The sequence below is a fragment of the Balaenoptera borealis genome, assembly GCF_965194805.1.
Source record: "Balaenoptera borealis genome assembly, contig: HAP1_SCAFFOLD_1987, whole genome shotgun sequence".
Taxonomy (NCBI): domain Eukaryota; kingdom Metazoa; phylum Chordata; class Mammalia; order Artiodactyla; family Balaenopteridae; genus Balaenoptera; species Balaenoptera borealis.
This window is the reverse complement of record NW_028122276.1, coordinates 708-66,929: the sequence shown is the minus strand read 5'-3', so window position 1 is coordinate 66,929 and position 66,222 is coordinate 708. Positions and strand designations below refer to the sequence as shown.

General features: G+C 46.5%; 1 protein-coding gene across 5 annotated transcripts; it reads right to left on the bottom strand.

Annotated features, from left to right (window-relative positions):
• Positions 1–6,337: 6,337 nt before the first annotated feature.
• Positions 6,338–59,648, bottom strand: LOC309622282 (uncharacterized protein). Of its 5 annotated transcripts, none has more exons than XM_082409403.1 (6): positions 59,557–59,648; positions 57,130–57,227; positions 44,440–44,577; positions 31,750–31,887; positions 19,060–19,197; positions 6,338–6,511 (listed from the first exon to the last, which is right to left on the bottom strand). In XM_082409403.1, exons 1-6 carry the CDS (start codon positions 59,610–59,612, stop codon positions 6,369–6,371), a joined length of 711 nt encoding a protein of 236 aa, XP_082265529.1. In that variant the 5' UTR covers positions 59,613–59,648; the 3' UTR covers positions 6,338–6,368. The 5 variants fall into 5 exon arrangements, 2 of the variants coding, with proteins under 2 accessions (XP_082265529.1, XP_082265530.1); XM_082409404.1 differs by having other exon boundaries at positions 6,449–6,511; positions 19,060–19,157; XR_014240673.1 differs by lacking the exons at positions 57,130–57,227; positions 59,557–59,648 and adding an exon at positions 53,050–53,075 and having other exon boundaries at positions 6,449–6,511; positions 44,440–44,537.
• Between the last annotated feature and the right edge of the window lie 6,574 nt (positions 59,649–66,222).

Genomic DNA, 66,222 nt, shown 5'->3' with positions numbered 1-66,222 from the left:
GTGCAGGCTGAAGGGAAAGACAGGGCAGGGAGAAGGTTGCTTCCAGCCTAGAGAACAATCTCTGAACCACACCACTTGGCTCTTCTGCCCGTCTGTGCCCAAGATGGGAGCACAGGCAGTTAATAGAGAAGAGTGGAAAACTGCTCAGTCCTTACAGCCATCATTAACTGTCTGATTTTGGGTTTCTCAGGAAGTAGTGATAGTAGAGGTGTCCTGATAGCAAGAACCTTCAGATGATGCCGTTCCTCAAACGTAGTGAGAATTTCTCAACCTCCCTGAGTTTTTCATGACCCTCTTGTTCTTACAGAAAATTTCCAACATCCATCTCTACTTGGAACTCTAAATTCTCTGCAGCATTCTCCTCCTGTGGTGAGCAATGCAACTTCCCTAACACGAAGTGTCTGCAACTTCTCCAGAGTCTCTGCCCCTGCCGTCAGTTCGGCATCGGCTACCGGTACCCCTTTCCAGACACTCATGGGTAGTGCCTACCTTTACCAACATTCTAGCACGACTATGTTATCTGGAGTTACTGACCACAGCCAGATCTCCACTTCAGCTGCTTCCTATCCAGGTGTTCTTGAGTGGGACATCACAGCAAGCACTGAAAAGAATTCTTCTTCACTCGGAGACTTTACTCTGGCACTCACTGACCGCCACACAGCTGCCTCCTCCATGTTTCTGGCAGCCCAGTATGATAAAACTTCAGACGCCAAGAACATGGTCCCTCTACATCCATCGCTTTCTGCCAGCCTTGCTCAGGGAACACCATCTCAGATTCCAAATCAGGGGCAGAGCCGCCTGTCACTTCCCTGCCAGGACGGAAGCCAGGTATATTACTATAACCAAGGCACACTGGGGTCTTTACTGTATGGAGAACTTGGCTCCTGCCCGCAATCCTACGGCTCGGCGTCATACACAGGAAGTCGGCCTCTGGGCAACCAGAAATGGGAATGGGACTGAAGGAGATTCAGCCCACAAATATCCGACCACCAGCTTCCACCTCTGCAGTCTGCCACCCTGTGTCTGCTCAACGCATCACAGAAACAAGTTTTCAAGGTGAGTATAACAAACGCCAGAGAAAGTTGAAGAATGAGGTCGGCATTCAAAAATGGGGTCAAATCGACAGCTGGGAAGGGGTGTAGAGGCAGGTAGAATTTAGATCCTGAGCCTTTAATAACCACTACCTTCGCTCAGTGCCCTCTGTTTTTAGACTCTATATGAGAACACCTAGGGCTTCCCTGGTGGCGCCGTGGTTAAGAATCCGCCTGCCAATGCAATGCGGGGGACACGGGTTCGAGCCCTGGTCTGCGAAGATCCCACATGCCGTGCAGCAACTAAGCGCATGTGCCACAACGACGGAGCCTGCATTCTAGAGCCCGTGAGCCTCAACTACCGAAGCCCGCGTGCCTACAGCCCATGCTCCGCAACAAGAGAAGCCACCGCGATGAGAAGCCCGCACACCGCAACCGAGAGTAGCCCCCGCTAGCCGCCAACTAGAGAAAGCCCGTGCACAGCAATGAGAGACCCAGTGCAGCCAAAAAAATAAATACGTAGAATAAATAAGTTCAAACAGTAAATAAATACATAAACATAAATTACAAAAAAAAGAACACCTAATGCAGGTGGGAAGGTGGGAGGGCCACTGTAGAGGTCATCTATGCTACATGTACAAGAACGCCGAGAGCACACCAATCGGTACCACACTTTTCACTGCTGTAGCCGATCGTTCCCCCTGTACTGCCACACTGTAGCACTCCCTTCCCTCATCTACTGCTATAGTCTCTTTCGGAAGGTGTTTCAGAACTCTTGTTATGTGAGTGCCAGTTGAACTGTCCTCACTTCCTTCATTTATACCAGGATTGAAGACCTTGTGGTCCGAGATCCTGTCCAGAGAGCAAGCAGGCTAAGACTCTGTCTTTGTTGATGTGTTTCATCAGCAAGGCTCTACCCCCTCTCCTAGTTCATGGTGTGACGTGTTCTTGGCCTCTCGGGAAAGTGGGGAGAATGGAAAGGACCCTATATGAGAATGCTAGCTTTGTAAAACATTTCAGGTTTTTTAAAAATAAGACTCATTTTGTATTGGACTTATAACAGTCCTATGAAATACAAAGCGAGCCGAGAATCAGCGACAGGAAAGGCTCACCAGTAAGAATTACAACAGTCACCGCTTACCTCGTAGCATAGGGCACTGTCCGTGATCCTTAAGAAGAGTTAGTAGAAATGCCTTGCCCATCTTGCCCCTGAACCCCTTGAAAGGTACACGACTGCTGTGTTGGTGTTTAGGGGGAGCATCTCACTTACCAGGGACTGACTTCTCCCTTGATCCCTTTGTAGGGATGGAGACCTCCCCCTGGTGATGAAAAATTCCCTGGGATTGCAACCTCCAAGCCAGACGTTTTGTGTGACACAAAGTCAAGAACTCCCCAAGTCCTGCAGTAGCAGAAACAGCCACATACTTGAGAGTAACCCACCATCTGAACTTGGGGACATTTCAGTGACAGCTCCAGTCCAGAGTGCCAGGCGTCTCCTGGCCCTGCCTCCAGCTCCAAGCCAGGGACAAATAGAGAGTAAGCACGTGGATGATATCAAAACCAAGCTTTCAAAGCCTCTGGATGCCTACCAGATCCCAACAGAGAACCAAGATCCTCCACTACTCCCTTTAGGAATCCCTGATATTCACCAGCCGCTGGCCTGCACCGATCCCCTCAGCCAAGAGGAGCAGCCTGGTTCTGAAAATGCTGATCTGGGAGAGAACAGCCGGAGTCGTCAGGACCTAGGGACACTTGAAAATGGGATTGAACCTAGCAGTGGTCTTGCAGGACATTACTACACTGGCGGAGGATATTCACCTTCCCCAGCTCTTTAATCCTTTGAAAGATCTTGATCAATCCCAAGGTCCCAACGTGATCAAAGCTAAAGACACCAGAGCCATTAAGGTGAATCAGGTGCAGGAAAGCCAAGTGTCATAAAGGTTCCCTCTGATCAACCCAGGAAGAACAAACAGAAAGCCTCTGAGCCTATCAGTGGCGCTCCCAAGGCCAAAATCCAGCCAAAGAATCCAGAGTGCCCGTTAGGGGGAGAAGTGGTTACATGCCACGCTGCAGTCAGTGACAGGGCTCCTGTGAACACGGCCAAGCACTCTCAAAGGCAAACCTCAGAAAGCTGCATCCAGAAAGATCAGCAAAACTAAGAGCCACGGGCAGGAAAAGACCAAAAGGACCAGAGGGAGAAACAAGGCTGAGGAGAACAAGCAGTCAGGGAACAAAGTCAAGGCAGAAGAGAAGCCAGCAATCCCCCACACGAAGCGAAAGGAACACCAAACTGAGCTTCTCCAACAGAGCTTTCAAAAGCCTCGAACCTCCCTTGGCGTGCGCATGCTGGAGTCTGTGAAGGTTCTTCATGCGCTGGGGAAGAAGAATGAGACGAAAACTGGGCTCTCTTCCTGTCGGCTCTTGGGAAAGTCAAGCAACCCCAAAGACCCCAGCCACCCCCAGCTATCCAGCCATGGCGGCATACCCCACGTGAGGGGAAGGGTCCTGAGAAAACGCAAGTCCAAGCCCAGAAACCAGACAGCAGTGCTGAAACAGAGTGTCCGTCTCCAGCCCAGTATGAGCGGCCTCCTCCTGGGAAGGTCAAGTTGATACCTCTGCCTTTTTCTGCCTGGGACAAGCCTCAAGCTCGACCCGCTCCTCGGAGGCCACAGTCTCTGGCCTCACATCGGCCTGCTGGGGCTTACCGTGCCCAGCCTGGTTCTACTGACTCAGCTCAACCTGCTGCAGCCAATTCATCCCAGCCAGCTCCTGCCTCTTTGCCAGGCCCCGCAAACCAGCTCAGCCAACTGTGACCAACCCAACCCAACCGGCTTGGACCAACCATACCCAGCCTCGTGTCCCTCAGTCTGCTGCTCCTAGGCCTGCACCCTCCAAAACTTCATCTGGCGCTCCTCTCCAGCGGGGGAGCCTGTTCCCCCTGCTGTGAATAAGCGCCAGTCCCCACCCAAGCTCCAAACCCAATTTCTACTCCAAGACTTCAGCAAGCAACGAGTTCCATGGAGGAACCCAACGTGCCTGAGCCAGTCATGTCAAAGCCCATCGAACAAGAGCAGAGGCCAGAGCGAGAGGCCATGAAGAGGCGGGCTCAACAACAACGGGAGAATGCTGCCAGATACACCTCTTCGGGCAAGCTGCAATTTTTCACCGAGAGGGAAAACGAAATGGAAATTGCCGACTACTACGGATACGTCAAGTGAGAGCTGCTAGGATTCTTGGTGCCACCTTGGCTACCAGCTGTTCTTCCATACACAGGTAAGACAGGTATAGAACTGAATAAGTAAATGGAATACAATTAATAGACGAGTAACAAACCTTTCGAATTTTCAGATGCTGCTAACTGGGCGTGAGAAAGGAAGGACTGAAAGTTGGATGGGAGAATGAAGGAAAGGGGTAAAAACTGAGCAAAGAGGAAGGAACTTGGCCCAGGGCTAGGAAGGCCAAAAGAGACGTATGGATTTAGGAAAGGAAGCAGGAGCGAGGATGAAATGGCAGAAGTAAAAAGCAGGGTCAGAGGTCTGGGTTGAAAGAACACAATTGGAGTAGAGTTGAAGGTGACAGAAGATGAGTCTAGGTTTACTAGGAGAAATAGAAAAAGTCTCTCGGGGACGCTGGCCTTAAGTCTCACAACCACCAGATAGGTATTTCAGAAAACAAGAGGTTCAGGACACATCTCTGAAAGGTCTGAGTTGCCTTATTCAGGTGTGACTGTAGTGGGGGAATAGGGAAATCTACCAGAGAAGTGGCTAGGGCTCAGAGTTATCCTAGGGGCAGCTGACGACAGGGGCAGAGCCAAGGGAACTGCTGGATCAGGAGGCCACGAACAAAGCAGGGGCATAGCCGCCTGTCACTTCCCTGCCAGGAAGGAAGCCAGGTATATTACTATAACCAAGGCACACTGGGGTCTTTACTGTATGGAGAACTTGGCTCCTGCCCGCAACCTACGGCTCGGCGTCACACACAGGAAGTAGGGCCTCTGGGCAACCAGAAATGGGAATGGGACTGAAGGAGATTCAGCCCACAAATATCCGACCACCAGCTTCCACCTCTGCAGTCTGCCACCCTGTGTCTGCTCAACGCATCACAGAAACAAGTTTTCAAGGTGAGTATACAGACGGCAGAGAAAAGTTGAACAATGAGGTCAGCATTCAAAAATGGGGTCAAATCGACAGCTGGGAAGGGGTGTAGAGACAGGTAGAATTTAGATCCTGAGCCTTTAATAACCACTACCTTCTCTCAGTGCTCTCTGTTTTAGACTCTATATGAGAACACCTAGGGCTTCCCTGGTGGCGCCTGCCAATGCAGGGGACACGGGTTCGAGCCCTGGTCTGCGAAGATCCCACATGCCGTGCAGCAACTAAGCGCATGTGCCACGACGACGGAGCCTGCATTCTAGAGCCCGTGAGCCTCAACTACCGAAGCCCACGTGCCTACAGCCCATGCTCCGCAACAAGAGAAGCCACCGCGATGAGATGCCCGCACACCGCAACCGAGAGTAGCCCCCGCTAGCCGCCAACTAGAGAAAGCCCGTGCACAGCAATGAGAGACCCAGTGCAGCCAAAAAATAAATACGTAGAATAAATAAGTTCAAACAGTAAATAAATACATAAACATAAATTACAAAAAAAAAGAACACCTAATGCAGGTGGGAAGGTGGGAGGGCCACTGTAGAGGTCATCTATGCTACATGTACAAGAACCCCGAGAGCACACCAATCGGTACCACACTTTTCACTGCTGTAGCCGATCATTCCCCCTGTACTGCCACACTGTAGCACTCCTTCCCTCATCTACTGCTATAGTCTCTTTGGAAGGTGTTTCCGAACTCTTGTTATCAGAGTGCCAGTTGAACTGTCCTCACTTCCTTCATTTATACCAGGATTGAAGACCTTGTGGTCCGAGATCCTGTCCAGAGAGCAAGCAGGCTAAGGCTCTGTCTTTGTTGATGTATTTCATCAGAAAGGGCTCTACCCCCTCTCCTAGTTCATGGTGTGAAGTGTTCTTGGCCTCTCGGGAAAGTGGGGAGAATGGAAAGGACCCTATATGAGAATGCTAGGCTCTGTAAAACATTTCAGGTTTTTAAAAATAAGACTCATTTTGTATTGGACTGACAACAGTCCTATGAAATACAAAGAAGGCCGAGAATCAGTGACAGGAAAGGATCACCAGTAAGAACTACAGCAGTCACCGCTTACCTCGTAGCATAGGGCACTGTCCGTGATCCTTAAGAAGAGTTAGTAGAAATGCCTTGCCCATCTTGCCCCTGAACCCCTTGAAAGGTACACGACTGCTGTGTTGGTGTTTAGGGGGAGCATCTCACTTACCAGGGACTGACTTCTCCCTTGATTCCTCTGTAGTGATGGAGACTTCCCCGCTGATGAAAAATTCCCTGGGATTGCAACCTCCAAGCCCAGACAGCTTTCCTATGGAATGACAGAGAACTTGTCAAGGTGAAACACCAGTCTGCGGGAGAAAGGGAAGAAGAGAATGATGGAAATCGTTTCTGGGAAACTATTTTTACATTATGTGTTGTTTGTTCCCGGTAAATAAACTGAAATCTTCTTAACAGTACAACAAAATCTAAACCACTAAAGCCAACAATACAGGAGTATAACGTTCGACAAAAATTTCTTTGGCTGCGCAGCATGTGGGATCTTAGCTCCCCAACCAGGGATTGAACCCACGCCTGCTGCATTGGAAGCGCAGAGTCTTCACCACGGGACCACCGGGGAAGTCCCAGGACTATCACTTTTAAAGGAGAAGGTACAAACCCCTCGGTTCTATGAACTGGAGATTTTTAGTAAGAAGTCAATATATTTGTTGTTAGGCACATTTTATGTTAGGCTGTCTCCCTGCACAGGATGCAGGCGCCTTGAGAATGGAAGTCATATCCCTCTATAGTACGTCCCTCTTCTTTCTGCTTTGCAGTTTGCTGCTCCACTTGTTCAACCCCACCTAGTAATAACCTATACTTCCCTTGTTCCTGTTTTCCCATCTGGAAAACAGACAAAAGGCAACCAAAACAACGCAAAGGTCTCAACAAATAAAGGGATATCCAAAACCAGAGATGGCCAGAACTTCTGTACCCCTGATGAAATAGTCCTCATACAAAACCTGATAATCAAATTCCTTAATGCTAGGAATCACAGTGAAAAATAGTATCTGAACTGACTTCTGTCAGATGAGTGAGAACTAAGGTTAATTCAGTGTATCTGAAGCATAGAAAGTGAGGGCAAAAGTGGCACAAGATGGGGCTAGAGAAGCAGAGAGGATTCTAGACCACGCAGAGTCTTAAAAGGCCAACAGTGTGTTTTCTATTCTCAAAACAATGCTTGTGAGCGATGTTTATGAGCAACGTTCCAACTTGCTTTGAAGGTTTCTTGTGTGAAGAGTGGATTGGAAGGAAACAAGATATATGGACACCAGTTAGGACCTAATCGCAACAGACAGGCAAGTTCAGTATTAGGAAGTTGAGGAAGAGCTGGCTGACAGATTCCAAAGAAATTCAGGAGATGAACTGAAGCGGGCTTAATGGGGTAGGAGATGGAGGAAAGGAAGGTCTTAGGGAATTCAAGGGTTTACTGCACACATGAGCAAAGTCTCAAAATTAATCATTTGAACGTACAGAGGCGGATCTCCCAAATGACACCGGTTAGGAAGCAACGGTACGCCCTTTAGAATTCCTAGAGACAACACAAATCAACTGTTTCGATGGAAAATTCGGCGGGACTCTTGATTTCCATGGGAATACAGAGAAAAGAGACACTGATCTGGCTTGCAGGTATATTTAGGAAGTTGTTAGCCGGACATCACCTACTAGTATCATGTAAGTAGGCCGTCCGAAGTAGGAAGCTTAGGGGAAAAACCTGGAGGAAAACTTAAAAGCTTAAGCCACACCTCTACACTACACCACCTTTCACAATTTCTTCTCAGATAAGCATCATCCCCATCAGTGAAGAAACTCGTTCGTACCTCATAATAGGAAAAACAGGCCTAAAGATTCAATGTGTGTCTTGGGAGGTCCCATCTATGCGATATCTTCCTGGGACCAGAAAAGGCCCCAGGAAGATCCATCTCTGCACCCCTGAAAGCTTACCACCAAGGAAAATGACTAGGTCCATAGATTTCCTCCCTCAAACCAGCTTACCTCACACATAGATCATTAGCAACTCCGCCCTTACTCACATTATCACAGTCACAAGAGTGGTTAGGGAGAAAAGCACTAACCAGGGGAACTAAAACAGAGGCAATCCAGGCCAAGCTGGCTGGTGGCAGATATCTTGCTCCTTACGCTCGGGTGCATATGCGACTCACCACAGTGCCTTTTTCACAGACCCTTTTGAACGTTTCTCCACAGAATCCAACAGCTCAAGTTAGTTCATGACGCTTCAAGGTCAACAATCGTCAAGAGAAAAACATGCAATATGTCTTACAATGTTGGATTCCTTACAAACAGGACAAGGAGATAACCATGTAGACAAAACCAGAGCATTTGAAAACATCTGTATTCTACAAACACACCAGTGAATGCTATAAATAAGGTACTATGACATAAAACAAAATGAAAACTAGATGTGAGACTGTTCTCTTCAGTGTACAGACTTCATGGCAGTTGCTGCACACTATCTAGCTACTTAGATCTTTAACTCTCTGTTCTGTTAATACCAAATGAGGCCCAAGTGTGTCAACCTGTTTCCCACAGAAACCAAAAAGTCTACATGCATCTCTTTTCTCCTGTGCCCCTTCACCTTACCTGCTCCCAATTCTCCACCAACGTCCTCCTCTTTCTCTAATTATTCTCCTCTTCATTTTGCTTGGCCTTGCCCCCAAGCATGCAAGACAGAGAGTCCTAGAGGTCCAAGATTCTAGAGTGGCTGTTTGCAAGGCGGAGGAGATTACAGTAACTGCCACACTGTATATACTTCTGTGCAAAGAAAAGGGACAGTGTTCAGAATGTCTCTCACATATAACAAGAGCTGGAGATGGCAGGATACCTGTGTGGCCCAAGAACTAGAGCTAGCAAATTATGGGCCAAACAATTGCAACCAAAGGCTGGAAGAGGAAAGGTCTGCAACCAGCTCTGTCTCCTAGCTCTCTGGTATTTGCTGCCAACGGGCAGAGTCTATTTCGTGAAGCATCAAGCACTGAAAAAGAAGACTCCTGCTGCTGGAAGGTGACAGGAAGTAACGTCCAATGCAAGATCAAGGCTTGTCCTCGAAGCAATGCCCATAATGGAAGAAAAAAAAAAAAGAGAAAGCGGAAGAGAAATGTTAAGTCGCAAGTCCAACCTGGCCCCCAGCCTAGCCCAGCCCAAGGAAGGTAGGAGTCAAGGAGAAGAAACTAAAAGAGAAGAGCCTTGGACCACAACATTCTCCACAAGGTACACTCAACAAACTTCACCCTACTCTTGAACCAAGTTACAAAAAGAGCTTCTTAATCCCTACTTTGGCTCCTTAAAAGCTGCTATCAGTTCACTCATTAGACACATATGATTTCAGAACAACTGTAATAGTTCAAACTAGATGGCTCTTTCCTTCCTAAGGATTATTAATTAAAGAAGATCTATATAGCTCTAAGTATATGATACATAAAATAGAATACTCTGTAGAATATAAGTAACTCTTAGTTCAGTGTATTAATGAACGTCTGTAAGAAATGTGGCAATGATTTCCCTAATGGAAGAGCCTGGGGGAGGTAAATCTGTCTTCTAGGATTTCCTCCCCAGAGCTCAGAAACTCAGGTGTTGTTTTAGCTCTCCTACACTCTCTTCACCCAAGCCCGCCTTCCTGTTGGGGATCGGACCTCCCTATTGGCTCTCTCATACCTTTCAACTGCCTGCTTTGTGACATCACTCTCCTACCAAACCTACTACCACTTGGTAGAGTCTTGGGGTTTCCGTGGAGCTGTTTGGACCAGTAACCAGTGACCTCTGTACTGGACACGTGCGCCGTTCAGCTGCAGCCACTCGGACATCCTCTAGTGTTGTCTCCTCATCCCTGGTACCTGCAGTGGATGCTTCCTCTTCTCTGACCATGTCAGGTAAGAAAAGAAACGTTGGAAAGTTTTGCGTTCGATTTCTTTTGCCCCTAAATTGAGTAGGAGATTCAAAATAGCATGGAATAATGAGGGAAAGTATTGAACTACACGTCTGGAGACCTAATTTCAGTTTTGACTTTGACGTTTACTATCTGTGTGACTTTGGACAAATCACTGGCTGTCTCACAAAGCCTGTTGCTTTCCTTAACTGTTACGTTAGGATACCACGTTGGGTTGATCACTCTGATCCCCTTCTTTTCCAGTATTGAGCCTTAAAGGGTACCCATGTAGAAAACGAAATCAGACACTTCTCAAGAGTGTTTCAACAGAAACATAGAAAAGTCAGGGGACATAGAAAACTAGCAATATATACCAAGATGTTTCATCTCTAATGGTCTCCCTCCACTAGGATTTCGACTAGTTGAAAAGAGAGAATAGGGAGAGAGGATGGAGAGTACTGGGCTCTACAGGGAGGCACAGAGTCGAGCGTAAGGAAGTTTAGGATGGTTTTCATTAGCACAGGCCAACAGGCACCAAGAGATGGGAGAAAATGTAAGAATGAAGAGGGAAAGCATAGAGGAGCTCTCAAGAAAAACGGAGTTTGCAATGGAATGCTGATGGGAACCAAAGATTTTCAATTAAAGCAGAAACAGCACAGAGGGAAACCTGCTCAGAGCAGGGCAAAACCAAGTTGATGGTAGCAAACCCTTACATTAACAGACTAAGAAGGAAAGTAAGGCCAGAACAGGGGATCACCAGGAAAGGCAGCTTATCAGAAAAGTCATACTCCGTTTTCTTTCTTTTATTGCCTCTCTGAATACAGTTGGCCACTTGACAGTTTTGAATATAAACATTTTAGAAATACGTTTTAGAAATGATGCCTCCTATAAACAAGCAACCACAGTGGTTATCTAGGGGGCTGCTTTTCAGTGTTTTATTCTTTCTAATTTTTAAACTAGGTAGACATTTCACCAATTCAACATTTTAAGTGATATCTTCTAAATTGAATCAGAAGGACTATTTTCCTTGGTGTGATATGTAGGTTCTAAGGCAAGGCTGCTTTTCATTTTTACAGTTATTTCCTTCCTAACACAGAGAGCACATTGATCAACAGCCATCGTTCGCTTGTAGATCTTAGCTACCGAAGAAGAAGAAGAAGAAGAAGAAAAAGTCAAGCCCCACATCTCTAATTCCCCCCACTTAGGGAATTCCCTGGCGGTCCAGTGCTTAGGACTCGGTGCTTTCACGGCCAGGGCCACGCGGCGCGGCCAAAGAAACAAAACAAACAAACATCCACATTTATCGAAAACCATATTGTGGAGTCCTGTGGATTTTCTTACATTTGAAAATCTTTTTTAATTGGATTCTAGGCATGATGGTTTTTTGAGGTTTTGGGATGCCATCTTCTTGGATGCTGAAGATGATTCTAATCTAAGTTCTAGGATAAATCCAAAAACCTTCCTGATACATTTTAAGCTTCCTTTCTGCTTATTATATAAGCTATATTCATTGAAATATATATTTCTCCTAGGCTTAATACCTCTTACTTGCTGGGTAAAAATATGAAGGAGCACAATAATGAAACTCTTTTACACTTATTATTTTGCTGTCTGCTTCGTACCGGTTTTCATTGAAATACTTGTCTATATGTGTTGTGGCTACCTATACATGCACATTTATTGCATTCTGTTGCTTGTTATGCATTTTTTACTGACATACCTTCTCTGTCTGTATGCATTGGCTAGGAATTCATTCACCTCTATCACCTCCATCGTGTCTTCTGGTTAATAGTATTCACTAAAATAGAGTGGGCAAAATTCACTTTCATAATATTGCATGGATAGTACAGAATGCCATTTGTTAGTAAATTCATTAGGCTTCGATACTTGCCACATACCCCAGTTTTCATTAATATCTATGGATTTCTTTTTCGTTAACGTAATATGCTTGTCATGATTTTTCTTTGTCTTTCTAGAACTTATTGTATCTTCCTCCATATAAATCATACGCAATAGATCAGCTTATTCATCTATTAATTATTACTGCTATTATTATTGGTGGTGGTGTTATAACCACTTTACAGGTGAGGAATCTGAAGTAATCAGATAACTCTTCCCTTTCCAAAAGCACTTAAGAAATCCACTTTCGGGTAATCATTTTGAGGTAGGATGAGAAACCAGGCTTGAAGAGGGCAAAAATGACTCTTTCAATTCACCAGTTGGACTGAGCTGTACGTCACCTCTAGGTAATAGCGTGGGAACTGCACAAGCAAAGGGAGACACTGAAGACGACAATGGTAACAGCCGTACTGTTTTCTAATGGACAAAAAAAATGCCTATATTATAAGTTCTATTTCTCCTGCTTTCTGGCAGTATCATGCTCAGAGTGGAGTCCTGGCAAGGAAGTCAGGATACTTAGGTTCTGAAACCTGGTAATGATACTAACATAATGAGAGAACTTGAACAAGTCAACCCGACCTCTCTGAGCCTCAGTTTCCTTACTCACGAAATGAGACTGAGAACATCGAAGTTCTCTAAGGGCCTCCTAGTTCTAAAATGCTTCCAGTCTAGGAAATAGCATAGAAGTCAATACGAGTGCAGGCTGAAGGGAAAGACAGGGCAGGGAGAAGGTTGCTTCCAGCCTAGAGAACAATCTCTGAACCACACCACTTGGCTCTTCTGCCCGTCTGTGCCCAAGATGGGAGCACAGGCAGTGAATAGAGAAGAGTGGAAAACTGCTCAGTCCTTACAGCCATCATTAACTGTCTGATTTTGGGTTTCTCAGGAAGTAGTGATAGTAGAGGTGTCCTGATAGCAAGAACCTTCAGATGATGCCGTTCCTCAAACGTAGTGAGAATTTCTCAACCTCCCTGAGTTTTTCATGACCCTCTTGTTCTTACAGAAAATTTCCAACATCCATCTCTACTTGGAACTCTAAATTCTCTGCAGCATTCTCCTCCTGTGGTGAGCAATGCAACTTCCCTAACACGAAGTGTCTGCAACTTCTCCAGAGTCTCTGCCCCTGCCGTCAGTTCGGCATCGGCTACCGGTACCCCTTTCCAGACACTCATGGGTAGTGCCTACCTTTACCAACATTCTAGCACGACTATGTTATCTGGAGTTACTGACCACAGCCAGATCTCCACTTCAGCTGCTTCCTATCCAGGTGTTCTTGAGTGGGACATCACAGCAAGCACTGAAAAGAATTCTTCTTCACTCGGAGACTTTACTCTGGCACTCACTGACCGCCACACAGCTGCCTCCTCCATGTTTCTGGCAGCCCAGTATGATAAAACTTCAGACGCCAAGAACATGGTCCCTCTACATCCATCGCTTTCTGCCAGCCTTGCTCAGGGAACACCATCTCAGATTCCAAATCAGGGGCAGAGCCGCCTGTCACTTCCCTGCCAGGACGGAAGCCAGGTATATTACTATAACCAAGGCACACTGGGGTCTTTACTGTATGGAGAACTTGGCTCCTGCCCGCAATCCTACGGCTCGGCGTCATACACAGGAAGTCGGGCCTCTGGGCAACCAGAAATGGGAATGGGACTGAAGGAGATTCAGCCCACAAATATCCGACCACCAGCTTCCACCTCTGCAGTCTGCCACCCTGTGTCTGCTCAACGCATCACAGAAACAAGTTTTCAAGGTGAGTATAACAAACGCCAGAGAAAGTTGAAGAATGAGGTCGGCATTCAAAAATGGGGTCAAATCGACAGCTGGGAAGGGGTGTAGAGGCAGGTAGAATTTAGATCCTGAGCCTTTAATAACCACTACCTTCGCTCAGTGCCCTCTGTTTTTAGACTCTATATGAGAACACCTAGGGCTTCCCTGGTGGCGCCGTGGTTAAGAATCCGCCTGCCAATGCAATGCGGGGGACACGGGTTCGAGCCCTGGTCTGCGAAGATCCCACATGCCGTGCAGCAACTAAGCGCATGTGCCACAACGACGGAGCCTGCATTCTAGAGCCCGTGAGCCTCAACTACCGAAGCCCGCGTGCCTACAGCCCATGCTCCGCAACAAGAGAAGCCACCGCGATGAGAAGCCCGCACACCGCAACCGAGAGTAGCCCCCGCTAGCCGCCAACTAGAGAAAGCCCGTGCACAGCAATGAGAGACCCAGTGCAGCCAAAAAAATAAATACGTAGAATAAATAAGTTCAAACAGTAAATAAATACATAAACATAAATTACAAAAAAAGAACACCTAATGCAGGTGGGAAGGTGGGAGGGCCACTGTAGAGGTCATCTATGCTACATGTACAAGAACGCCGAGAGCACACCAATCGGTACCACACTTTTCACTGCTGTAGCCGATCGTTCCCCCTGTACTGCCACACTGTAGCACTCCCTTCCCTCATCTACTGCTATAGTCTCTTCGGAAGGTGTTTCAGAACTCTTGTTATGTGAGTGCCAGTTGAACTGTCCTCACTTCCTTCATTTATACCAGGATTGAAGACCTTGTGGTCCGAGATCCTGTCCAGAGAGCAAGCAGGCTAAGACTCTGTCTTTGTTGATGTGTTTCATCAGCAAGGGCTCTACCCCCTCTCCTAGTTCATGGTGTGACGTGTTCTTGGCCTCTCGGGAAAGTGGGGAGAATGGAAAGGACCCTATATGAGAATGCTAGGCTTTGTAAAACATTTCAGGTTTTTAAAAATAAGACTCATTTTGTATTGGACTTATAACAGTCCTATGAAATACAAAGCGAGCCGAGAATCAGCGACAGGAAAGGCTCACCAGTAAGAATTACAACAGTCACCGCTTACCTCGTAGCATAGGGCACTGTCCGTGATCCTTAAGAAGAGTTAGTAGAAATGCCTTGCCCATCTTGCCCCTGAACCCCTTGAAAGGTACACGACTGCTGTGTTGGTGTTTAGGGGGAGCATCTCACTTACCAGGGACTGACTTCTCCCTTGATCCCTTTGTAGGGATGGAGACCTCCCCCCTGGTGATGAAAAATTCCCTGGGATTGCAACCTCCAAGCCAGACGTTTTGTGTGACACAAAGTCAAGAACTCCCCAAGTCCTGCAGTAGCAGAAACAGCCACATACTTGAGAGTAACCCACCATCTGAACTTGGGGACATTTCAGTGACAGCTCCAGTCCAGAGTGCCAGGCGTCTCCTGGCCCTGCCTCCAGCTCCAAGCCAGGGACAAATAGAGAGTAAGCACGTGGATGATATCAAAACCAAGCTTTCAAAGCCTCTGGATGCCTACCAGATCCCAACAGAGAACCAAGATCCTCCACTACTCCCTTTAGGAATCCCTGATATTCACCAGCCGCTGGCCTGCACCGATCCCCTCAGCCAAGAGGAGCAGCCTGGTTCTGAAAATGCTGATCTGGGAGAGAACAGCCGGAGTCGTCAGGACCTAGGGACACTTGAAAATGGGATTGAACCTAGCAGTGGTCTTGCAGACATTACTACACTGGCGGAGGATATTCACCTTCCCCAGCTCTTTAATCCTTTGAAAGATCTTGATCAATCCCAAGGTCCCAACGTGATCAAAGCTAAAGACACCAGAGCCATTAAGGTGAATCAGGTGCAGGAAAAGCCAAGTGTCATAAAGGTTCCCTCTGATCAACCCAGGAAGAACAAACAGAAAGCCTCTGAGCCTATCAGTGGCGCTCCCAAGGCCAAAATCCAGCCAAAGAATCCAGAGTGCCCGTTAGGGGGAGAAGTGGTTACATGCCACGCTGCAGTCAGTGACAGGGCTCCTGTGAACACGGCCAAGCACTCTCAAGGCAAACCTCAGAAAGCTGCATCCAGAAAGATCAGCAAAACTAAGAGCCACGGGCAGGAAAAGACCAAAAGGACCAGAGGGAGAAACAAGGCTGAGGAGAACAAGCAGTCAGGGAACAAAGTCAAGGCAGAAGAGAAGCCAGCAATCCCCCACACGAAGCGAAAGGAACACCAAACTGAGCTTCTCCAACAGAGCTTTCAAAAGCCTCGAACCTCCCTTGGCGTGCGCATGCTGGAGTCTGTGAAGGTTCTTCATGCGCTGGGGAAGAAGAATGAGACGAAAACTGGGCTCTCTTCCTGTCGGCTCTTGGGAAAGTCAAGCAACCCCAAAGACCCCCAGCCACCCCCAGCTATCCAGCCATGGCGGCATACCCCACGTGAGGGGAAGGGTCCTGAGAAAACGCAAGTCCAAGCCCAGAAACCAGACAGCAGTGCTGAAACAGAGTGTCCGTCTCCAGCCCAGTATGAGCGGCCTCCTCCTGGGAAGGTCAAGTTGATACCTCTGCCTTTTTCTGCCTGGGACAAGCCTCAAGCTCGACCCGCTCCTCGGAGGCCACAGTCTCTGGCCTCACATCGGCCTGCTGGGGCTTACCGTGCCCAGCCTGGTTCTACTGACTCAGCTCAACCTGCTGCAGCCAATTCATCCCAGCCAGCTCCTGCCTCTTTGCCAGGCCCCGCCAAACCAGCTCAGCCAACTGTGACCAACCCAACCCAACCGGCTTGGACCAACCATACCCAGCCTCGTGTCCCTCAGTCTGCTGCTCCTAGGCCTGCACCCTCCAAAACTTCATCTGGCGCTCCTCTCCAGCGGGGGAGCCTGTTCCCCCTGCTGTGAATAAGCGCCAGTCCCCACCCAAGCTCCAAACCCAATTTCTACTCCAAGACTTCAGCAAGCAACGAGTTCCATGGAGGGAACCCAACGTGCCTGAGCCAGTCATGTCAAAGCCCATCGAACAAGAGCAGAGGCCAGAGCGAGAGGCCATGAAGAGGCGGGCTCAACAACAACGGGAGAATGCTGCCAGATACACCTCTTCGGGCAAGCTGCAATTTTTCACCGAGAGGGAAAACGAAATGGAAATTGCCGACTACTACGGATACGTCAAGTGAGAGCTGCTAGGATTCTTGGTGCCACCTTGGCTACCAGCTGTTCTTCCATACACAGGTAAGACAGGTATAGAACTGAATAAGTAAATGGAATACAATTAATAGACGAGTAACAAACCTTTCGAATTTTCAGATGCTGCTAACTGGGGCGTGAGAAAGGAAGGACTGAAAGTTGGATGGGAGAATGAAGGAAAGGGGTAAAAACTGAGCAAAGAGGAAGGAACTTGGCCCAGGGCTAGGAAGGCCAAAAGAGACGTATGGATTTAGGAAAGGAAGCAGGAGCGAGGATGAAATGGCAGAAGTAAAAAGCAGGGTCAGAGGTCTGGGTTGAAAGAACACAATTGGAGTAGAGTTGAAGGTGACAGAAGATGAGTCTAGGTTTACTAGGAGAAATAGAAAAAGTCTCTCGGGGACGCTGGCCTTAAGTCTCACAACCACCAGATAGGTATTTCAGAAAACAAGAGGTTCAGGACACATCTCTGAAAGGTCTGAGTTGCCTTATTCAGGTGTGACTGTAGTGGGGGAATAGGGAAATCTACCAGAGAAGTGGCTAGGGCTCAGAGTTATCCTAGGGGCAGCTGACGACAGGGGCAGAGCCAAGGGAACTGCTGGATCAGGAGGCCCACGAACAAAGCAGGGGCATAGCCGCCTGTCACTTCCCTGCCAGGAAGGAAGCCAGGTATATTACTGTAACCAAGGCACACTGGGGTCTTTACTGTATGGAGAACTTGGCTCCTGCCCGCAATCCTACGGCTCGGCGTCACACACAGGAAGTAGGGCCTCTGGGCAACCAGAAATGGGAATGGGACTGAAGGAGATTCAGCCCACAAATATCCGACCACCAGCTTCCACCTCTGCAGTCTGCCACCCTGTGTCTGCTCAACGCATCACAGAAACAAGTTTTCAAGGTGAGTATACAGACGGCAGAGAAAAGTTGAACAATGAGGTCAGCATTCAAAAATGGGGTCAAATCGACAGCTGGGAAGGGGTGTAGAGACAGGTAGAATTTAGATCCTGAGCCTTTAATAACCACTACCTTCTCTCAGTGCTCTCTGTTTTTAGACTCTATATGAGAACACCTAGGGCTTCCCTGGTGGCGCCTGCCAATGCAGGGGACACGGGTTCGAGCCCTGGTCTGCGAAGATCCCACATGCCGTGCAGCAACTAAGCGCATGTGCCACGACGACGGAGCCTGCATTCTAGAGCCCGTGAGCCTCAACTACCGAAGCCCACGTGCCTACAGCCCATGCTCCGCAACAAGAGAAGCCACCGCGATGAGATGCCCGCACACCGCAACCGAGAGTAGCCCCCGCTAGCCGCCAACTAGAGAAAGCCCGTGCACAGCAATGAGAGACCCAGTGCAGCCAAAAAAATAAATACGTAGAATAAATAAGTTCAAACAGTAAATAAATACATAAACATAAATTACAAAAAAAAAGAACACCTAATGCAGGTGGGAAGGTGGGAGGGCCACTGTAGAGGTCATCTATGCTACATGTACAAGAACCCCGAGAGCACACCAATCGGTACCACACTTTTCACTGCTGTAGCCGATCATTCCCCCTGTACTGCCACACTGTAGCACTCCCTTCCCTCATCTACTGCTATAGTCTCTTTGGAAGGTGTTTCCGAACTCTTGTTATCAGAGTGCCAGTTGAACTGTCCTCACTTCCTTCATTTATACCAGGATTGAAGACCTTGTGGTCCGAGATCCTGTCCAGAGAGCAAGCAGGCTAAGGCTCTGTCTTTGTTGATGTATTTCATCAGAAAGGGCTCTACCCCCTCTCCTAGTTCATGGTGTGAAGTGTTCTTGGCCTCTCGGGAAAGTGGGGAGAATGGAAAGGACCCTATATGAGAATGCTAGGCTCTGTAAAACATTTCAGGTTTTTAAAAATAAGACTCATTTTGTATTGGACTGACAACAGTCCTATGAAATACAAAGAAGGCCGAGAATCAGTGACAGGAAAGGATCACCAGTAAGAACTACAGCAGTCACCGCTTACCTCGTAGCATAGGGCACTGTCCGTGATCCTTAAGAAGAGTTAGTAGAAATGCCTTGCCCATCTTGCCCCTGAACCCCTTGAAAGGTACACGACTGCTGTGTTGGTGTTTAGGGGGAGCATCTCACTTACCAGGGACTGACTTCTCCCTTGATTCCTCTGTAGTGATGGAGACTTCCCCGCTGATGAAAAATTCCCTGGGATTGCAACCTCCAAGCCAGACAGCTTTCCTATGGAATGACAGAGAACTTGTCAAGGTGAAACACCAGTCTGCGGGAGAAAGGGAAGAAGAGAATGATGGAAATCGTTTCTGGGAAACTATTTTTACATTATGTGTTGTTTGTTCCCGGTAAATAAACTGAAATCTTCTTAACAGTACAACAAAATCTAAACCACTAAAGCCAACAATACAGGAGTATAACGTTCGACAAAAATTTCTTTGGCTGCGCAGCATGTGGGATCTTAGCTCCCCAACCAGGGATTGAACCCACGCCTGCTGCATTGGAAGCGCAGAGTCTTCACCACGGGACCACCGGGGAAGTCCCAGGACTATCACTTTTAAAGGAGAAGGTACAAACCCCTCGGTTCTATGAACTGGAGATTTTTAGTAAGAAGTCAATATATTTGTTGTTAGGCACATTTTATGTTAGGCTGTCTCCCTGCACAGGATGCAGGCGCCTTGAGAATGGAAGTCATATCCCTCTATAGTACGTCCCTCTTCTTTCTGCTTTGCAGTTTGCTGCTCCACTTGTTCAACCCCACCTAGTAATAACCTATACTTCCCTTGTTCCTGTTTTCCCATCTGGAAAACAGACAAAAGGCAACCAAACAACGCAAAGGTCTCAACAAATAAGGGATATCCAAAACCAGAGATGGCCAGAACTTCTGTACCCCTGATGAAATAGTCCTCATACAAAACCTGATAATCAAATTCCTTAATGCTAGGAATCACAGTGAAAAATAGTATCTGAACTGACTTCTGTCAGATGAGTGAGAACTAAGGTTAATTCAGTGTATCTGAAGCATAGAAAGTGAGGGCAAAAGTGGCACAAGATGGGGCTAGAGAAGCAGAGAGGATTCTAGACCACGCAGAGTCTTAAAGGCCAACAGTGTGTTTTCTATTCTCAAAACAATGCTTGTGAGCGATGTTTATGAGCAACGTTCCAACTTGCTTTGAAGGTTTCTTGTGTGAAGAGTGGATTGGAAGGAAACAAGATATATGGACACCAGTTAGGACCTAATCGCAACAGACAGGCAAGTTCAGTATTAGGAAGTTGAGGAAGAGCTGGCTGACAGATTCCAAAGAAATTCAGGAGATGAACTGAAGCGGGCTTAATGGGGTAGGAGATGGAGGAAAGGAAGGTCTTAGGGAATTCAAGGGTTTACTGCACACATGAGCAAAGTCTCAAAATTAATCATTTGAACGTACAGAGGCGGATCTCCCAAATGACACCGGTTAGGAAGCAACGGTACGCCCTTTAGAATTCCTAGAGACAACACAAATCAACTGTTTCGATGGAAAATTCGGCGGGACTCTTGATTTCCATGGGAATACAGAGAAAAGAGACACTGATCTGGCTTGCAGGTATATTTAGGAAGTTGTTAGCCGGACATCACCTACTAGTATCATGTAAGTAGGCCGTCCGAAGTAGGAAGCTTAGGGGAAAAACCTGGAGGAAAACTTAAAAGCTTAAGCCACACCTCTACACTACACCACCTTTCACAATTTCTTCTCAGATAAGCATCATCCCCATCAGTGAAGAAACTCGTTCGTACCTCATAATAGGAAAAACAGGCCTAAAGATTCAATGTGTGTCTTGGGAGGTCCCATCTATGCGATATCTTCCTGGGACCAGAAAAGGCCCCAGGAAGATCCATCTCTGCACCCCTGAAAGCTTACCACCAAGGAAAATGACTAGGTCCATAGATTTCCTCCCTCAAACCAGCTTACCTCACACATAGATCATTAGCAACTCCGCCCTTACTCACATTATCACAGTCACAAGAGTGGTTAGGGAGAAAAGCACTAACCAGGGGAACTAAAACAGAGGCAATCCAGGCCAAGCTGGGCTGGTGGCAGATATCTTGCTCCTTACGCTCGGGTGCATAATGCGACTCACCACAGTGCCTTTTTCACAGACCCTTTTGAACGTTTCTCCACAGAATCCAACAGCTCAAGTTAGTTCATGACGCTTCAAGGTCAACAATCGTCAAGAGAAAAACATGCAATATGTCTTACAATGTTGGATTCCTTACAAACAGGACAAGGAGATAACCATGTAGACAAAACCAGAGCATTTGAAAACATCTGTATTCTACAAACACACCAGTGAATGCTATAAATAAGGTACTATGACATAAAACAAAATGAAAACTAGATGTGAGACTGTTCTCTTCAGTGTACAGACTTCATGGCAGTTGCTGCACACTATCTAGCTACTTAGATCTTTAACTCTCTGTTCTGTTAATACCAAATGAGGCCCAAGTGTGTCAACCTGTTTCCCACAGAAACCAAAAAGTCTACATGCATCTCTTTTCTCCTGTGCCCTTTCACCTTACCTGCTCCCAATTCTCCACCAACGTCCTCCTCTTTCTCTAATTATTCTCCTCTTCATTTTGCTTGGCCTTGCCCCCAAGCATGCAAGACAGAGAGTCCTAGAGGTCCAAGATTCTAGAGTGGCTGTTTGCAAGGCGGAGGAGATTACAGTAACTGCCACACTGTATATACTTCTGTGCAAAGAAAAAGGGACAGTGTTCAGAATGTCTCTCACATATAACAAGAGCTGGAGATGGCAGGATACCTGTGTGGCCCAAGGAACTAGAGCTAGCAAATTATGGGCCAAACAATTGCAACCAAAGGCTGGAAGAGGAAAGGTCTGCAACCAGCTCTGTCTCCTAGCTCTCTGGTATTTGCTGCCAACGGGCAGAGTCTATTTCGTGAAGCATCAAGCACTGAAAAGAAGACTCCTGCTGCTGGAAGGTGACAGGAAGTAACGTCCAATGCAAGATCAAGGCTTGTCCTCGAAGCAATGCCCATAATGGAAGAAAAAAAAAAAAGAGAAAGCGGAAGAGAAATGTTAAGTCGCAAGTCCAACCTGGCCCCCAGCCTAGCCCAGCCCAAGGAAGGTAGGAGTCAAGGAGAAGAAACTAAAAGAGAAGAGCCTTGGACCACAACATTCTCCACAAGGTACACTCAACAAACTTCACCCTACTCTTGAACCAAGTTACAAAAAGAGCTTCTTAATCCCTACTTTGGCTCCTTAAAAGCTGCTATCAGTTCACTCATTAGACACATATGATTTCAGAACAACTGTAATAGTTCAAACTAGATGGCTCTTTCCTTCCTAAGGATTATTAATTAAAGAAGATCTATATAGCTCTAAGTATATGATACATAAAATAGAATACTCTGTAGAATATAAGTAACTCTTAGTTCAGTGTATTAATGAACGTCTGTAAGAAATGTGGCAATGATTTCCCTAATGGAAGAGCCTGGGGGAGGTAAATCTGTCTTCTAGGATTTCCTCCCCAGAGCTCAGAAACTCAGGTGTTGTTTTAGCTCTCCTACACTCTCTTCACCCAAGCCCGCCTTCCTGTTGGGGATCGGACCTCCCTATTGGCTCTCTCATACCTTTCAACTGCCTGCTTTGTGACATCACTCTCCTACCAAACCTACTACCACTTGGTAGAGTCTTGGGGTTTCCGTGGAGCTGTTTGGACCAGTAACCAGTGACCTCTGTACTGGACACGTGCGCCGTTCAGCTGCAGCCACTCGGACATCCTCTAGTGTTGTCTCCTCATCCCTGGTACCTGCAGTGGATGCTTCCTCTTCTCTGACCATGTCAGGTAAGAAAAGAAACGTTGGAAAGTTTTGCGTTCGATTTCTTTTGCCCCTAAATTGAGTAGGAGATTCAAAATAGCATGGAATAATGAGGGAAAGTATTGAACTACACGTCTGGAGACCTAATTTCAGTTTTGACTTTGACGTTTACTATCTGTGTGACTTTGGACAAATCACTGGCTGTCTCACAAAGCCTGTTGCTTTCCTTAACTGTTACGTTAGGATACCACGTTGGGTTGATCACTCTGATCCCCTTCTTTTCCAGTATTGAGCCTTAAAGGGTACCCATGTAGAAAACGAAATCAGACACTTCTCAAGAGTGTTTCAACAGAAACATAGAAAAGTCAGGGGACATAGAAAACTAGCAATATATACCAAGATGTTTCATCTCTAATGGTCTCCCTCCACTAGGATTTCGACTAGTTGAAAAGAGAGAATAGGGAGAGAGGATGGAGAGTACTGGGCTCTACAGGGAGGCACAGAGTCGAGCGTAAGGAAGTTTAGGATGGTTTTCATTAGCACAGGCCAACAGGCACCAAGAGATGGGAGAAAATGTAAGAATGAAGAGGGAAAGCATAGAGGAGCTCTCAAGAAAAACGGAGTTTGCAATGGAATGCTGATGGGAACCAAAGATTTTCAATTAAAGCAGAAACAGCACAGAGGGAAACCTGCTCAGAGCAGGGCAAAACCAAGTTGATGGTAGCAAACCCTTACATTAACAGACTAAGAAGGAAAGTAAGGCCAGAACAGGGGATCACCAGGAAAGGCAGCTTATCAGAAAAGTCATACTCCGTTTTCTTTCTTTTATTGCCTCTCTGAATACAGTTGGCCACTTGACAGTTTTGAATATAAACATTTTAGAAATACGTTTTAGAAATGATGCCTCCTATAAACAAGCAACCACAGTGGTTATCTAGGGGGCTGCTTTTCAGTGTTTTATTCTTTCTAATTTTTAAACTAGGTAGACATTTCACCAATTCAACATTTTAAGTGATATCTTCTAAATTGAATCAGAAGGACTATTTTCCTTGGTGTGATATGTAGGTTCTAAGGCAAGGCTGCTTTTCATTTTTACAGTTATTTCCTTCCTAACACAGAGAGCACATTGATCAACAGCCATCGTTCGCTTGTAGATCTTAGCTACCGAAGAAGAAGAAGAAGAAGAAGAAGAAAAAGTCAAGCCCCACATCTCTAATTCCCCCCACTTAGGGAATTCCCTGGCGGTCCAGTGCTTAGGACTCGGTGCTTTCACGGCCAGGGCCACGCGGCGCGGCCAAAGAAACAAAACAAACAAACATCCACATTTATCGAAAACCATATTGTGGAGTCCTGTGGATTTTCTTACATTTGAAAATCTTTTTTAATTGGATTCTAGGCATGATGGTTTTTTGAGGTTTTGGGATGCCATCTTCTTGGATGCTGAAGATGATTCTAATCTAAGTTCTAGGATAAATCCAAAAACCTTCCTGATACATTTTAAGCTTCCTTTCTGCTTATTATATAAGCTATATTCATTGAAATATATATTTCTCCTAGGCTTAATACCTCTTACTTGCTGGGTAAAAATATGAAGGAGCACAATAATGAAACTCTTTTACACTTATTATTTTGCTGTCTGCTTCGTACCGGTTTTCATTGAAATACTTGTCTATATGTGTTGTGGCTACCTATACATGCACATTTATTGCATTCTGTTGCTTGTTATGCATTTTTTACTGACATACCTTCTCTGTCTGTATGCATTGGCTAGGAATTCATTCACCTCTATCACCTCCATCGTGTCTTCTGGTTAATAGTATTCACTAAAATAGAGTGGGCAAAATTCACTTTCATAATATTGCATGGATAGTACAGAATGCCATTTGTTAGTAAATTCATTAGGCTTCGATACTTGCCACATACCCCAGTTTTCATTAATATCTATGGATTTCTTTTTCGTTAACGTAATATGCTTGTCATGATTTTTCTTTGTCTTTCTAGAACTTATTGTATCTTCCTCCATATAAATCATACGCAATAGATCAGCTTATTCATCTATTAATTATTACTGCTATTATTATTGGTGGTGGTGTTATAACCACTTTACAGGTGAGGAATCTGAAGTAATCAGATAACTCTTCCCTTTCCAAAAGCACTTAAGAAATCCACTTTCGGGTAATCATTTTGAGGTAGGATGAGAAACCAGGCTTGAAGAGGGCAAAAATGACTCTTTCAATTCACCAGTTGGACTGAGCTGTACGTCACCTCTAGGTAATAGCGTGGGAACTGCACAAGCAAAGGGAGACACTGAAGACGACCATGGTAATAGCCGTACTGTTTTCTAATGGACAAAAAAAATGCCTATATTATAAGTTCTATTTCTCCTGCTTTCTGGCAGTATCATGCTCAGAGTGGAGTCCTGGCAAGGAAGTCAGGATACTTAGGTTCTGAAACCTGGTAATGATACTAACATAATGAGAGAACTTGAACAAGTCAACCCGACCTCTCTGAGCCTCAGTTTCCTTACTCACGAAATGAGACTGAGAACATCGAAGTTCTCTAAGGGCCTCCTAGTTCTAAAATGCTTCCAGTCTAGGAAATAGCATAGAAGTCAATACGAGTGCAGGCTGAAGGGAAAGACAGGGCAGGGAGAAGGTTGCTTCCAGCCTAGAGAACAATCTCTGAACCACACCACTTGGCTCTTCTGCCCGTCTGTGCCCAAGATGGGAGCACAGGCAGTGAATAGAGAAGAGTGGAAAACTGCTCAGTCCTTACAGCCATCATTAACTGTCTGATTTTGGGTTTCTCAGGAAGTAGTGATAGTAGAGGTGTCCTGATAGCAAGAACCTTCAGATGATGCCGTTCCTCAAACGTAGTGAGAATTTCTCAACCTCCCTGAGTTTTTCATGACCCTCTTGTTCTTACAGAAAATTTCCAACATCCATCTCTACTTGGAACTCTAAATTCTCTGCAGCATTCTCCTCCTGTGGTGAGCAATGCAACTTCCCTAACACGAAGTGTCTGCAACTTCTCCAGAGTCTCTGCCCCTGCCGTCAGTTCGGCATCGGCTACCGGTACCCCTTTCCAGACACTCATGGGTAGTGCCTACCTTTACCAACATTCTAGCACGACTATGTTATCTGGAGTTACTGACCACAGCCAGATCTCCACTTCAGCTGCTTCCTATCCAGGTGTTCTTGAGTGGGACATCACAGCAAGCACTGAAAAGAATTCTTCTTCACTCGGAGACTTTACTCTGGCACTCACTGACCGCCACACAGCTGCCTCCTCCATGTTTCTGGCAGCCCAGTATGATAAAACTTCAGACGCCAAGAACATGGTCCCTCTACATCCATCGCTTTCTGCCAGCCTTGCTCAGGGAACACCATCTCAGATTCCAAATCAGGGGCAGAGCCGCCTGTCACTTCCCTGCCAGGACGGAAGCCAGGTATATTACTATAACCAAGGCACACTGGGGTCTTTACTGTATGGAGAACTTGGCTCCTGCCCGCAATCCTACGGCTCGGCGTCATACACAGGAAGTCGGGCCTCTGGGCAACCAGAAATGGGAATGGGACTGAAGGAGATTCAGCCCACAAATATCCGACCACCAGCTTCCACCTCTGCAGTCTGCCACCCTGTGTCTGCTCAACGCATCACAGAAACAAGTTTTCAAGGTGAGTATAACAAACGCCAGAGAAAGTTGAAGAATGAGGTCGGCACTCAAAAATGGGGTCAAATCGACAGCTGGGAAGGGGTGTAGAGGCAGGTAGAATTTAGATCCTGAGCCTTTAATAACCACTACCTTCGCTCAGTGCCCTCTGTTTTTAGACTCTATATGAGAACACCTAGGGCTTCCCTGGTGGCGCCGTGGTTAAGAATCCGCCTGCCAATGCAATGCGGGGGACACGGGTTCGAGCCCTGGTCTGCGAAGATCCCACATGCCGTGCAGCAACTAAGCGCATGTGCCACAACGACGGAGCCTGCATTCTAGAGCCCGTGAGCCTCAACTACCGAAGCCCGCGTGCCTACAGCCCATGCTCCGCAACAAGAGAAGCCACCGCGATGAGAAGCCCGCACACCGCAACCGAGAGTAGCCCCCGCTAGCCGCCAACTAGAGAAAGCCCGTGCACAGCAATGAGAGACCCAGTGCAGCCAAAAAAATAAATACGTAGAATAAATAAGTTCAAACAGTAAATAAATACATAAACATAAATTACAAAAAAAAGAACACCTAATGCAGGTGGGAAGGTGGGAGGGCCACTGTAGAGGTCATCTATGCTACATGTACAAGAACGCCGAGAGCACACCAATCGGTACCACACTTTTCACTGCTGTAGCCGATCGTTCCCCCTGTACTGCCACACTGTAGCACTCCCTTCCCTCATCTACTGCTATAGTCTCTTCGGAAGGTGTTTCAGAACTCTTGTTATGTGAGTGCCAGTTGAACTGTCCTCACTTCCTTCATTTATACCAGGATTGAAGACCTTGTGGTCCGAGATCCTGTCCAGAGAGCAAGCAGGCTAAGACTCTGTCTTTGTTGATGTGTTTCATCAGCAAGGGCTCTACCCCCTCTCCTAGTTCATGGTGTGACGTGTTCTTGGCCTCTCGGGAAAGTGGGGAGAATGGAAAGGACCCTATATGAGAATGCTAGGCTTTGTAAAACATTTCAGGTTTTTAAAAATAAGACTCATTTTGTATTGGACTTATAACAGTCCTATGAAATACAAAGCGAGCCGAGAATCAGCGACAGGAAAGGCTCACCAGTAAGAATTACAACAGTCACCGCTTACCTCGTAGCATAGGGCACTGTCCGTGATCCTTAAGAAGAGTTAGTAGAAATGCCTTGCCCATCTTGCCCCTGAACCCCTTGAAAGGTACACGACTGCTGTGTTGGTGTTTAGGGGGAGCATCTCACTTACCAGGGACTGACTTCTCCCTTGATCCCTTTGTAGGGATGGAGACCTCCCCCCTGGTGATGAAAAATTCCCTGGGATTGCAACCTCCAAGCCAGACGTTTTGTGTGACACAAAGTCAAGAACTCCCCAAGTCCTGCAGTAGCAGAAACAGCCACATACTTGAGAGTAACCCACCATCTGAACTTGGGGACATTTCAGTGACAGCTCCAGTCCAGAGTGCCAGGCGTCTCCTGGCCCTGCCTCCAGCTCCAAGCCAGGGACAAATAGAGAGTAAGCACGTGGATGATATCAAAACCAAGCTTTCAAAGCCTCTGGATGCCTACCAGATCCCAACAGAGAACCAAGATCCTCCACTACTCCCTTTAGGAATCCCTGATATTCACCAGCCGCTGGCCTGCACCGATCCCCTCAGCCAAGAGGAGCAGCCTGGTTCTGAAAATGCTGATCTGGGAGAGAACAGCCGGAGTCGTCAGGACCTAGGGACACTTGAAAATGGGATTGAACCTAGCAGTGGTCTTGCAGACATTACTACACTGGCGGAGGATATTCACCTTCCCCAGCTCTTTAATCCTTTGAAAGATCTTGATCAATCCCAAGGTCCCAACGTGATCAAAGCTAAAGACACCAGAGCCATTAAGGTGAATCAGGTGCAGGAAAAGCCAAGTGTCATAAAGGTTCCCTCTGATCAACCCAGGAAGAACAAACAGAAAGCCTCTGAGCCTATCAGTGGCGCTCCCAAGGCCAAAATCCAGCCAAAGAATCCAGAGTGCCCGTTAGGGGGAGAAGTGGTTACATGCCACGCTGCAGTCAGTGACAGGGCTCCTGTGAACACGGCCAAGCACTCTCAAGGCAAACCTCAGAAAGCTGCATCCAGAAAGATCAGCAAAACTAAGAGCCACGGGCAGGAAAAGACCAAAAGGACCAGAGGGAGAAACAAGGCTGAGGAGAACAAGCAGTCAGGGAACAAAGTCAAGGCAGAAGAGAAGCCAGCAATCCCCCACACGAAGCGAAAGGAACACCAAACTGAGCTTCTCCAACAGAGCTTTCAAAAGCCTCGAACCTCCCTTGGCGTGCGCATGCTGGAGTCTGTGAAGGTTCTTCATGCGCTGGGGAAGAAGAATGAGACGAAAACTGGGCTCTCTTCCTGTCGGCTCTTGGGAAAGTCAAGCAACCCCAAAGACCCCCAGCCACCCCCAGCTATCCAGCCATGGCGGCATACCCCACGTGAGGGGAAGGGTCCTGAGAAAACGCAAGTCCAAGCCCAGAAACCAGACAGCAGTGCTGAAACAGAGTGTCCGTCTCCAGCCCAGTATGAGCGGCCTCCTCCTGGGAAGGTCAAGTTGATACCTCTGCCTTTTTCTGCCTGGGACAAGCCTCAAGCTCGACCCGCTCCTCGGAGGCCACAGTCTCTGGCCTCACATCGGCCTGCTGGGGCTTACCGTGCCCAGCCTGGTTCTACTGACTCAGCTCAACCTGCTGCAGCCAATTCATCCCAGCCAGCTCCTGCCTCTTTGCCAGGCCCCGCCAAACCAGCTCAGCCAACTGTGACCAACCCAACCCAACCGGCTTGGACCAACCATACCCAGCCTCGTGTCCCTCAGTCTGCTGCTCCTAGGCCTGCACCCTCCAAAACTTCATCTGGCGCTCCTCTCCAGCGGGGGAGCCTGTTCCCCCTGCTGTGAATAAGCGCCAGTCCCCACCCAAGCTCCAAACCCAATTTCTACTCCAAGACTTCAGCAAGCAACGAGTTCCATGGAGGGAACCCAACGTGCCTGAGCCAGTCATGTCAAAGCCCATCGAACAAGAGCAGAGGCCAGAGCGAGAGGCCATGAAGAGGCGGGCTCAACAACAACGGGAGAATGCTGCCAGATACACCTCTTCGGGCAAGCTGCAATTTTTCACCGAGAGGGAAAACGAAATGGAAATTGCCGACTACTACGGATACGTCAAGTGAGAGCTGCTAGGATTCTTGGTGCCACCTTGGCTACCAGCTGTTCTTCCATACACAGGTAAGACAGGTATAGAACTGAATAAGTAAATGGAATACAATTAATAGACGAGTAACAAACCTTTCGAATTTTCAGATGCTGCTAACTGGGGCGTGAGAAAGGAAGGACTGAAAGTTGGATGGGAGAATGAAGGAAAGGGGTAAAAACTGAGCAAAGAGGAAGGAACTTGGCCCAGGGCTAGGAAGGCCAAAAGAGACGTATGGATTTAGGAAAGGAAGCAGGAGCGAGGATGAAATGGCAGAAGTAAAAAGCAGGGTCAGAGGTCTGGGTTGAAAGAACACAATTGGAGTAGAGTTGAAGGTGACAGAAGATGAGTCTAGGTTTACTAGGAGAAATAGAAAAAGTCTCTCGGGGACGCTGGCCTTAAGTCTCACAACCACCAGATAGGTATTTCAGAAAACAAGAGGTTCAGGACACATCTCTGAAAGGTCTGAGTTGCCTTATTCAGGTGTGACTGTAGTGGGGGAATAGGGAAATCTACCAGAGAAGTGGCTAGGGCTCAGAGTTATCCTAGGGGCAGCTGACGACAGGGGCAGAGCCAAGGGAACTGCTGGATCAGGAGGCCCACGAACAAAGCAGGGGCATAGCCGCCTGTCACTTCCCTGCCAGGAAGGAAGCCAGGTATATTACTGTAACCAAGGCACACTGGGGTCTTTACTGTATGGAGAACTTGGCTCCTGCCCGCAATCCTACGGCTCGGCGTCACACACAGGAAGTAGGGCCTCTGGGCAACCAGAAATGGGAATGGGACTGAAGGAGATTCAGCCCACAAATATCCGACCACCAGCTTCCACCTCTGCAGTCTGCCACCCTGTGTCTGCTCAACGCATCACAGAAACAAGTTTTCAAGGTGAGTATACAGACGGCAGAGAAAAGTTGAACAATGAGGTCAGCATTCAAAAATGGGGTCAAATCGACAGCTGGGAAGGGGTGTAGAGACAGGTAGAATTTAGATCCTGAGCCTTTAATAACCACTACCTTCTCTCAGTGCTCTCTGTTTTTAGACTCTATATGAGAACACCTAGGGCTTCCCTGGTGGCGCCTGCCAATGCAGGGGACACGGGTTCGAGCCCTGGTCTGCGAAGATCCCACATGCCGTGCAGCAACTAAGCGCATGTGCCACGACGACGGAGCCTGCATTCTAGAGCCCGTGAGCCTCAACTACCGAAGCCCGCGTGCCTACAGCCCATGCTCCGCAACAAGAGAAGCCACCGCGATGAGATGCCCGCACACCGCAACCGAGAGTAGCCCCCGCTAGCCGCCAACTAGAGAAAGCCCGTGCACAGCAATGAGAGACCCAGTGCAGCCAAAAACATAAATACGTAGAATAAATAAGTTCAAACAGTAAATAAATACATAAACATAAATTACAAAAAAAAAGAACACCTAATGCAGGTGGGAAGGTGGGAGGGCCACTGTAGAGGTCATCTATGCTACATGTACAAGAACCCCGAGAGCACACCAATCGGTACCACACTTTTCACTGCTGTAGCCGATCATTCCCCCTGTACTGCCACACTGTAGCACTCCCTTCCCTCATCTACTGCTATAGTCTCTTTGGAAGGTGTTTCCGAACTCTTGTTATCAGAGTGCCAGTTGAACTGTCCTCACTTCCTTCATTTATACCAGGATTGAAGACCTTGTGGTCCGAGATCCTGTCCAGAGAGCAAGCAGGCTAAGGCTCTGTCTTTGTTGATGTATTTCATCAGAAAGGGCTCTACCCCCTCTCCTAGTTCATGGTGTGAAGTGTTCTTGGCCTCTCGGGAAAGTGGGGAGAATGGAAAGGACCCTATATGAGAATGCTAGGCTCTGTAAAACATTTCAGGTTTTTAAAAATAAGACTCATTTTGTATTGGACTGACAACAGTCCTATGAAATACAAAGAAGGCCGAGAATCAGTGACAGGAAAGGATCACCAGTAAGAACTACAGCAGTCACCGCTTACCTCGTAGCATAGGGCACTGTCCGTGATCCTTAAGAAGAGTTAGTAGAAATGCCTTGCCCATCTTGCCCCTGAACCCCTTGAAAGGTACACGACTGCTGTGTTGGTGTTTAGGGGGAGCATCTCACTTACCAGGGACTGACTTCTCCCTTGATTCCTCTGTAGTGATGGAGACTTCCCCGCTGATGAAAAATTCCCTGGGATTGCAACCTCCAAGCCAGACAGCTTTCCTATGGAATGACAGAGAACTTGTCAAGGTGAAACACCAGTCTGCGGGAGAAAGGGAAGAAGAGAATGATGGAAATCGTTTCTGGGAAACTATTTTTACATTATGTGTTGTTTGTTCCCGGTAAATAAACTGAAATCTTCTTAACAGTACAACAAAATCTAAACCACTAAAGCCAACAATACAGGAGTATAACGTTCGACAAAAATTTCTTTGGCTGCGCAGCATGTGGGATCTTAGCTCCCCAACCAGGGATTGAACCCACGCCTGCTGCATTGGAAGCGCAGAGTCTTCACCACGGGACCACCGGGGAAGTCCCAGGACTATCACTTTTAAAGGAGAAGGTACAAACCCCTCGGTTCTATGAACTGGAGATTTTTAGTAAGAAGTCAATATATTTGTTGTTAGGCACATTTTATGTTAGGCTGTCTCCCTGCACAGGATGCAGGCGCCTTGAGAATGGAAGTCATATCCCTCTATAGTACGTCCCTCTTCTTTCTGCTTTGCAGTTTGCTGCTCCACTTGTTCAACCCCACCTAGTAATAACCTATACTTCCCTTGTTCCTGTTTTCCCATCTGGAAAACAGACAAAAGGCAACCAAACAACGCAAAGGTCTCAACAAATAAGGGATATCCAAAACCAGAGATGGCCAGAACTTCTGTACCCCTGATGAAATAGTCCTCATAAAAAACCTGATAATCAAATTCCTTAATGCTAGGAATCACAGTGAAAAATAGTATCTGAACTGACTTCTGTCAGATGAGTGAGAACTAAGGTTAATTCAGTGTATCTGAAGCATAGAAAGTGAGGGCAAAAGTGGCACAAGATGGGGCTAGAGAAGCAGAGAGGATTCTAGACCACGCAGAGTCTTAAAGGCCAACAGTGTGTTTTCTATTCTCAAAACAATGCTTGTGAGCGATGTTTATGAGCAACGTTCCAACTTGCTTTGAAGGTTTCTTGTGTGAAGAGTGGATTGGAAGGAAACAAGATATATGGACACCAGTTAGGACCTAATCGCAACAGACAGGCAAGTTCAGTATTAGGAAGTTGAGGAAGAGCTGGCTGACAGATTCCAAAGAAATTCAGGAGATGAACTGAAGCGGGCTTAATGGGGTAGGAGATGGAGGAAAGGAAGGTCTTAGGGAATTCAAGGGTTTACTGCACACATGAGCAAAGTCTCAAAATTAATCATTTGAACGTACAGAGGCGGATCTCCCAAATGACACCGGTTAGGAAGCAACGGTACGCCCTTTAGAATTCCTAGAGACAACACAAATCAACTGTTTCGATGGAAAATTCGGCGGGACTCTTGATTTCCATGGGAATACAGAGAAAAGAGACACTGATCTGGCTTGCAGGTATATTTAGGAAGTTGTTAGCCGGACATCACCTACTAGTATCATGTAAGTAGGCCGTCCGAAGTAGGAAGCTTAGGGGAAAAACCTGGAGGAAAACTTAAAAGCTTAAGCCACACCTCTACACTACACCACCTTTCACAATTTCTTCTCAGATAAGCATCATCCCCATCAGTGAAGAAACTCGTTCGTACCTCATAATAGGAAAAACAGGCCTAAAGATTCAATGTGTGTCTTGGGAGGTCCCATCTATGCGATATCTTCCTGGGACCAGAAAAGGCCCCAGGAAGATCCATCTCTGCACCCCTGAAAGCTTACCACCAAGGAAAATGACTAGGTCCATAGATTTCCTCCCTCAAACCAGCTTACCTCACACATAGATCATTAGCAACTCCGCCCTTACTCACATTATCACAGTCACAAGAGTGGTTAGGGAGAAAAGCACTAACCAGGGGAACTAAAACAGAGGCAATCCAGGCCAAGCTGGGCTGGTGGCAGATATCTTGCTCCTTACGCTCGGGTGCATAATGCGACTCACCACAGTGCCTTTTTCACAGACCCTTTTGAACGTTTCTCCACAGAATCCAACAGCTCAAGTTAGTTCATGACGCTTCAAGGTCAACAATCGTCAAGAGAAAAACATGCAATATGTCTTACAATGTTGGATTCCTTACAAACAGGACAAGGAGATAACCATGTAGACAAAACCAGAGCATTTGAAAACATCTGTATTCTACAAACACACCAGTGAATGCTATAAATAAGGTACTATGACATAAAACAAAATGAAAACTAGATGTGAGACTGTTCTCTTCAGTGTACAGACTTCATGGCAGTTGCTGCACACTATCTAGCTACTTAGATCTTTAACTCTCTGTTCTGTTAATACCAAATGAGGCCCAAGTGTGTCAACCTGTTTCCCACAGAAACCAAAAAGTCTACATGCATCTCTTTTCTCCTGTGCCCTTTCACCTTACCTGCTCCCAATTCTCCACCAACGTCCTCCTCTTTCTCTAATTATTCTCCTCTTCATTTTGCTTGGCCTTGCCCCCAAGCATGCAAGACAGAGAGTCCTAGAGGTCCAAGATTCTAGAGTGGCTGTTTGCAAGGCGGAGGAGATTACAGTAACTGCCACACTGTATATACTTCTGTGCAAAGAAAAAGGGACAGTGTTCAGAATGTCTCTCACATATAACAAGAGCTGGAGATGGCAGGATACCTGTGTGGCCCAAGGAACTAGAGCTAGCAAATTATGGGCCAAACAATTGCAACCAAAGGCTGGAAGAGGAAAGGTCTGCAACCAGCTCTGTCTCCTAGCTCTCTGGTATTTGCTGCCAACGGGCAGAGTCTATTTCGTGAAGCATCAAGCACTGAAAAGAAGACTCCTGCTGCTGGAAGGTGACAGGAAGTAACGTCCAATGCAAGATCAAGGCTTGTCCTCGAAGCAATGCCCATAATGGAAGAAAAAAAAAAAAGAGAAAGCGGAAGAGAAATGTTAAGTCGCAAGTCCAACCTGGCCCCCAGCCTAGCCCAGCCCAAGGAAGGTAGGAGTCAAGGAGAAGAAACTAAAAGAGAAGAGCCTTGGACCACAACATTCTCCACAAGGTACACTCAACAAACTTCACCCTACTCTTGAACCAAGTTACAAAAAGAGCTTCTTAATCCCTACTTTGGCTCCTTAAAAGCTGCTATCAGTTCACTCATTAGACACATATGATTTCAGAACAACTGTAATAGTTCAAACTAGATGGCTCTTTCCTTCCTAAGGATTATTAATTAAAGAAGATCTATATAGCTCTAAGTATATGATACATAAAATAGAATACTCTGTAGAATATAAGTAACTCTTAGTTCAGTGTATTAATGAACGTCTGTAAGAAATGTGGCAATGATTTCCCTAATGGAAGAGCCTGGGGGAGGTAAATCTGTCTTCTAGGATTTCCTCCCCAGAGCTCAGAAACTCAGGTGTTGTTTTAGCTCTCCTACACTCTCTTCACCCAAGCCCGCCTTCCTGTTGGGGATCGGACCTCCCTATTGGCTCTCTCATACCTTTCAACTGCCTGCTTTGTGACATCACTCTCCTACCAAACCTACTACCACTTGGTAGAGTCTTGGGGTTTCCGTGGAGCTGTTTGGACCAGTAACCAGTGACCTCTGTACTGGACACGTGCGCCGTTCAGCTGCAGCCACTCGGACATCCTCTAGTGTTGTCTCCTCATCCCTGGTACCTGCAGTGGATGCTTCCTCTTCTCTGACCATGTCAGGTAAGAAAAGAAACGTTGGAAAGTTTTGCGTTCGATTTCTTTTGCCCCTAAATTGAGTAGGAGATTCAAAATAGCATGGAATAATGAGGGAAAGTATTGAACTACACGTCTGGAGACCTAATTTCAGTTTTGACTTTGACGTTTACTATCTGTGTGACTTTGGACAAATCACTGGCTGTCTCACAAAGCCTGTTGCTTTCCTTAACTGTTACGTTAGGATACCACGTTGGGTTGATCACTCTGATCCCCTTCTTTTCCAGTATTGAGCCTTAAAGGGTACCCATGTAGAAAACGAAATCAGACACTTCTCAAGAGTGTTTCAACAGAAACATAGAAAAGTCAGGGGACATAGAAAACTAGCAATATATACCAAGATGTTTCATCTCTAATGGTCTCCCTCCACTAGGATTTCGACTAGTTGAAAAGAGAGAATAGGGAGAGAGGATGGAGAGTACTGGGCTCTACAGGGAGGCACAGAGTCGAGCGTAAGGAAGTTTAGGATGGTTTTCATTAGCACAGGCCAACAGGCACCAAGAGATGGGAGAAAATGTAAGAATGAAGAGGGAAAGCATAGAGGAGCTCTCAAGAAAAACGGAGTTTGCAATGGAATGCTGATGGGAACCAAAGATTTTCAATTAAAGCAGAAACAGCACAGAGGGAAACCTGCTCAGAGCAGGGCAAAACCAAGTTGATGGTAGCAAACCCTTACATTAACAGACTAAGAAGGAAAGTAAGGCCAGAACAGGGGATCACCAGGAAAGGCAGCTTATCAGAAAAGTCATACTCCGTTTTCTTTCTTTTATTGCCTCTCTGAATACAGTTGGCCACTTGACAGTTTTGAATATAAACATTTTAGAAATACGTTTTAGAAATGATGCCTCCTATAAACAAGCAACCACAGTGGTTATCTAGGGGGCTGCTTTTCAGTGTTTTATTCTTTCTAATTTTTAAACTAGGTAGACATTTCACCAATTCAACATTTTAAGTGATATCTTCTAAATTGAATCAGAAGGACTATTTTCCTTGGTGTGATATGTAGGTTCTAAGGCAAGGCTGCTTTTCATTTTTACAGTTATTTCCTTCCTAACACAGAGAGCACATTGATCAACAGCCATCGTTCGCTTGTAGATCTTAGCTACCGAAGAAGAAGAAGAAGAAGAAGAAGAAAAAGTCAAGCCCCACATCTCTAATTCCCCCCACTTAGGGAATTCCCTGGCGGTCCAGTGCTTAGGACTCGGTGCTTTCACGGCCAGGGCCACGCGGCGCGGCCAAAGAAACAAAACAAACAAACATCCACATTTATCGAAAACCATATTGTGGAGTCCTGTGGATTTTCTTACATTTGAAAATCTTTTTTAATTGGATTCTAGGCATGATGGTTTTTTGAGGTTTTGGGATGCCATCTTCTTGGATGCTGAAGATGATTCTAATCTAAGTTCTAGGATAAATCCAAAAACCTTCCTGATACATTTTAAGCTTCCTTTCTGCTTATTATATAAGCTATATTCATTGAAATATATATTTCTCCTAGGCTTAATACCTCTTACTTGCTGGGTAAAAATATGAAGGAGCACAATAATGAAACTCTTTTACACTTATTATTTTGCTGTCTGCTTCGTACCGGTTTTCATTGAAATACTTGTCTATATGTGTTGTGGCTACCTATACATGCACATTTATTGCATTCTGTTGCTTGTTATGCATTTTTTACTGACATACCTTCTCTGTCTGTATGCATTGGCTAGGAATTCATTCACCTCTATCACCTCCATCGTGTCTTCTGGTTAATAGTATTCACTAAAATAGAGTGGGCAAAATTCACTTTCATAATATTGCATGGATAGTACAGAATGCCATTTGTTAGTAAATTCATTAGGCTTCGATACTTGCCACATACCCCAGTTTTCATTAATATCTATGGATTTCTTTTTCGTTAACGTAATATGCTTGTCATGATTTTTCTTTGTCTTTCTAGAACTTATTGTATCTTCCTCCATATAAATCATACGCAATAGATCAGCTTATTCATCTATTAATTATTACTGCTATTATTATTGGTGGTGGTGTTATAACCACTTTACAGGTGAGGAATCTGAAGTAATCAGATAACTCTTCCCTTTCCAAAAGCACTTAAGAAATCCACTTTCGGGTAATCATTTTGAGGTAGGATGAGAAACCAGGCTTGAAGAGGGCAAAAATGACTCTTTCAATTCACCAGTTGGACTGAGCTGTACGTCACCTCTAGGTAATAGCGTGGGAACTGCACAAGCAAAGGGAGACACTGAAGACGACCATGGTAATAGCCGTACTGTTTTCTAATGGACAAAAAAAATGCCTATATTATAAGTTCTATTTCTCCTGCTTTCTGGCAGTATCATGCTCAGAGTGGAGTCCTGGCAAGGAAGTCAGGATACTTAGGTTCTGAAACCTGGTAATGATACTAACATAATGAGAGAACTTGAACAAGTCAACCCGACCTCTCTGAGCCTCAGTTTCCTTACTCACGAAATGAGACTGAGAACATCGAAGTTCTCTAAGGGCCTCCTAGTTCTAAAATGCTTCCAGTCTAGGAAATAGCATAGAAGTCAATACGAGTGCAGGCTGAAGGGAAAGACAGGGCAGGGAGAAGGTTGCTTCCAGCCTAGAGAACAATCTCTGAACCACACCACTTGGCTCTTCTGCCCGTCTGTGCCCAAGATGGGAGCACAGGCAGTGAATAGAGAAGAGTGGAAAACTGCTCAGTCCTTACAGCCATCATTAACTGTCTGATTTTGGGTTTCTCAGGAAGTAGTGATAGTAGAGGTGTCCTGATAGCAAGAACCTTCAGATGATGCCGTTCCTCAAACGTAGTGAGAATTTCTCAACCTCCCTGAGTTTTTCATGACCCTCTTGTTCTTACAGAAAATTTCCAACATCCATCTCTACTTGGAACTCTAAATTCTCTGCAGCATTCTCCTCCTGTGGTGAGCAATGCAACTTCCCTAACACGAAGTGTCTGCAACTTCTCCAGAGTCTCTGCCCCTGCCGTCAGTTCGGCATCGGCTACCGGTACCCCTTTCCAGACACTCATGGGTAGTGCCTACCTTTACCAACATTCTAGCACGACTATGTTATCTGGAGTTACTGACCACAGCCAGATCTCCACTTCAGCTGCTTCCTATCCAGGTGTTCTTGAGTGGGACATCACAGCAAGCACTGAAAAGAATTCTTCTTCACTCGGAGACTTTACTCTGGCACTCACTGACCGCCACACAGCTGCCTCCTCCATGTTTCTGGCAGCCCAGTATGATAAAACTTCAGACGCCAAGAACATGGTCCCTCTACATCCATCGCTTTCTGCCAGCCTTGCTCAGGGAACACCATCTCAGATTCCAAATCAGGGGCAGAGCCGCCTGTCACTTCCCTGCCAGGACGGAAGCCAGGTATATTACTATAACCAAGGCACACTGGGGTCTTTACTGTATGGAGAACTTGGCTCCTGCCCGCAATCCTACGGCTCGGCGTCATACACAGGAAGTCGGGCCTCTGGGCAACCAGAAATGGGAATGGGACTGAAGGAGATTCAGCCCACAAATATCCGACCACCAGCTTCCACCTCTGCAGTCTGCCACCCTGTGTCTGCTCAACGCATCACAGAAACAAGTTTTCAAGGTGAGTATAACAAACGCCAGAGAAAGTTGAAGAATGAGGTCGGCATTCAAAAATGGGGTCAAATCGACAGCTGGGAAGGGGTGTAGAGGCAGGTAGAATTTAGATCCTGAGCCTTTAATAACCACTACCTTCGCTCAGTGCCCTCTGTTTTTAGACTCTATATGAGAACACCTAGGGCTTCCCTGGTGGCGCCGTGGTTAAGAATCCGCCTGCCAATGCAATGCGGGGGACACGGGTTCGAGCCCTGGTCTGCGAAGATCCCACATGCCGTGCAGCAACTAAGCGCATGTGCCACAACGACGGAGCCTGCATTCTAGAGCCCGTGAGCCTCAACTACCGAAGCCCGCGTGCCTACAGCCCATGCTCCGCAACAAGAGAAGCCACCGCGATGAGAAGCCCGCACACCGCAACCGAGAGTAGCCCCCGCTAGCCGCCAACTAGAGAAAGCCCGTGCACAGCAATGAGAGACCCAGTGCAGCCAAAAAAATAAATACGTAGAATAAATAAGTTCAAACAGTAAATAAATACATAAACATAAATTACAAAAAAAAGAACACCTAATGCAGGTGGGAAGGTGGGAGGGCCACTGTAGAGGTCATCTATGCTACATGTACAAGAACGCCGAGAGCACACCAATCGGTACCACACTTTTCACTGCTGTAGCCGATCGTTCCCCCTGTACTGCCACACTGTAGCACTCCCTTCCCTCATCTACTGCTATAGTCTCTTCGGAAGGTGTTTCAGAACTCTTGTTATGTGAGTGCCAGTTGAACTGTCCTCACTTCCTTCATTTATACCAGGATTGAAGACCTTGTGGTCCGAGATCCTGTCCAGAGAGCAAGCAGGCTAAGACTCTGTCTTTGTTGATGTGTTTCATCAGCAAGGGCTCTACCCCCTCTCCTAGTTCATGGTGTGACGTGTTCTTGGCCTCTCGGGAAAGTGGGGAGAATGGAAAGGACCCTATATGAGAATGCTAGGCTTTGTAAAACATTTCAGGTTTTTAAAAATAAGACTCATTTTGTATTGGACTTATAACAGTCCTATGAAATACAAAGCGAGCCGAGAATCAGCGACAGGAAAGGCTCACCAGTAAGAATTACAACAGTCACCGCTTACCTCGTAGCATAGGGCACTGTCCGTGATCCTTAAGAAGAGTTAGTAGAAATGCCTTGCCCATCTTGCCCCTGAACCCCTTGAAAGGTACACGACTGCTGTGTTGGTGTTTAGGGGGAGCATCTCACTTACCAGGGACTGACTTCTCCCTTGATCCCTTTGTAGGGATGGAGACCTCCCCCCTGGTGATGAAAAATTCCCTGGGATTGCAACCTCCAAGCCAGACGTTTTGTGTGACACAAAGTCAAGAACTCCCCAAGTCCTGCAGTAGCAGAAACAGCCACATACTTGAGAGTAACCCACCATCTGAACTTGGGGACATTTCAGTGACAGCTCCAGTCCAGAGTGCCAGGCGTCTCCTGGCCCTGCCTCCAGCTCCAAGCCAGGGACAAATAGAGAGTAAGCACGTGGATGATATCAAAACCAAGCTTTCAAAGCCTCTGGATGCCTACCAGATCCCAACAGAGAACCAAGATCCTCCACTACTCCCTTTAGGAATCCCTGATATTCACCAGCCGCTGGCCTGCACCGATCCCCTCAGCCAAGAGGAGCAGCCTGGTTCTGAAAATGCTGATCTGGGAGAGAACAGCCGGAGTCGTCAGGACCTAGGGACACTTGAAAATGGGATTGAACCTAGCAGTGGTCTTGCAGACATTACTACACTGGCGGAGGATATTCACCTTCCCCAGCTCTTTAATCCTTTGAAAGATCTTGATCAATCCCAAGGTCCCAACGTGATCAAAGCTAAAGACACCAGAGCCATTAAGGTGAATCAGGTGCAGGAAAAGCCAAGTGTCATAAAGGTTCCCTCTGATCAACCCAGGAAGAACAAACAGAAAGCCTCTGAGCCTATCAGTGGCGCTCCCAAGGCCAAAATCCAGCCAAAGAATCCAGAGTGCCTGTTAGGGGGAGAAGTGGTTACATGCCACGCTGCAGTCAGTGACAGGGCTCCTGTGAACACGGCCAAGCACTCTCAAGGCAAACCTCAGAAAGCTGCATCCAGAAAGATCAGCAAAACTAAGAGCCACGGGCAGGAAAAGACCAAAAGGACCAGAGGGAGAAACAAGGCTGAGGAGAACAAGCAGTCAGGGAACAAAGTCAAGGCAGAAGAGAAGCCAGCAATCCCCCACACGAAGCGAAAGGAACACCAAACTGAGCTTCTCCAACAGAGCTTTCAAAAGCCTCGAACCTCCCTTGGCGTGCGCATGCTGGAGTCTGTGAAGGTTCTTCATGCGCTGGGGAAGAAGAATGAGACGAAAACTGGGCTCTCTTCCTGTCGGCTCTTGGGAAAGTCAAGCAACCCCAAAGACCCCCAGCCACCCCCAGCTATCCAGCCATGGCGGCATACCCCACGTGAGGGGAAGGGTCCTGAGAAAACGCAAGTCCAAGCCCAGAAACCAGACAGCAGTGCTGAAACAGAGTGTCCGTCTCCAGCCCAGTATGAGCGGCCTCCTCCTGGGAAGGTCAAGTTGATACCTCTGCCTTTTTCTGCCTGGGACAAGCCTCAAGCTCGACCCGCTCCTCGGAGGCCACAGTCTCTGGCCTCACATCGGCCTGCTGGGGCTTACCGTGCCCAGCCTGGTTCTACTGACTCAGCTCAACCTGCTGCAGCCAATTCATCCCAGCCAGCTCCTGCCTCTTTGCCAGGCCCCGCCAAACCAGCTCAGCCAACTGTGACCAACCCAACCCAACCGGCTTGGACCAACCATACCCAGCCTCGTGTCCCTCAGTCTGCTGCTCCTAGGCCTGCACCCTCCAAAACTTCATCTGGCGCTCCTCTCCAGCGGGGGAGCCTGTTCCCCCTGCTGTGAATAAGCGCCAGTCCCCACCCAAGCTCCAAACCCAATTTCTACTCCAAGACTTCAGCAAGCAACGAGTTCCATGGAGGGAACCCAACGTGCCTGAGCCAGTCATGTCAAAGCCCATCGAACAAGAGCAGAGGCCAGAGCGAGAGGCCATGAAGAGGCGGGCTCAACAACAACGGGAGAATGCTGCCAGATACACCTCTTCGGGCAAGCTGCAATTTTTCACCGAGAGGGAAAACGAAATGGAAATTGCCGACTACTACGGATACGTCAAGTGAGAGCTGCTAGGATTCTTGGTGCCACCTTGGCTACCAGCTGTTCTTCCATACACAGGTAAGACAGGTATAGAACTGAATAAGTAAATGGAATACAATTAATAGACGAGTAACAAACCTTTCGAATTTTCAGATGCTGCTAACTGGGGCGTGAGAAAGGAAGGACTGAAAGTTGGATGGGAGAATGAAGGAAAGGGGTAAAAACTGAGCAAAGAGGAAGGAACTTGGCCCAGGGCTAGGAAGGCCAAAAGAGACGTATGGATTTAGGAAAGGAAGCAGGAGCGAGGATGAAATGGCAGAAGTAAAAAGCAGGGTCAGAGGTCTGGGTTGAAAGAACACAATTGGAGTAGAGTTGAAGGTGACAGAAGATGAGTCTAGGTTTACTAGGAGAAATAGAAAAAGTCTCTCGGGGACGCTGGCCTTAAGTCTCACAACCACCAGATAGGTATTTCAGAAAACAAGAGGTTCAGGACACATCTCTGAAAGGTCTGAGTTGCCTTATTCAGGTGTGACTGTAGTGGGGGAATAGGGAAATCTACCAGAGAAGTGGCTAGGGCTCAGAGTTATCCTAGGGGCAGCTGACGACAGGGGCAGAGCCAAGGGAACTGCTGGATCAGGAGGCCCACGAACAAAGCAGGGGCATAGCCGCCTGTCACTTCCCTGCCAGGAAGGAAGCCAGGTATATTACTGTAACCAAGGCACACTGGGGTCTTTACTGTATGGAGAACTTGGCTCCTGCCCGCAATCCTACGGCTCGGCGTCACACACAGGAAGTAGGGCCTCTGGGCAACCAGAAATGGGAATGGGACTGAAGGAGATTCAGCCCACAAATATCCGACCACCAGCTTCCACCTCTGCAGTCTGCCACCCTGTGTCTGCTCAACGCATCACAGAAACAAGTTTTCAAGGTGAGTATACAGACGGCAGAGAAAAGTTGAACAATGAGGTCAGCATTCAAAAATGGGGTCAAATCGACAGCTGGGAAGGGGTGTAGAGACAGGTAGAATTTAGATCCTGAGCCTTTAATAACCACTACCTTCTCTCAGTGCTCTCTGTTTTTAGACTCTATATGAGAACACCTAGGGCTTCCCTGGTGGCGCCTGCCAATGCAGGGGACACGGGTTCGAGCCCTGGTCTGCGAAGATCCCACATGCCGTGCAGCAACTAAGCGCATGTGCCACGACGACGGAGCCTGCATTCTAGAGCCCGTGAGCCTCAACTACCGAAGCCCGCGTGCCTACAGCCCATGCTCCGCAACAAGAGAAGCCACCGCGATGAGATGCCCGCACACCGCAACCGAGAGTAGCCCCCGCTAGCCGCCAACTAGAGAAAGCCCGTGCACAGCAATGAGAGACCCAGTGCAGCCAAAAACATAAATACGTAGAATAAATAAGTTCAAACAGTAAATAAATACATAAACATAAATTACAAAAAAAAAGAACACCTAATGCAGGTGGGAAGGTGGGAGGGCCACTGTAGAGGTCATCTATGCTACATGTACAAGAACCCCGAGAGCACACCAATCGGTACCACACTTTTCACTGCTGTAGCCGATCATTCCCCCTGTACTGCCACACTGTAGCACTCCCTTCCCTCATCTACTGCTATAGTCTCTTTGGAAGGTGTTTCCGAACTCTTGTTATCAGAGTGCCAGTTGAACTGTCCTCACTTCCTTCATTTATACCAGGATTGAAGACCTTGTGGTCCGAGATCCTGTCCAGAGAGCAAGCAGGCTAAGGCTCTGTCTTTGTTGATGTATTTCATCAGAAAGGGCTCTACCCCCTCTCCTAGTTCATGGTGTGAAGTGTTCTTGGCCTCTCGGGAAAGTGGGGAGAATGGAAAGGACCCTATATGAGAATGCTAGGCTCTGTAAAACATTTCAGGTTTTTAAAAATAAGACTCATTTTGTATTGGACTGACAACAGTCCTATGAAATACAAAGAAGGCCGAGAATCAGTGACAGGAAAGGATCACCAGTAAGAACTACAGCAGTCACCGCTTACCTCGTAGCATAGGGCACTGTCCGTGATCCTTAAGAAGAGTTAGTAGAAATGCCTTGCCCATCTTGCCCCTGAACCCCTTGAAAGGTACACGACTGCTGTGTTGGTGTTTAGGGGGAGCATCTCACTTACCAGGGACTGACTTCTCCCTTGATTCCTCTGTAGTGATGGAGACTTCCCCGCTGATGAAAAATTCCCTGGGATTGCAACCTCCAAGCCAGACAGCTTTCCTATGGAATGACAGAGAACTTGTCAAGGTGAAACACCAGTCTGCGGGAGAAAGGGAAGAAGAGAATGATGGAAATCGTTTCTGGGAAACTATTTTTACATTATGTGTTGTTTGTTCCCGGTAAATAAACTGAAATCTTCTTAACAGTACAACAAAATCTAAACCACTAAAGCCAACAATACAGGAGTATAACGTTCGACAAAAATTTCTTTGGCTGCGCAGCATGTGGGATCTTAGCTCCCCAACCAGGGATTGAACCCACGCCTGCTGCATTGGAAGCGCAGAGTCTTCACCACGGGACCACCGGGGAAGTCCCAGGACTATCACTTTTAAAGGAGAAGGTACAAACCCCTCGGTTCTATGAACTGGAGATTTTTAGTAAGAAGTCAATATATTTGTTGTTAGGCACATTTTATGTTAGGCTGTCTCCCTGCACAGGATGCAGGCGCCTTGAGAATGGAAGTCATATCCCTCTATAGTACGTCCCTCTTCTTTCTGCTTTGCAGTTTGCTGCTCCACTTGTTCAACCCCACCTAGTAATAACCTATACTTCCCTTGTTCCTGTTTTCCCATCTGGAAAACAGACAAAAGGCAACCAAACAACGCAAAGGTCTCAACAAATAAGGGATATCCAAAACCAGAGATGGCCAGAACTTCTGTACCCCTGATGAAATAGTCCTCATACAAAACCTGATAATCAAATTCCTTAATGCTAGGAATCACAGTGAAAAATAGTATCTGAACTGACTTCTGTCAGATGAGTGAGAACTAAGGTTAATTCAGTGTATCTGAAGCATAGAAAGTGAGGGCAAAAGTGGCACAAGATGGGGCTAGAGAAGCAGAGAGGATTCTAGACCACGCAGAGTCTTAAAGGCCAACAGTGTGTTTTCTATTCTCAAAACAATGCTTGTGAGCGATGTTTATGAGCAACGTTCCAACTTGCTTTGAAGGTTTCTTGTGTGAAGAGTGGATTGGAAGGAAACAAGATATATGGACACCAGTTAGGACCTAATCGCAACAGACAGGCAAGTTCAGTATTAGGAAGTTGAGGAAGAGCTGGCTGACAGATTCCAAAGAAATTCAGGAGATGAACTGAAGCGGGCTTAATGGGGTAGGAGATGGAGGAAAGGAAGGTCTTAGGGAATTCAAGGGTTTACTGCACACATGAGCAAAGTCTCAAAATTAATCATTTGAACGTACAGAGGCGGATCTCCCAAATGACACCGGTTAGGAAGCAACGGTACGCCCTTTAGAATTCCTAGAGACAACACAAATCAACTGTTTCGATGGAAAATTCGGCGGGACTCTTGATTTCCATGGGAATACAGAGAAAAGAGACACTGATCTGGCTTGCAGGTATATTTAGGAAGTTGTTAGCCGGACATCACCTACTAGTATCATGTAAGTAGGCCGTCCGAAGTAGGAAGCTTAGGGGAAAAACCTGGAGGAAAACTTAAAAGCTTAAGCCACACCTCTACACTACACCACCTTTCACAATTTCTTCTCAGATAAGCATCATCCCCATCAGTGAAGAAACTCGTTCGTACCTCATAATAGGAAAAACAGGCCTAAAGATTCAATGTGTGTCTTGGGAGGTCCCATCTATGCGATATCTTCCTGGGACCAGAAAAGGCCCCAGGAAGATCCATCTCTGCACCCCTGAAAGCTTACCACCAAGGAAAATGACTAGGTCCATAGATTTCCTCCCTCAAACCAGCTTACCTCACACATAGATCATTAGCAACTCCGCCCTTACTCACATTATCACAGTCACAAGAGTGGTTAGGGAGAAAAGCACTAACCAGGGGAACTAAAACAGAGGCAATCCAGGCCAAGCTGGGCTGGTGGCAGATATCTTGCTCCTTACGCTCGGGTGCATAATGCGACTCACCACAGTGCCTTTTTCACAGACCCTTTTGAACGTTTCTCCACAGAATCCAACAGCTCAAGTTAGTTCATGACGCTTCAAGGTCAACAATCGTCAAGAGAAAAACATGCAATATGTCTTACAATGTTGGATTCCTTACAAACAGGACAAGGAGATAACCATGTAGACAAAACCAGAGCATTTGAAAACATCTGTATTCTACAAACACACCAGTGAATGCTATAAATAAGGTACTATGACATAAAACAAAATGAAAACTAGATGTGAGACTGTTCTCTTCAGTGTACAGACTTCATGGCAGTTGCTGCACACTATCTAGCTACTTAGATCTTTAACTCTCTGTTCTGTTAATACCAAATGAGGCCCAAGTGTGTCAACCTGTTTCCCACAGAAACCAAAAAGTCTACATGCATCTCTTTTCTCCTGTGCCCTTTCACCTTACCTGCTCCCAATTCTCCACCAACGTCCTCCTCTTTCTCTAATTATTCTCCTCTTCATTTTGCTTGGCCTTGCCCCCAAGCATGCAAGACAGAGAGTCCTAGAGGTCCAAGATTCTAGAGTGGCTGTTTGCAAGGCGGAGGAGATTACAGTAACTGCCACACTGTATATACTTCTGTGCAAAGAAAAAGGGACAGTGTTCAGAATGTCTCTCACATATAACAAGAGCTGGAGATGGCAGGATACCTGTGTGGCCCAAGGAACTAGAGCTAGCAAATTATGGGCCAAACAATTGCAACCAAAGGCTGGAAGAGGAAAGGTCTGCAACCAGCTCTGTCTCCTAGCTCTCTGGTATTTGCTGCCAACGGGCAGAGTCTATTTCGTGAAGCATCAAGCACTGAAAAGAAGACTCCTGCTGCTGGAAGGTGACAGGAAGTAACGTCCAATGCAAGATCAAGGCTTGTCCTCGAAGCAATGCCCATAATGGAAGAAAAAAAAAAAAGAGAAAGCGGAAGAGAAATGTTAAGTCGCAAGTCCAACCTGGCCCCCAGCCTAGCCCAGCCCAAGGAAGGTAGGAGTCAAGGAGAAGAAACTAAAAGAGAAGAGCCTTGGACCACAACATTCTCCACAAGGTACACTCAACAAACTTCACCCTACTCTTGAACCAAGTTACAAAAAGAGCTTCTTAATCCCTACTTTGGCTCCTTAAAAGCTGCTATCAGTTCACTCATTAGACACATATGATTTCAGAACAACTGTAATAGTTCAAACTAGATGGCTCTTTCCTTCCTAAGGATTATTAATTAAAGAAGATCTATATAGCTCTAAGTATATGATACATAAAATAGAATACTCTGTAGAATATAAGTAACTCTTAGTTCAGTGTATTAATGAACGTCTGTAAGAAATGTGGCAATGATTTCCCTAATGGAAGAGCCTGGGGGAGGTAAATCTGTCTTCTAGGATTTCCTCCCCAGAGCTCAGAAACTCAGGTGTTGTTTTAGCTCTCCTACACTCTCTTCACCCAAGCCCGCCTTCCTGTTGGGGATCGGACCTCCCTATTGGCTCTCTCATACCTTTCAACTGCCTGCTTTGTGACATCACTCTCCTACCAAACCTACTACCACTTGGTAGAGTCTTGGGGTTTCCGTGGAGCTGTTTGGACCAGTAACCAGTGACCTCTGTACTGGACACGTGCGCCGTTCAGCTGCAGCCACTCGGACATCCTCTAGTGTTGTCTCCTCATCCCTGGTACCTGCAGTGGATGCTTCCTCTTCTCTGACCATGTCAGGTAAGAAAAGAAACGTTGGAAAGTTTTGCGTTCGATTTCTTTTGCCCCTAAATTGAGTAGGAGATTCAAAATAGCATGGAATAATGAGGGAAAGTATTGAACTACACGTCTGGAGACCTAATTTCAGTTTTGACTTTGACGTTTACTATCTGTGTGACTTTGGACAAATCACTGGCTGTCTCACAAAGCCTGTTGCTTTCCTTAACTGTTACGTTAGGATACCACGTTGGGTTGATCACTCTGATCCCCTTCTTTTCCAGTATTGAGCCTTAAAGGGTACCCATGTAGAAAACGAAATCAGACACTTCTCAAGAGTGTTTCAACAGAAACATAGAAAAGTCAGGGGACATAGAAAACTAGCAATATATACCAAGATGTTTCATCTCTAATGGTCTCCCTCCACTAGGATTTCGACTAGTTGAAAAGAGAGAATAGGGAGAGAGGATGGAGAGTACTGGGCTCTACAGGGAGGCACAGAGTCGAGCGTAAGGAAGTTTAGGATGGTTTTCATTAGCACAGGCCAACAGGCACCAAGAGATGGGAGAAAATGTAAGAATGAAGAGGGAAAGCATAGAGGAGCTCTCAAGAAAAACGGAGTTTGCAATGGAATGCTGATGGGAACCAAAGATTTTCAATTAAAGCAGAAACAGCACAGAGGGAAACCTGCTCAGAGCAGGGCAAAACCAAGTTGATGGTAGCAAACCCTTACATTAACAGACTAAGAAGGAAAGTAAGGCCAGAACAGGGGATCACCAGGAAAGGCAGCTTATCAGAAAAGTCATACTCCGTTTTCTTTCTTTTATTGCCTCTCTGAATACAGTTGGCCACTTGACAGTTTTGAATATAAACATTTTAGAAATACGTTTTAGAAATGATGCCTCCTATAAACAAGCAACCACAGTGGTTATCTAGGGGGCTGCTTTTCAGTGTTTTATTCTTTCTAATTTTTAAACTAGGTAGACATTTCACCAATTCAACATTTTAAGTGATATCTTCTAAATTGAATCAGAAGGACTATTTTCCTTGGTGTGATATGTAGGTTCTAAGGCAAGGCTGCTTTTCATTTTTACAGTTATTTCCTTCCTAACACAGAGAGCACATTGATCAACAGCCATCGTTCGCTTGTAGATCTTAGCTACCGAAGAAGAAGAAGAAGAAGAAGAAGAAAAAGTCAAGCCCCACATCTCTAATTCCCCCCACTTAGGGAATTCCCTGGCGGTCCAGTGCTTAGGACTCGGTGCTTTCACGGCCAGGGCCACGCGGCGCGGCCAAAGAAACAAAACAAACAAACATCCACATTTATCGAAAACCATATTGTGGAGTCCTGTGGATTTTCTTACATTTGAAAATCTTTTTTAATTGGATTCTAGGCATGATGGTTTTTTGAGGTTTTGGGATGCCATCTTCTTGGATGCTGAAGATGATTCTAATCTAAGTTCTAGGATAAATCCAAAAACCTTCCTGATACATTTTAAGCTTCCTTTCTGCTTATTATATAAGCTATATTCATTGAAATATATATTTCTCCTAGGCTTAATACCTCTTACTTGCTGGGTAAAAATATGAAGGAGCACAATAATGAAACTCTTTTACACTTATTATTTTGCTGTCTGCTTCGTACCGGTTTTCATTGAAATACTTGTCTATATGTGTTGTGGCTACCTATACATGCACATTTATTGCATTCTGTTGCTTGTTATGCATTTTTTACTGACATACCTTCTCTGTCTGTATGCATTGGCTAGGAATTCATTCACCTCTATCACCTCCATCGTGTCTTCTGGTTAATAGTATTCACTAAAATAGAGTGGGCAAAATTCACTTTCATAATATTGCATGGATGGTACAGAATGCCATTTGTTAGTAAATTCATTAGGCTTCGATACTTGCCACATACCCCAGTTTTCATTAATATCTATGGATTTCTTTTTCGTTAACGTAATATGCTTGTCATGATTTTTCTTTGTCTTTCTAGAACTTATTGTATCTTCCTCCATATAAATCATACGCAATAGATCAGCTTATTCATCTATTAATTATTACTGCTATTATTATTGGTGGTGGTGTTATAACCACTTTACAGGTGAGGAATCTGAAGTAATCAGATAACTCTTCCCTTTCCAAAAGCACTTAAGAAATCCACTTTCGGGTAATCATTTTGAGGTAGGATGAGAAACCAGGCTTGAAGAGGGCAAAAATGACTCTTTCAATTCACCAGTTGGACTGAGCTGTACGTCACCTCTAGGTAATAGCGTGGGAACTGCACAAGCAAAGGGAGACACTGAAGACGACAATGGTAACAGCCGTACTGTTTTCTAATGGACAAAAAAAATGCCTATATTATAAGTTCTATTTCTCCTGCTTTCTGGCAGTATCATGCTCAGAGTGGAGTCCTGGCAAGGAAGTCAGGATACTTAGGTTCTGAAACCTGGTAATGATACTAACATAATGAGAGAACTTGAACAAGTCAACCCGACCTCTCTGAGCCTCAGTTTCCTTACTCACGAAATGAGACTGAGAACATCGAAGTTCTCTAAGGGCCTCCTAGTTCTAAAATGCTTCCAGTCTAGGAAATAGCATAGAAGTCAATACGAGTGCAGGCTGAAGGGAAAGACAGGGCAGGGAGAAGGTTGCTTCCAGCCTAGAGAACAATCTCTGAACCACACCACTTGGCTCTTCTGCCCGTCTGTGCCCAAGATGGGAGCACAGGCAGTGAATAGAGAAGAGTGGAAAACTGCTCAGTCCTTACAGCCATCATTAACTGTCTGATTTTGGGTTTCTCAGGAAGTAGTGATAGTAGAGGTGTCCTGATAGCAAGAACCTTCAGATGATGCCGTTCCTCAAACGTAGTGAGAATTTCTCAACCTCCCTGAGTTTTTCATGACCCTCTTGTTCTTACAGAAAATTTCCAACATCCATCTCTACTTGGAACTCTAAATTCTCTGCAGCATTCTCCTCCTGTGGTGAGCAATGCAACTTCCCTAACACGAAGTGTCTGCAACTTCTCCAGAGTCTCTGCCCCTGCCGTCAGTTCGGCATCGGCTACCGGTACCCCTTTCCAGACACTCATGGGTAGTGCCTACCTTTACCAACATTCTAGCACGACTATGTTATCTGGAGTTACTGACCACAGCCAGATCTCCACTTCAGCTGCTTCCTATCCAGGTGTTCTTGAGTGGGACATCACAGCAAGCACTGAAAAGAATTCTTCTTCACTCGGAGACTTTACTCTGGCACTCACTGACCGCCACACAGCTGCCTCCTCCATGTTTCTGGCAGCCCAGTATGATAAAACTTCAGACGCCAAGAACATGGTCCCTCTACATCCATCGCTTTCTGCCAGCCTTGCTCAGGGAACACCATCTCAGATTCCAAATCAGGGGCAGAGCCGCCTGTCACTTCCCTGCCAGGACGGAAGCCAGGTATATTACTATAACCAAGGCACACTGGGGTCTTTACTGTATGGAGAACTTGGCTCCTGCCCGCAATCCTACGGCTCGGCGTCATACACAGGAAGTCGGGCCTCTGGGCAACCAGAAATGGGAATGGGACTGAAGGAGATTCAGCCCACAAATATCCGACCACCAGCTTCCACCTCTGCAGTCTGCCACCCTGTGTCTGCTCAACGCATCACAGAAACAAGTTTTCAAGGTGAGTATAACAAACGCCAGAGAAAGTTGAAGAATGAGGTCGGCATTCAAAAATGGGGTCAAATCGACAGCTGGGAAGGGGTGTAGAGGCAGGTAGAATTTAGATCCTGAGCCTTTAATAACCACTACCTTCGCTCAGTGCCCTCTGTTTTTAGACTCTATATGAGAACACCTAGGGCTTCCCTGGTGGCGCCGTGGTTAAGAATCCGCCTGCCAATGCAATGCGGGGGACACGGGTTCGAGCCCTGGTCTGCGAAGATCCCACATGCCGTGCAGCAACTAAGCGCATGTGCCACAACGACGGAGCCTGCATTCTAGAGCCCGTGAGCCTCAACTACCGAAGCCCGCGTGCCTACAGCCCATGCTCCGCAACAAGAGAAGCCACCGCGATGAGAAGCCCGCACACCGCAACCGAGAGTAGCCCCCGCTAGCCGCCAACTAGAGAAAGCCCGTGCACAGCAATGAGAGACCCAGTGCAGCCAAAAAAATAAATACGTAGAATAAATAAGTTCAAACAGTAAATAAATACATAAACATAAATTACAAAAAAAAGAACACCTAATGCAGGTGGGAAGGTGGGAGGGCCACTGTAGAGGTCATCTATGCTACATGTACAAGAACGCCGAGAGCACACCAATCGGTACCACACTTTTCACTGCTGTAGCCGATCGTTCCCCCTGTACTGCCACACTGTAGCACTCCCTTCCCTCATCTACTGCTATAGTCTCTTCGGAAGGTGTTTCAGAACTCTTGTTATGTGAGTGCCAGTTGAACTGTCCTCACTTCCTTCATTTATACCAGGATTGAAGACCTTGTGGTCCGAGATCCTGTCCAGAGAGCAAGCAGGCTAAGACTCTGTCTTTGTTGATGTGTTTCATCAGCAAGGGCTCTACCCCCTCTCCTAGTTCATGGTGTGACGTGTTCTTGGCCTCTCGGGAAAGTGGGGAGAATGGAAAGGACCCTATATGAGAATGCTAGGCTTTGTAAAACATTTCAGGTTTTTAAAAATAAGACTCATTTTGTATTGGACTTATAACAGTCCTATGAAATACAAAGCGAGCCGAGAATCAGCGACAGGAAAGGCTCACCAGTAAGAATTACAACAGTCACCGCTTACCTCGTAGCATAGGGCACTGTCCGTGATCCTTAAGAAGAGTTAGTAGAAATGCCTTGCCCATCTTGCCCCTGAACCCCTTGAAAGGTACACGACTGCTGTGTTGGTGTTTAGGGGGAGCATCTCACTTACCAGGGACTGACTTCTCCCTTGATCCCTTTGTAGGGATGGAGACCTCCCCCCTGGTGATGAAAAATTCCCTGGGATTGCAACCTCCAAGCCAGACGTTTTGTGTGACACAAAGTCAAGAACTCCCCAAGTCCTGCAGTAGCAGAAACAGCCACATACTTGAGAGTAACCCACCATCTGAACTTGGGGACATTTCAGTGACAGCTCCAGTCCAGAGTGCCAGGCGTCTCCTGGCCCTGCCTCCAGCTCCAAGCCAGGGACAAATAGAGAGTAAGCACGTGGATGATATCAAAACCAAGCTTTCAAAGCCTCTGGATGCCTACCAGATCCCAACAGAGAACCAAGATCCTCCACTACTCCCTTTAGGAATCCCTGATATTCACCAGCCGCTGGCCTGCACCGATCCCCTCAGCCAAGAGGAGCAGCCTGGTTCTGAAAATGCTGATCTGGGAGAGAACAGCCGGAGTCGTCAGGACCTAGGGACACTTGAAAATGGGATTGAACCTAGCAGTGGTCTTGCAGACATTACTACACTGGCGGAGGATATTCACCTTCCCCAGCTCTTTAATCCTTTGAAAGATCTTGATCAATCCCAAGGTCCCAACGTGATCAAAGCTAAAGACACCAGAGCCATTAAGGTGAATCAGGTGCAGGAAAAGCCAAGTGTCATAAAGGTTCCCTCTGATCAACCCAGGAAGAACAAACAGAAAGCCTCTGAGCCTATCAGTGGCGCTCCCAAGGCCAAAATCCAGCCAAAGAATCCAGAGTGCCCGTTAGGGGGAGAAGTGGTTACATGCCACGCTGCAGTCAGTGACAGGGCTCCTGTGAACACGGCCAAGCACTCTCAAGGCAAACCTCAGAAAGCTGCATCCAGAAAGATCAGCAAAACTAAGAGCCACGGGCAGGAAAAGACCAAAAGGACCAGAGGGAGAAACAAGGCTGAGGAGAACAAGCAGTCAGGGAACAAAGTCAAGGCAGAAGAGAAGCCAGCAATCCCCCACACGAAGCGAAAGGAACACCAAACTGAGCTTCTCCAACAGAGCTTTCAAAAGCCTCGAACCTCCCTTGGCGTGCGCATGCTGGAGTCTGTGAAGGTTCTTCATGCGCTGGGGAAGAAGAATGAGACGAAAACTGGGCTCTCTTCCTGTCGGCTCTTGGGAAAGTCAAGCAACCCCAAAGACCCCCAGCCACCCCCAGCTATCCAGCCATGGCGGCATACCCCACGTGAGGGGAAGGGTCCTGAGAAAACGCAAGTCCAAGCCCAGAAACCAGACAGCAGTGCTGAAACAGAGTGTCCGTCTCCAGCCCAGTATGAGCGGCCTCCTCCTGGGAAGGTCAAGTTGATACCTCTGCCTTTTTCTGCCTGGGACAAGCCTCAAGCTCGACCCGCTCCTCGGAGGCCACAGTCTCTGGCCTCACATCGGCCTGCTGGGGCTTACCGTGCCCAGCCTGGTTCTACTGACTCAGCTCAACCTGCTGCAGCCAATTCATCCCAGCCAGCTCCTGCCTCTTTGCCAGGCCCCGCCAAACCAGCTCAGCCAACTGTGACCAACCCAACCCAACCGGCTTGGACCAACCATACCCAGCCTCGTGTCCCTCAGTCTGCTGCTCCTAGGCCTGCACCCTCCAAAACTTCATCTGGCGCTCCTCTCCAGCGGGGGAGCCTGTTCCCCCTGCTGTGAATAAGCGCCAGTCCCCACCCAAGCTCCAAACCCAATTTCTACTCCAAGACTTCAGCAAGCAACGAGTTCCATGGAGGGAACCCAACGTGCCTGAGCCAGTCATGTCAAAGCCCATCGAACAAGAGCAGAGGCCAGAGCGAGAGGCCATGAAGAGGCGGGCTCAACAACAACGGGAGAATGCTGCCAGATACACCTCTTCGGGCAAGCTGCAATTTTTCACCGAGAGGGAAAACGAAATGGAAATTGCCGACTACTACGGATACGTCAAGTGAGAGCTGCTAGGATTCTTGGTGCCACCTTGGCTACCAGCTGTTCTTCCATACACAGGTAAGACAGGTATAGAACTGAATAAGTAAATGGAATACAATTAATAGACGAGTAACAAACCTTTCGAATTTTCAGATGCTGCTAACTGGGGCGTGAGAAAGGAAGGACTGAAAGTTGGATGGGAGAATGAAGGAAAGGGGTAAAAACTGAGCAAAGAGGAAGGAACTTGGCCCAGGGCTAGGAAGGCCAAAAGAGACGTATGGATTTAGGAAAGGAAGCAGGAGCGAGGATGAAATGGCAGAAGTAAAAAGCAGGGTCAGAGGTCTGGGTTGAAAGAACACAATTGGAGTAGAGTTGAAGGTGACAGAAGATGAGTCTAGGTTTACTAGGAGAAATAGAAAAAGTCTCTCGGGGACGCTGGCCTTAAGTCTCACAACCACCAGATAGGTATTTCAGAAAACAAGAGGTTCAGGACACATCTCTGAAAGGTCTGAGTTGCCTTATTCAGGTGTGACTGTAGTGGGGGAATAGGGAAATCTACCAGAGAAGTGGCTAGGGCTCAGAGTTATCCTAGGGGCAGCTGACGACAGGGGCAGAGCCAAGGGAACTGCTGGATCAGGAGGCCCACGAACAAAGCAGGGGCATAGCCGCCTGTCACTTCCCTGCCAGGAAGGAAGCCAGGTATATTACTATAACCAAGGCACACTGGGGTCTTTACTGTATGGAGAACTTGGCTCCTGCCCGCAATCCTACGGCTCGGCGTCACACACAGGAAGTAGGGCCTCTGGGCAACCAGAAATGGGAATGGGACTGAAGGAGATTCAGCCCACAAATATCCGACCACCAGCTTCCACCTCTGCAGTCTGCCACCCTGTGTCTGCTCAACGCATCACAGAAACAAGTTTTCAAGGTGAGTATACAGACGGCAGAGAAAAGTTGAACAATGAGGTCAGCATTCAAAAATGGGGTCAAATCGACAGCTGGGAAGGGGTGTAGAGACAGGTAGAATTTAGATCCTGAGCCTTTAATAACCACTACCTTCTCTCAGTGCTCTCTGTTTTTAGACTCTATATGAGAACACCTAGGGCTTCCCTGGTGGCGCCTGCCAATGCAGGGGACACGGGTTCGAGCCCTGGTCTGCGAAGATCCCACATGCCGTGCAGCAACTAAGCGCATGTGCCACGACGACGGAGCCTGCATTCTAGAGCCCGTGAGCCTCAACTACCGAAGCCCACGTGCCTACAGCCCATGCTCCGCAACAAGAGAAGCCACCGCGATGAGATGCCCGCACACCGCAACCGAGAGTAGCCCCCGCTAGCCGCCAACTAGAGAAAGCCCGTGCACAGCAATGAGAGACCCAGTGCAGCCAAAAAAATAAATACGTAGAATAAATAAGTTCAAACAGTAAATAAATACATAAACATAAATTACAAAAAAAAAGAACACCTAATGCAGGTGGGAAGGTGGGAGGGCCACTGTAGAGGTCATCTATGCTACATGTACAAGAACCCCGAGAGCACACCAATCGGTACCACACTTTTCACTGCTGTAGCCGATCATTCCCCCTGTACTGCCACACTGTAGCACTCCCTTCCCTCATCTACTGCTATAGTCTCTTTGGAAGGTGTTTCCGAACTCTTGTTATCAGAGTGCCAGTTGAACTGTCCTCACTTCCTTCATTTATACCAGGATTGAAGACCTTGTGGTCCGAGATCCTGTCCAGAGAGCAAGCAGGCTAAGGCTCTGTCTTTGTTGATGTATTTCATCAGAAAGGGCTCTACCCCCTCTCCTAGTTCATGGTGTGAAGTGTTCTTGGCCTCTCGGGAAAGTGGGGAGAATGGAAAGGACCCTATATGAGAATGCTAGGCTCTGTAAAACATTTCAGGTTTTTAAAAATAAGACTCATTTTGTATTGGACTGACAACAGTCCTATGAAATACAAAGAAGGCCGAGAATCAGTGACAGGAAAGGATCACCAGTAAGAACTACAGCAGTCACCGCTTACCTCGTAGCATAGGGCACTGTCCGTGATCCTTAAGAAGAGTTAGTAGAAATGCCTTGCCCATCTTGCCCCTGAACCCCTTGAAAGGTACACGACTGCTGTGTTGGTGTTTAGGGGGAGCATCTCACTTACCAGGGACTGACTTCTCCCTTGATTCCTCTGTAGTGATGGAGACTTCCCCGCTGATGAAAAATTCCCTGGGATTGCAACCTCCAAGCCAGACAGCTTTCCTATGGAATGACAGAGAACTTGTCAAGGTGAAACACCAGTCTGCGGGAGAAAGGGAAGAAGAGAATGATGGAAATCGTTTCTGGGAAACTATTTTTACATTATGTGTTGTTTGTTCCCGGTAAATAAACTGAAATCTTCTTAACAGTACAACAAAATCTAAACCACTAAAGCCAACAATACAGGAGTATAACGTTCGACAAAAATTTCTTTGGCTGCGCAGCATGTGGGATCTTAGCTCCACAACCAGGGATTGAACCCACGCCTGCTGCATTGGAAGCGCAGAGTCTTCACCACGGGACCACGGGGAAGTCCCAGGACTATCACTTTTAAAGGAGAAGGTACAAACCCCTCGGTTCTATGAACTGGAGATTTTTAGTAAGAAGTCAATATATTTGTTGTTAGGCACATTTTATGTTAGGCTGTCTCCCTGCACAGGATGCAGGCGCCTTGAGAATGGAAGTCATATCCCTCTATAGTACGTCCCTCTTCTTTCTGCTTTGCAGTTTGCTGCTCCACTTGTTCAACCCCACCTAGTAATAACCTATACTTCCCTTGTTCCTGTTTTCCCATCTGGAAAACAGACAAAAGGCAACCAAACAACGCAAAGGTCTCAACAAATAAGGGATATCCAAAACCAGAGATGGCCAGAACTTCTGTACCCCTGATGAAATAGTCCTCATACAAAACCTGATAATCAAATTCCTTAATGCTAGGAATCCACAGTGAAAAATAGTATCTGAACTGACTTCTGTCAGATGAGTGAGAACTAAGGTTAATTCAGTGTATCTGAAGCATAGAAAGTGAGGGCAAAAGTGGCACAAGATGGGGCTAGAGAAGCAGAGAGGATTCTAGACCACGCAGAGTCTTAAAGGCCAACAGTGTGTTTTCTATTCTCAAAACAATGCTTGTGAGCGATGTTTATGAGCAAACGTTCCAACTTGCTTTGAAGGTTTCTTGTGTGAAGAGTGGATTGGAAGGAAACAAGATATATGGACACCAGTTAGGACCTAATCGCAACAGACAGGCAAGTTCAGTATTAGGAAGTTGAGGAAGAGCTGGCTGACAGATTCCAAAGAAATTCAGGAGATGAACTGAAGCGGGCTTAATGGGGTAGGAGATGGAGGAAAGGAAGGTCTTAGGGAATTCAAGGGTTTACTGCACACATGAGCAAAGTCTCAAAATTAATCATTTGAACGTACAGAGCGGATCTCCCAAATGACACCGGTTAGGAAGCAACGGTACGCCCTTTAGAATTCCTAGAGACAACACAAATCAACTGTTTCGATGGAAAATTCGGCGGGACTCTTGATTTCCATGGGAATACAGAGAAAAGAGACACTGATCTGGCTTGCAGGTATATTTAGGAAGTTGTTAGCCGGACATCACCTACTAGTATCATGTAAGTAGGCCGTCCGAAGTAGGAAGCTTAGGGGAAAAACCTGGAGGAAAACTTAAAAGCTTAAGCCACACCTCTACACTACACCACCTTTTCACAATTTCTTCTCAGATAAGCATCATCCCCATCAGTGAAGAAACTCGTTCGTACCTCATAATAGAAAAACAGGCCTATAAGATTCAATGTGTGTCTTGGGAGGTCCCATCTATGCGATATCTTCCTGGGACCAGAAAAGGCCCCAGGAAGATCCATCTCTGCACCCCTGAAAGCTTACCACCAAGGAAAATGACTAGGTCCATAGATTTCCTCCCCTCAACCAGCTTACCTCACACATAGATCATTAGCAACTCCGCCTTACTCACATTATCACAGTCACAAGAGTGGTTAGGGAGAAAAGCACTAACCAGGGGAACTAAAACAGAGGCAATCCAGGCCAAGCTGGGCTGGTGGCAGATAATCTTGCTCCTTACGCTCGGGTGCATAATGCGACTCACCACAGTGCCTTTTTCACAGACCCTTTTGAACGTTTCTCCACAGAATCCAACAGCTCAAGTTAGTTCATGACGCTTCAAGGTCAACAATCGTCAAGAGAAAAACATGCAATATGTCTTACAATGTTGGATTCCTTACAAACAGGACAAGGAGATAACCATGTAGACAAAACCAGAGCATTTGAAAACATCTGTATTCTACAAACACACCAGTGAATGCTATAAATAAGGTACTAAGACATAAAACAAAATGAAAACTAGATGTGAGACTGTTCTCTTCAGTGTACAGACTTCATGGCAGTTGCTGCACACTATCTAGCTACTTAGATCTTTAACTCTCTGTTCTGTTAATACCAAATGAGGCCCAAGTGTGTCAACCTGTTTCCCACAGAAACCAAAAGTCTACATGCATCTCTTTTCTCCTGTGCCCTTTCACCTTACCTGCTCCCAATTCTCCACCAACGTCCTCCTCTTTCTCTAATTATTCTCCTCTTCATTTTGCTTGGCCTTGCCCCCAAGCATGCAAGACAGAGAGTCCCTAGAGGTCCAAGATTCTAGAGTGGCTGTTTGCAAGGCGGAGGAGATTACAGTAACTGCCACACTGTATATACTTCTGTGCAAAGAAAAAGGGACAGTGTTCAGAATGTCTCTCACATATAACAAGAGCTGGAGATGGCAGGATACCTGTGTGGCCCAAGGAACTAGAGCTAGCAAATTATGGGCCAAACAATTGCAACCAAAGGCTGGAAGAGGAAAGGTCTGCAACCAGCTCTGTCTCCTAGCTCTCTGGTATTGCTGCCAACGGGCAGAGTCTATTTCGTGAAGCATCAAGCACTGAAAAGAAGACTCCTGCTGCTGGAAGGTGACAGGAAGTAACGTCCAATGCAAGATCAAGGCTTGTCCTCGAAGCAATGCCCATAATGGAAGAAAAAAAAAAAAAGAGAAAGCGGAAGAGAAATGTTAAGTCGCAAGGTCCAACCCTGGCCCCCAGCCTAGCCCAGCCCAAGGAAGGTAGGAGTCAAGGAGAAGAAACTAAAAGAGAAGAGCTTGGACCACAACATTCTCCACAAGGTACACTCAACAAACTTCACCCTACTCTTGAACCAAGTTACAAAAAAGAGCTTCTTAATCCCTACTTTGGCTCCTTAAAAGCTGCTATCAGTTCACTCATTAGACACATATGATTTCAGAACAACTGTAATAGTTCAAACTAGATGGCTCTTTCCTTCCTAAGGATTATTAATTAAAGAAGATCTATATAGCTCTAAGTATATGATACATAAAATAGAATACTCTGTAGAATATAAGTAACTCTTAGTTCAGTGTATTAATGAACGTCTGTAAGAAATGTGGCAATGATTTCCCTAATGGAAGAGCCTGGGGGAGGTAAATCTGTCTTCTAGATTTCCTCCCCAGAGCTCAGAAACTCAGGTGTTGTTTTAGCTCTCCTACACTCTCTTCACCCAAGCCCGCCTTCCTGTTGGGGATCGGACCTCCCTATTGGCTCTCTCATACCTTTCAACTGCCTGCTTTGTGACATCACTCTCCTACCCAAACCTACTACCACTTGGTAGAGTCTTGGGGTTTCCGTGGAGCTGTTTGGACCAGTAACCAGTGACCTCTGTACTGGACACGTGCGCCGTTCAGCTGCAGCCACTCGGACATCCTCTAGTGTTGTCTCCTCATCCCTGGTACCTGCAGTGGATGCTTCCTCTTCTCTGACCATGTCAGGTAGAAAAGAAACGTTGGAAAGTTTTGCGTTCGATTTCTTTTGCCCCTAAATTGAGTAGGAGATTCAAAATAGCATGGAATAATGAGGGAAAGTATTGAACTACACGTCTGGAGACCTAATTTCAGTTTTGACTTTGACGTTTACTATCTGTGTGACTTTGGACAAATCACTGGCTGTCTCACCAAGCCTGTTGCTTTCCTTAACTGTTACGTTAGGATACCACGTTGGGTTGATCACTCTGATCCCCTTCTTTTCCAGTATTGAGCCTTAAAGGGTACCCATGTAGAAAACGAAATCAGACACTTCTCAAGAGTGTTTCAACAGAAACATAGAAAAGTCAGGGGACATAGAAAACTAGCAATATATACCAAGATGTTTCATCTCTAATGGTCTCCCTCCACTAGGATTTTCGACTAGTTTGAAAAGAGAGAATAGGGAGAGAGGATGGAGAGTACTGGGCTCTACAGGGAGGCACAGAGTCGAGCGTAAGGAGTTTAGGATGGGTTTTCATTAGCACAGGCCAACAGGCACCAAGAGATGGGAGAAAATGTAAGAATGAAGAGGGAAAGCATAGAGGAGCTCTCAAGAAAAACGGAGTTTGCAATGGAATGCTGATGGGAACCAAAGATTTTCAATTAAAGCAGAAACAGCACAGAGGGAAACCTGTCAGAGCAGGGCAAAACCAAGTTGATGGTAGCAAACCCTTACATTAACAGACTAAGAAGGAAAGTAAGGCCAGAACAGGGGATCACCAGGAAAGGCAGCTTATCAGAAAAGTCATACTCCGTTTTCTTTCTTTATTGCCTCTCTGAATACAGTTGGCCACTTGACAGTTTTGAATATAAACATTTTAGAAATACGTTTTAGAAATGATGCCTCCTATAAACAAGCAACCACAGTGGTTATCTAGGGGGCTGCTTTTCAGTGTTTTATTCTTTCTAATTTTTAAACTAGGTAGACATTTCACCAATTCAACATTTTAAGTGATATCTTCTAAATTGAATCAGAAGGACTATTTTCCTTGGTGTGATATGTAGGTTCTAAGGCAAGGCTGCTTTTCATTTTTACAGTTATTTCCTTCCTAACACAGAGAGCACATTGATCAACAGCCATCGTTCGCTTGTAGATCTTAGCTACCGAAGAAGAAGAAGAAGAAGAAGAAAAAGTCAAGCCCCACATCTCTAATTCCCCCCACTTAGGGAATTCCCTGGCGGTCCAGTGCTTAGGACTCGGTGCTTTCACGGCCAGGGCCACGCGGCGCGGCCAAAGAAACAAAACAAACAAACATCCACATTTATCGAAAACCATATTGTGGAGTCCTGTGGATTTTCTTACATTTGAAAATCTTTTTTAATTGGATTCTAGGCATGATGGTTTTTTGAGGTTTTGGGATGCCATCTTCCTGGATGCTGAAGATGATTCTAATCTAAGTTCTAGGATAAATCCAAAAACCTTCCTGATACATTTTAAGCTTCCTTTCTGCTTATTATATAAGCTATATTCATTGAAATATATATTTCTCCTAGGCTTCAATACCTCTTACTTGCTGGGTAAAAATATGAAGGAGCACAATAATGAAACTCTTTTTACACTTATTATTTTGCTGTCTGCTTCGTACCGGTTTTCATTGAAATACTTGTCTATATGTGTTGTGGCTACCTATACATGCACATTTATTGCATTCTGTTGCTTGTTATGCATTTTTTACTGACATACCTTCTCTGTCTGTATGCATTGGCTAGGATTCATTCACCTCTATCACCTCCATCGTGTCTTCTGGTTAATAGTATTCACTAAAATAGAGTGGGCAAAATTCACTTTCATAATATTGCATGGATAGTACAGAATGCCATTTGTTAGTAAATTCATTAGGCTTCGATACTTGCCACATACCCCAGTTTTCATTAATATCTATGGATTTCTTTTTCGTTAACGTAATATGCTTGTCATGATTTTTCTTTGTCTTTCTAGAACTTATTGTATCTTCCTCCATATAAATCATACGCAATAGATCAGCTTATTCATCTATTAATTATTACTGCTATTATTATTGGTGGTGGTGTTATAACCACTTTACAGGTGAGGAATCTGAAGTAATCAGATAACTCTTCCCTTTCCAAAAGCACTTAAGAAATCCACTTTCGGGTAATCATTTTGAGGTAGGATGAGAAACCAGGCTTGAAGAGGGCAAAAATGACTCTTTCAATTCACCAGTTGGACTGAGCTGTACGTCACCTCTAGGTAATAGCGTGGGAACTGCACAAGCAAAGGGAGACACTGAAGACGACAATGGTAACAGCCGTACTGTTTTCTAATGGACAAAAAAAATGCCTATATTATAAGTTCTATTTCTCCTGCTTTCTGGCAGTATCATGCTCAGAGTGGAGTCCTGGCAAGGAAGTCAGGATACTTAGGTTCTGAAACCTGGTAATGATACTAACATAATGAGAGAACTTGAACAAGTCAACCCGACCTCTCTGAGCCTCAGTTTCCTTACTCACGAAATGAGACTGAGAACATCGAAGTTCTCTAAGGGCCTCCTAGTTCTAAAATGCTTCCAGTCTAGGAAATAGCATAGAAGTCAATACGAGTGCAGGCTGAAGGGAAAGACAGGGCAGGGAGAAGGTTGCTTCCAGCCTAGAGAACAATCTCTGAACCACACCACTTGGCTCTTCTGCCCGTCTGTGCCCAAGATGGGAGCACAGGCAGTTAATAGAGAAGAGTGGAAAACTGCTCAGTCCTTACAGCCATCATTAACTGTCTGATTTTGGGTTTCTCAGGAAGTAGTGATAGTAGAGGTGTCCTGATAGCAAGAACCTTCAGATGATGCCGTTCTCAAACGTAGTGAGAATTTCTCAACCTCCCTGAGTTTTTCATGACCCTCTTGTTCTTACAGAAAATTTCCAACATCCATCTCTACTTGGAACTCTAAATTCTCTGCAGCATTCTCCTCCTGTGGTGAGCAATGCAACTTCCCTAACACGAAGTGTCTGCAACTTCTCCAGAGTCTCTGCCCCTGCCGTCAGTTCGGCATCGGCTACCGGTACCCCTTTCCAGACACTCATGGGTAGTGCCTACCTTTACCAACATTCTAGCACGACTATGTTATCTGGAGTTACTGACCACAGCCAGATCTCCACTTCCAGCTGCTTCCTATCCAGGTGTTCTTGAGTGGGACATCACAGCAAGCACTGAAAAGAATTCTTCTTCACTCGGAGACTTTACTCTGGCACTCACTGACCGCCACACAGCTGCCTCCTCCATGTTTCTGGCAGCCCAGTATGATAAAACTTCAGACGCCAAGAACATGGTCCCTCTACATCCATCGCTTTCTGCCAGCCTTGCTCAGGGAACACCATCTCAGATTCCAAATCAGGGGCAGAGCCGCCTGTCACTTCCCTGCCAGGACGGAAGCCAGGTATATTACTATAACCAAGGCACACTGGGGTCTTTACTGTATGGAGAACTTGGCTCCTGCCCCGCAATCCTACGGCTCGGCGTCATACACAGGAAGTCGGGCCTCTGGGCAACCAGAAATGGGAATGGGACTGAAGGAGATTCAGCCCACAAATATCCGACCACCAGCTTCCACCTCTGCAGTCTGCCACCCTGTGTCTGCTCAACGCATCACAGAAACAAGTTTTCAAGGTGAGTATAACAAACGCCAGAGAAAGTTGAAGAATGAGGTCGGCATTCAAAAATGGGGTCAAATCGACAGCTGGGAAGGGGTGTAGAGGCAGGTAGAATTTAGATCCTGAGCCTTTAATAACCACTACCTTCGCTCAGTGCCCTCTGTTTTTAGACTCTATATGAGAACACCTAGGGCTTCCCTGGTGGCGCCGTGGTTAAGAATCCGCCTGCCAATGCAATGCGGGGGACACGGGTTCGAGCCCTGGTCTGCGAAGATCCCACATGCCGTGCAGCAACTAAGCGCATGTGCCACAACGACGGAGCCTGCATTCTAGAGCCCGTGAGCCTCAACTACCGAAGCCCGCGTGCCTACAGCCCATGCTCCGCAACAAGAGAAGCCACCGCGATGAGAAGCCCGCACACCGCAACCGAGAGTAGCCCCCGCTAGCCGCCAACTAGAGAAAGCCCGTGCACAGCAATGAGAGACCCAGTGCAGCCAAAAAAATAAATACGTAGAATAAATAAGTTCAAACAGTAAATAAATACATAAACATAAATTACAAAAAAAAGAACACCTAATGCAGGTGGGAAGGTGGGAGGGCCACTGTAGAGGTCATCTATGCTACATGTACAAGAACGCCGAGAGCACACCAATCGGTACCACACTTTTCACTGCTGTAGCCGATCGTTCCCCCTGTACTGCCACACTGTAGCACTCCCTTCCCTCATCTACTGCTATAGTCTCTTCGGAAGGTGTTTCAGAACTCTTGTTATGTGAGTGCCAGTTGAACTGTCCTCACTTCCTTCATTTATACCAGGATTGAAGACCTTGTGGTCCGAGATCCTGTCCAGAGAGCAAGCAGGCTAAGACTCTGTCTTTGTTGATGTGTTTCATCAGCAAGGGCTCTACCCCCCTCTCCTAGTTCATGGTGTGACGTGTTCTTGGCCTCTCGGGAAAGTGGGGAGAATGGAAAGGACCCTATATGAGAATGCTAGGCTTTGTAAAACATTTCAGGTTTTTAAAAATAAGACTCATTTTGTATTGGACTTATAACAGTCCTATGAAATACAAAGCGAGCCGAGAATCAGCGACAGGAAAGGCTCACCAGTAAGAATTACAACAGTCACCGCTTACCTCGTAGCATAGGGCACTGTCCGTGATCCTTAAGAAGAGTTAGTAGAAATGCCTTGCCCATCTTGCCCCTGAACCCCTTGAAAGGTACACGACTGCTGTGTTGGTGTTTAGGGGGAGCATCTCACTTACCAGGGACTGACTTCTCCCTTGATCCCTTTGTAGGGATGGAGACCTCCCCCCTGGTGATGAAAAATTCCCTGGGATTGCAACCTCCAAGCCAGACGTTTTGTGTGACACAAAGTCAAGAACTCCCCAAGTCCTGCAGTAGCAGAAACAGCCACATACTTGAGAGTAACCCACCATCTGAACTTGGGGACATTTCAGTGACAGCTCCAGTCCAGAGTGCCAGGCGTCTCCTGGCCCTGCCTCCAGCTCCAAGCCAGGGACAAATAGAGAGTAAGCACGTGGATGATATCAAAACCAAGCTTTCAAAGCCTCTGGATGCCTACCAGATCCCACAGAGAACCAAGATCCTCCACTACTCCCTTTAGGAATCCCTGATATTCACCAGCCGCTGGCCTGCACCGATCCCCTCAGCCAAGAGGAGCAGCCTGGTTCTGAAAATGCTGATCTGGGAGAGAACAGCCGGAGTCGTCAGGACCTAGGGACA

Excerpts from the sequence above, each read along its gene's own strand:
- LOC309622282 (XM_082409403.1), bottom strand. The coding sequence starts at position 59,612 with ATGAAGAGGAGAATAATTAGAGAAAGAGGAGGACGTTGGTGGAGAATT. Across the intron at positions 57,228-59,556 it reads TGGTGGAGAATTGGGAGCAG|GAAAGCTGTCTGGCTTGGAG; the intron begins GTAAGGTGAAAG and ends GTCATTCCATAG. Across the intron at positions 19,198-31,749 it reads AAGGGAGAAGTCAGTCCCTG|ACTGGTGTTTCACCTTGACA; the intron begins GTAAGTGAGATG and ends TTTCTCCCGCAG.